Source organism: Mesoplodon densirostris, chromosome 15 (genome assembly GCF_025265405.1).
Source record: "Mesoplodon densirostris isolate mMesDen1 chromosome 15, mMesDen1 primary haplotype, whole genome shotgun sequence".
Classification (NCBI taxonomy): Eukaryota; Metazoa; Chordata; class Mammalia; order Artiodactyla; family Ziphiidae; genus Mesoplodon; species Mesoplodon densirostris.
In genome coordinates, this window is record NC_082675.1 from 27,484,928 (window position 1) to 27,545,875 (window position 60,948).

The 60,948-nt window shown below is 55.9% G+C and overlaps 2 protein-coding genes across 3 annotated transcripts; both read right to left on the minus strand.

The window, feature by feature from the left end:
- Positions 1-9,677: 9,677 nt before the first annotated feature.
- Positions 9,678-55,861, minus strand: GNB1L (G protein subunit beta 1 like). 2 transcript variants are annotated; one of them, XM_060119312.1, is made up of 8 exons: positions 55,838-55,861; positions 55,682-55,738; positions 31,780-31,913; positions 31,283-31,408; positions 25,904-26,066; positions 22,818-22,916; positions 19,420-19,635; positions 9,678-10,195 (listed from the first exon to the last, which is right to left on the minus strand). In XM_060119312.1, the coding sequence occupies exons 3-8, from the start codon at positions 31,902-31,904 to the stop codon at positions 9,944-9,946; spliced, it is 981 nt and encodes a 326-aa protein (XP_059975295.1). In that variant the 5' UTR covers positions 31,905-31,913; positions 55,682-55,738; positions 55,838-55,861; the 3' UTR covers positions 9,678-9,943. The 2 variants fall into 2 exon arrangements, with proteins under 2 accessions (XP_059975295.1, XP_059975296.1); XM_060119313.1 differs by lacking the exon at positions 55,838-55,861 and adding an exon at positions 48,653-48,908 and having other exon boundaries at positions 55,682-55,728.
- Positions 51,793-55,870, minus strand: RTL10 (retrotransposon Gag like 10). The gene is made up of 3 exons (XM_060119311.1): positions 55,838-55,870; positions 55,682-55,738; positions 51,793-54,110 (listed from the first exon to the last, which is right to left on the minus strand). The coding sequence occupies exon 3, from the start codon at positions 53,883-53,885 to the stop codon at positions 52,743-52,745; it is 1,143 nt and encodes a 380-aa protein (XP_059975294.1). The 5' UTR covers positions 53,886-54,110; positions 55,682-55,738; positions 55,838-55,870; the 3' UTR covers positions 51,793-52,742.
- Positions 55,871-60,948: the final 5,078 nt, after the last annotated feature.

The following is a 60,948-nucleotide window of genomic DNA, read 5'->3' on the forward strand; positions in this document are numbered from 1 at the left end:
GGGAACAGGCGGGGGACACAGCCCAGCCCTGGGAGGGGACGATGGGGGTGTTTGCTGGTCCACCTCACACGTTTTCTGTATTTAGAAAAACTCAAATTGTGCCTTTGATTCAATTCCCTTTCGTGCTTGTTGTACTACTCCAAACCAGATGGGTTCACGAGATGAAACTTCGGAATCTCGGCATCTCCACTTAACTGCTGCCAGGTCTGTGTGTGGGAAACAGCAGAACCAAAGGTATTTTGTTGAAAGCAGCCCACTTTGGGAGGAGCTGAGGTCTTAATAGCAGCAATTAAATTATCTTCTTAATTTTTTTTTTTTTTTTTTTTTTTGCGGCACGCGGGCCTCTCACCGCTGTGGCCCCTCCTGTCGCGGAGCACAGGCTCCGGATGCGCAGGCTCAGCAGCCATGGCTCACGGGCCCAGCCGCTCCGCGGCATGTGGGATCTTCCCGGACCGGGGCGTGAACCCGTGTCCCCTGCATCGGCAGGCGGACTCTTAACCACTGTGCCACCAGGGAAGCCCCTCTTCTTAATTATAAAGAGGAACGTTGACATCCTTTATCAGCTCTCGACCGCTCGGAGCACATACCTAACCCACTCCTCCCAGCCCCACCACGGCACCCCCCTGGGCTGGGGGACAGCCGGGTGCTCCTGCGGCGAGGACCTCCATGCCAGTGATCCAGAGATGCCATCTCGGACGTCCAAAGGCTCAGTCTTCCTTGGTGGCGTCAGCAGGAGCCTGCACCTCCAGTGGACGGGGCCGGACCTGAGGAAAGGCTCGTTTTCTCAGCAACGTGTGTGTGTGTCCACTGGGTAGGGCCCCTGCAGCTCTGGGGGCTACCCTCTTGCCCCGAAGACAGCCAGCCCCCCACCCCACCCCCAGGAGACCCCCATCCTCCGCAGCCCCTCCCCCAGCACTGGCCCCTTCAGGACAATGCCCCTCCCAGCACTCCTGTCTTCCCAGCCTCCTCCTGGCTCCTCTTGGTTGCCCTAACCTCAGTTCTTCTCCCCTTTGTTCCATCTCAGAGCCCAACCTCTATCCCAGGATGCATTTTCTAGGTTCTTTCCCAGGACCTTTTGTGACCTCATCACCCAGTGAAGGTGGTGATGGCAGCCAGGCCAATGGAGGCCTCGTGCAGGGAGAGGACAGCACTTGGGGTCTCTCCAAGGTCCCGGCTGCACTTGGACCTTCCCCCAGCAGCGGGGGGGCATCCCCAAGGGCAGGCAGGTTCTCCATGGCAGGGGCCGCCTGGTAGACTGGGTTGCTACCCGGAACACAAGCCCTTCCCACATGCCTTAGTGCGCTGGGACCCCTGTGTGCCCGAGGGCCAACCGGCCGCCGCTTCCTTTGAGGCCAGCAGGTGGGGCTCAGGGCTGCAGGAGCCCCACACAACCGGGTCGGGTGCGAGGCCACCACCTCCTTCCCTCCACCGTTGTGCTGGGGACTCGGAGCCCCCGGGTGTGGCTGTGAGGCTGAAGCAAAATATGGAAGTAGCCGCGTCTGTGCAAACTGTCACCCTTCTGGTAACAGTGAGTGAAATTTTAAAGGGGCTAAGAAATACAGGCAGCTTCCTTAAGACGCAGCTGGCCCGTCTGGAAGCTCTCTGGCCGGGCCCTTCTCCTGGGAGAGCCTGTGAGGTGGGGACTGGGCTGCCGCTGAGCCAGGAGGCGGGCACTCACCCACCCACCACCCCGTGGCTGGCCTGTGCCAGCGAGAAGCCTCTGGCCATTTAGGGCAAAGTCACTGTCCACGGGGGTGGCCGAGGAGAGGCCACGCCCCACGCGTGCCTGCTGCTGTATTCCCTGACCAGACAGCACTACCGGAGAGCTGACCCAGCACCCCGAGGAGGCGGGTGGTGGCCCTGCTTCCCCTTCTGCGGGCTGGGGTGTCTCAGGCACATTTCACCTCATTGGCTCTGATGATCAAGCCCTCCCTCCCTTTGGGTGGCTGGCTGGGAGGGTCCATTTAGAGACAGGGCCCAGGACGCAGTCAGCACCCCCTTCAGGAGAGCTGGACACCGAGTCGTGCCCACAAAGTGCTGCAGGGCTGGCCCCAGAGCTGCCTGGGCTTCATCTGCCACTGTCACTGTCCTGTTATCATCTGCTTTCCTGAGTCCAAGGCCACGGGGGCCAACCCCGCCCTCTCATGGGCGGGCTGCAGGCGGGAGCCGCCAGGCATCAGGCAGCCCGAAACCGTTGCTGCCAGGAAGGGGCCTGGTCTCAGGTGGGCCGGGACAGCCTCTTCCTCGTGCTGACCGGGCCAATTCACTCCCGGAAGCTGGCCCAGCCTTGTGCTCTGTGGCTGGGTCCCTCCAGTGGTCAGCTGCTTCCATGCATGTGTCTCACCCCAGGGAATTAAGTTCCCAGAAGACAGAGATCCTATCATGTGTACACCCAGAAAATAACTTAACGATGAATGTAAAACCTGGATTAAAGCACAGCAAGAGATCACTTCACACCCATTAGGATGGATGGATATTATCAACACAAAACAAACAGAAAATAACAAGTGCTGGTGGGGATGGGGAGAAATTGGAACCCGTGCACTGCTGGTGGGAATGTAAACTGGTGCAGATGCCGTGGGAAACTAGAGTTTTCTCAAAAAGTGAAACAGCATTACCATATGACCGAGCAATTCCACTCCAGGGAGTGGACCCAAGAGAACTGAGAGCAGAGACTTGAACCTGCACTTGTCTACTCATGCTCAGGGCAGCTCAAGTCACAGCAGCCGAGAGGTGGAAACAGCCCACCTGTCAATAGCTGATCAATGGATAGAACTGATTAATTGAAAAATGGATAAAAAGATATGATCTGTCCACACGGGAATAAAAAGGAAGGACATTCTGACACTACAACGTGGATGACCCTTGATGTGATGCTCGTTGAAATGAGCCAGGTACAAGGACAAATCCTGTGTGGTTCCCCCTACATGAGGTCCCTGGGCTTGTCAGATTCAGAGACAGAAAGTAGATGGTGGGGGCCAGGGGCTGGGCAGGGGTGGGGGGAGGGGGAGTTAGTGTTTGATGGGGACAGAGTGTGAGTTTGGGAAGATGAAAAGTTCTGAAGGTAACAGTGGTGACAGCTGCAGGACACTGTGAGTGTACTTGATGCCACTGAGCTGCGCACTTAAAAACAGTTAAAATGGCAATGATTTTTAATGTATATTTATGTATATTTAACAATTTAAAAACGCTGGATTATCCACAGTCTGCAGAAAACCATGCTGTTCATCTCAAATTGATCAAGTCCTAACCCGTCTCTAAACCAGCAGTTTTTCACACGGTAGTTTTGTCACCAGGAGCTTGGGCAGCATTTGGAGACAGTGTCGGTTGTCACATGGGGTGGGTGGAGGCCGGCTCCCTGCAGTGCACAGGAATCTTCAGGGCAGGTGTCACAGGGTCTGGAGCAGCTCGCAGTGCGGCCGCAGTGTTCTGAACCCCTCAGCCTGCCTGGCACGCAGCTGGGTGGCAACTGGGTGGGCGAGCGCCCATCCCACGGGAGCCACTCTCCTGGCTACGTGTCCACGAGGCCAGGTCTACCCAGCCCCCTCCACGAGCCCCCTGGTGCCCAGGGACCCAGACTTGCCATGAGGCAGGCCATCCAGCCCTGGGCTCCAGCTTGGGTGTGGGGTTAGGACCCAGGAGAGAGCCCCTGCCAGCACCAGAGTTCGGCCAGTCCCATTGGCTCTGGAGCAGAAGGGACCTGCAGGGCAGGCGATGGTGGGATCTTCTTCACTGACCCCTGTTGCTCCTCTGAAACCACCAGGAAAGTCGCTGAGGCTTCACAGTCAGAGCCTGTGCCGACCACTGACCCCCGACATTCAACCCCAGGAGCTAGGCTCTTGCTGGTCCCTCCACCGGCCCCTCGCCCAGCGTCTCTCTTTCTCTGTTTGTGGGGTCCTGACCCTCAGGGGGCCAGGCCCAGGGTGGGGAGAGGGAGGGGCCAGAGCAACACTTCCAGGTACATCTCGTGCCCGCCCCACCGTGTTTGCTGAGACACAGTTTCTGCTCTAAAGGACCACATGTCCCCCAGGGAGGGACAGGGATGCCCACCAGGATCGGTCGGGGCAGCTGTGCTCTGGGGAGGGCGGGGGCTCAGGACAGTCTGAGCAGAGGCAAGACCCCTTGGGGGCATGTCCAGCTGGCCCTGCTCAGGACCGTGCATGACCAGGCTGGTGGGTGAAGCCTCACGGCAGCACATCCACCCACGAGGGACGGATGGGTGGGGATGCACCCTAACGTCCACAAAACCAGGACACGGCCAGGTGAGCCTGGCAGGGGGTGGGTGAGACATTCATCCCTCCGTCCACAGGACCTGATGCAGACGAGGGGGGAAGGCGGCCTGGACAGCCTGGGGAGACGGGACATGGTGGGACATGGTGGGACCTGTCTCCACACTCAGAAGAGGCAGAGCTGCAGACACCAGGACAGACATGGCAGCAGGGCCACGGTGCGACTACGAGGTGTGGGGCGGCCGCACCGGGTGGACTGCAGCTGTCGTGAAGCAGATCCTCCCGCCATGAAGATGGAGCCGGGCCTGCTCACCCCTTCCTGACCAGACCCCACCCTGGTGCTGCCCCTTCCCCCTCCACGCCCCGTGTCTGAGCTCGTCCGTGTGTTGGCGTAGCTCTCGGGTCTGTTATTTATTGCTAATCACAAAACAGCCCCTTCCCCCTCTTTACTTCTCCAGGCGGTAAGAGAGCCATCGAGGGCCGGGGGTCACAGCCAGGAAGGCAAAGCTGCAGCAGGTGCGGCCGTGGCCTTGGCTCGTCCTGCCCACGAGGAGAGATGTGTATCCAGAAAGGGTCCATCCAGGTCCACCTGATGGGCTATCCCATTTTTTGGGCAAGTGGCTGCAGGCCCCGGGGGCCAGAGCTCACCTGATACCTGGAGGCCGCTGCTTCACGCTGAAGCTGGGCGCTGGCTACACGGGGCTGTGGTTTTTTCCTCCATTTTGGTCTCCGCTTGAAATTTCCAAAAAAAAAAAAAAGTCAATTGTTCAATAAATTCTCAAGATTGATAAATTGTATGTTGTGTAATGGTAATTCCCTATATAGTCACATTCTAACTCAGTTCATAAATCAAAATTTATGAATAAAATAAAGTAAAATTTCCCCAACACTTAAACACCGGTTGCAAATTCATTAAAAACTCTTCTAAACATTTAACAAAACGACAGCCTCACGTCTACTTCTAACGTCTCAGGAGAGACTAGCGGAAGCTGGTTCTCGCCCGTTTCTCTCCCTCCAAGGCGCGTCCTCAGTTCTGGGGTCTCACTTTGTAAAGGCTACAAACACTCTAAGGCCCTCCATCAGGAGGTGGGGTCTGTGTCTCCCACACACCAGGGCTAGGCAAAGGCGGCTCTTGGTGCCCACTTGGCTTGCTGGCCAAGTCCTCGGTGACCCCACGAAGAATGACTCCCCCGAGGCTGCCACGCCAAGAGCCCACCCGAAGGCACCCCATGGGCGGTGCCCCTGTGCCACCTTGTCCCGTGGAGAGAGACAAACCGCCCGGTGGGCCCTCAGCCTTCCTGACTGACGACTCACGGGCATGCCCCTGAGTCTGGGCTGATTATTAACATTCCAGCAATGGGACCAGACCAGGGACTCAACTTCTCAACATGCAAGTCTTGACAAACAACAAACACACAGGCATCCTGTCATCCTGTCCTCTTCCTGCTGCTATAACAAAATACCACGGGCTGGGCAGCTTATCAACCAGAGACTCTGCTCAGTTCTGGAGGCTGGAGGTCTAAGACCAAGGCAGATTCAGGGTCGGGCAAGGGCCCACATACTGGTTCGGGCACTAATCCCATTCTTGGGGGTCCACCCTCATGACCTAGTCACCCCCCAAAGGCCCTGCCTCCAACTGCCATCATGTTGGGGGTTAGGATTCCAGCCTATGGACTGTGGAGGTGCAGACGTTTGGGGCAAAACAGTCTTCAGGCGCGTGCGGCTACCTGCTGCGACAGTACGTTTCTGGCACACTGTTATTAGAGTGTTGATGCGGATTCTTGGCCTATTTGAACAGAACCAGTGACTGTCACTGTGATGCCCATGGCGGCCCTTGGACCCTCAGAACTGCTCCTGGCCCCTGTGAACACATCCTGGCCTGTGGCAGCTGCGAGATTCACCCCACCCCCACCCCCATCTGCCCAGTGCCATGGAAGCAGCTCTGCTTTAAGGCAGGAGCCACACACGTCTCTGTGAAGGGCAGGCAATGAACACTGGCCCTGGGGCCTGAGGTCCGGGTGCTGTGCACGGGGCGCCGGGCTGCGACACGGAGAGTGAACCTGCCCGCCAGCTCCGAGTCTGAGCGCCCAGGGCAGGTGCTGGCCGTGCACGCAGGTGGCTCCTGCGTCCTCCTGGTGGGATGAGGGAAAGGCCAGGAGCGCCTACTCATTTTTCGGTTCAGCCACCATGAGTCTGTCCTGCTTCCTCATCTGTGGCTGTGCCTCCCACTCAGATGCTTCCCTGAGTGGATCCTTTTGGGACTGGTGGCCTCTACCTGGTGGGCACGGCCCCACCACACAGCAGCCACCTTGCCCTCCCCACCTCACTCAGCTCCGTCCAGTCATGCGCTTCCTGCCTGCCCGGATCCCGAGGGGCCTCCAGATGAGCTGGTGTGATGGTGACCGCATCTGGGCAGGGCCAAGCAGCCCCAACACACAGCAGACCAGGGAGGGCAGGGAGGGGGCTTCACACCCTCCCTGGCCCAGGTGCACAGCCTGCTCAGCTTAACCCCAGACCAGGCTCCCTGCAAGGTGCCAGCTGGTTGAGCACCGAGCCTCCAAAGAACCTTGGGTCGTCTCCTCTCTGCACACTGCTCCCAGAGCTGCTCCTGCAGAGACATGGGTGGGAAACACCTAACAGCCTTGCTTGCTGGGGGTGCAGATGCTCACGGCACGCAGCACAGAGCAGCCTGCAGGAAGCCCTCTGCAGGGAACCCCTCGGTGGCAGTGTCCAGCCCCTGGGGCCGTGTTTACAGAGCACGTGGCGGTTTGACTTCTCAGACCTCTTGAAGCTCATGGAGCCCAGGAAAAGGTGAGAATTCCCAACCGTGCTGCGTCCCCTGGTCATTTGCCTGGCCTGCCGCTGACCTCTTGCTTGTCCAAGAGGGGCCGGGGCAGCGTGATGCTGGGATGACCATGGGACCCACCTGTAGAGTGCCAGGCAGCTGGAAGAGGGCCAGGCAGTGGCGAGCTCAGGAGAAATGCCTGTGTCCCCAGACCCACTTCCTCTGGTCCTGAGCATCTGGCAGGGCTGTCACAACCTGACTCGGCCCCATGCATGGAGATTTGGCCACAAGATGTCCGTGGGCCACTGCTCACAGCATGTGGCCTCGGTGGGCAGCCCAGAGCCCAGCTCAGGGCCAGCAGCCATGATCTTCTGGGAGCCTCTGCCTGTGCCTTCAACAGAGGTGAGGGCCAGGTATGGATGGACACTGTGTCTCCTGAGCCCTCGCCCTCTCCCCCTCCGGGGCTGAGTCACGGCAGGCAGCACACACAGCTCACCCCCAACGCTTGGGAGGCACCTCTGGCTTCTTGTGGTGCCCTGTCCTCTGCCGGGAGGACACGCTGCCACAGCTGTTTTCGTGAATTCAGTGATTCTGCCAAAGGATCGCTGAGCTGATGGCGCGGATGTAAGCGGGCATGGGCACCACGTCCTCAGCCGCGGCCTGGTTTTAGAGGCTGCCCCAGCCCAGCACTCGGCACCTCGGGGTCACAGCTGCGGTGGGACCTGCAGAATGACTGGTGTGTTCACAGCTATGCTCTAGTGAGGAGGTCAAGTGGGTCCTGAGACAGAGTCCTTTGTTGTTTAGCACCGGCCTCTAATCCAGTCTCCAGGACAGACCCACGGGAGGGGACGCTGGCCTGAACGCTGGCTTTGCTGGGGGTGGGGGCACATGTGAGATGCAGGAGCCCGGCCAGGCCAGAGAAGCAGAGGTCCGCCACCTGCAAAGGGCACCCAGTGCCCTACTGCCTCCCGTGGACAAGGCAGAGGGTGGGGTCCTGAGCAGACCACAGTGCCCAGAGGACGCCCCACATGCGGGGTTCAAGTCTCCGCAGCCTAAACAGAGCCGCCCATCTTGCTGGCATTCGTGATGTGGAAACCCCTCTGGATGCGCACCCCCCGCAACATCCCAGGGGCCACAGCCCCTCCCAGATGTGCTGGAGGAAACCTGGCAGCACCTCTGTCCAACGGGCCCATGGGGAGGCCCGTCCCTGAGCTGTGATGGTGCACAGCGCCCCCAGTCAGGGTTGTGCGTCTGGGGGGCCCCGGCTGGATCAGCAGCACAGGTTGCAGGCAGTGTGCTGGGCACCTGGGCCTGGTCGTGGGGCAGATACCTGCTGGTCCAGGTGGCCCAGGTCGGACGTCTGCTTGCTGGATCCAGAACGCTCTGCTCTGCCCATGGGAACCAGGCCAGGCTTCAGTGGCTGCCCATTGGCTCCTCTTGCCGGGGCCCAGGGTCATCCGCCCACACCCGCAGCTCTGGACCCTTGTCCACCACGAGGCCCCGCAGCCCCAGGACCCGTCCCCGCTGCCGCTTCTGACCTTCGGGGAAGAGTGACCACGGAGCTCTCCAAGGATGCAGGTGGCCCTCACAGCTGTGGGGAGGTACATCTTCTGGAGCCCGAGGAGGGCAAGCTAGTCTCACATGAAGCTCCCCCAACACCCTCGGTGCCCCCCTCTCAGCACCCCACGCAGTGCTGGCATTTCAACCCCACTTGTGTCCCTCGTGGTCCCTGCTTCAACCAATCAGCCAAACCTCAGAGCCCTTCAGCCCCCGAGCTGAACCTGGAGGCCAGACTCTCCAGCAGGGCCCTGTTCCAGCGGGTTCGGCATCCCGCCACCTGGATGCACACGTGTTCTCCAGATGCCTGGGAAAGCCACGCAGCCCTTCTGGAGCGCAGCCACCGCAGACCCCACCCTCTCGGGCCTGCTGGGACCCAGTCTGGTTATAAGCAAAGTGTGGAGTAGGGGGGTCCTGAGTGCCCCTTAGGGCCCCTGCCTCGGGGGAGGCCATTTAGGTCCTGCAGCCAAAGCGGGGCTGACCTCAGGTAGGGTGAGAAGGAGGCTCTCCCGGCAAAGAAGCTGATGGAACGAAGGGGTTTGTGGCCCCCAGCTTGGTCGGGCTCTGCCCACAGCCCCCAGTCCAATTTTCAGGGTCCCATTCCTTCCCAATCAACAGCCCAGCCTTGAGAGAAGCTGTCCTGAGGTCTGGGCTTGGCCCCACGTGGGAGCAGCCGGTGGCTGCCCTGTGTGAGCCTCTGCAACAGCGCCCTTGGTCCCTGTCTGTCTCGCTTGAGCTGCTGGGCTTTACGCCTAGAAGCCACGCTGGGACAGCCACCTGCCACTCTAGGCCTCACTCCACGAGGTGGCCCTTCTTTCCTCCTGCTGGTCCTGCTGGAGGCCTAGCTCTGTGCCCTCCCCGCCACCCCCATCGGGGGCCCTCTCCCTGCCGCGGTCCCGTCAGGAGCCCGTCACCGGCTCAACCCTGTGATGCAGGAGCTCCTGGCCGTCTGCGGTGTGAGGAGCCCAGGACCCGGGGCCCACACTTGGCATCCCTGCTGGACGGACCAGCCACCCTGCCCAGTGGAGGCTCTGAGGACAGACAGCTCTGGGCTCTGACCACCCAGGGAAGCAGGGGGTCACCTGGGAGAATTCGTACCTCAAGCCTGCAGGTTTGCAAACAAGTTTATTGTCAGGCGCCCCCGGGTTGGCCTCTTGCCTGGGTCGCTGGTGCCCAGTGTCTGGCCTGGTTATGCTTTAAATGGCAGTCACCGTGGCACAGACGCTGTGCTTCATGAAAGGGAGCAGGTCCCATGCAGGAAGGAGGCCCGAATGACCGGCTCTTCCCATGACCAGTGGGGCCCGTGGCCCACGGCCTCCGACCCCTTGCACCACTTTCCCGCTATCCAAGTGTCCTGACAAGGAGCCACGAGTCATGTGCACGGGTAGAGAGACCAGACACTGATGCGCTGATCCCCAGACCCTGTGGCCAGCAAGCCGTCAGCAGCGAAGGCCACGCAGTGCACGGTGGCGCTGTGGAAAGCCAGCACGGCCAGCGGCTTCATCGTCCGCCAGTGAAACACACGGACGCGATGGTCCCAGCCCGCGGTGGCCAGGATCCTACGGTCTGGCCGAATCTTGACGTCGGCAATCCCGGGGTTGGTGAGCACGTGAGTCCCACGCACCTGTGATCAGAGCGACAGGGAGAACCGTCAGGTGGCTACTTAGACCCGCCTCCACGCCTCACCCTCTACCAGGATGCCCCCGTCAGGAACAGGGAGCCAAGCGCTCCTGCCAACTTACTGCCGCCTCCTGGAGCCACAAAGGCGACCTCTGCCCTTGGCCAGACCCTCGGGTTGAGACAGGACAGGCCTCAATGGACTGCGGCCTGGGGCCCTCCCCAAGGTAATACTGCCCCCCAGCCTCCAGGCAGCACCGCCCACTGGACGGCAGCAAGGTCAGTGGGTCCTCTCTCGCGAAACCTCAATGCACCCAAAGCTGGAGGAGCAGAAGGAACGCAAACCCCACCTTCAGCAAAGCCGGGGGAAGGGCAGCCCTGCGTGGCATGCGAGGGGGAAGGCCGCCCGGGGTTGGATGCGCAGCCATTTAGGGGCCATCTGGCAGCTCTGCCCCACGCTGACAACACACACTTGGCCATCGTCGTGATGACCCAAATGGCCACGTGATTCCGCCCATCCTGCCTTGGCCCAGCCCTGGGCATCAGGAGTCCTTGCTGCCCCGGGGTCGCTGGTGTGCCCACAGCAGCTCCCCTTTCTCTGCGAATTCACCTCCTGTTGGGCCAGAGCAGCCTCAGGGAGAGTCATTCGTTTTTCAAAGACAACACAGGGAAAAGGAGGAAAGAAACTCAGCGAAAGATGGCAGCATTCCTCGGAAGCAACCAGACACTCACCAGGCACTTTTGCAAATCAGCAAAACAGAACTTCATGAAGCAATGATCTCCATAAAACAAGAACCAGGTGAGCAAACCCAGAGAAGGAAGCCTGATCCACAGGCACCGAGAGAAGCAAACACTGCAGAAGCAAGGGGAATCGGAAGAAACAGCAAAGGCAGGCGTGACCCAACCTGGGGACAGAGGCACGGCCACTGGAGAGAAACAGCAGATGTGGAAGGCCGCGCAGCTGCTCTGACCTTTGCTGCTTAGAAAATCTGTTATTGCTTCTAGAAACTGAAGTCTTAGGATCCACAGAGAGCCTACAGGGTGGTCACAGGAAGATGCGCTTGATAACGTCATTGGACGCAAAGCTGATTAGTCCTTTTGTCAGGCAAAAGGATCAAGTCAACCGTGAGGGCAGAATAGCCCATGGCCACGTCTGGGCCATGTCTGGGCCAGACGGCGGGGTGACGCCTGTGAAGCTGGGAGGCGAGGCCCGAGAATTTTATATCCAGCCAAACTGTCGCTCAGGTATGAGAACAACAGACGAGCATTTGTGAACATGTAAGAACCCAGGGGATGCGTCCCATCAGCTCTTCCTGGAGAACTAGGAGATTAAGTCCAGTCTCTTAGAAGAAAACAGGGGAACGGCAGCAAGTGGCCTGGCAGAGAGTAGGGAACGTAGTCCCCTGCAGGATTAGGCCTGAGACAATACGGGGATCAAGGCTACAGAACCGGTTGTGTAACTAACAGAAATACAGGACAGCAGCAAAAGAGACGGGTGTGAAGTTCACTGATCTGCTCATCTTTGTCATCTGGGTCGAAGATACAACAGTCAGCCTCATTCTACAGAGATTATCTGACACCCACTGAGGTGCTGACAGAACAACCTCACTTCCTCTCCCCACCCAGGTGTAATCGTTTCCTAGTATTTGCCCTTGTATTTCTCTGAAAATGAATAAAAGTATACTCAACAGACTTTTGACTGGATTCCAAAGTTAAAGTCAAATGCGTGCTGTGAACGTGAGAGACACCAAAAGAATGACTGGCCAAGAAACCCCGGGAGCCAGCAGACGAGAGGGTCGGGGCCCACCCTGGGGACCAGGGAGCACTCGGACAGACTGTGCCCACACTTGACAACAACAGAGTGTGTACAGTTCACAACGAGAAGCCGCAAATGTCTGCTCAGCAGACAGACACCCTTCAGGAAGCTGGGACTACAGGAGGTGGCTGTGATGGGCAGCTGGTGCCAGACCACTCCGCGTGCTGCCAACAACCACCAACTGGACAAAAGACACTGCGTGACTGCATCCAGGCACCAACACCGGCGGGAAGGACAGCTGACAGGGGAGCCTCCCAGAGGCCCAGTAGCTCTCTGCTGGGGGAATGTCTGGCTGCAAAGTCCAGGCGGAGCACAGGGGCCACGTGAAGCCAAGGAGGTGATCAGAGGGTGGGGCCGCTGGAACCCGTGGGGTGAGGCGGCAGCATGGAGGGGGCTGGGGGAGGGACTGCAGGCCATGTGGGTCCCACGGGTCCTCGTGAGGGCTGGACTGTGCCCACTCAGGGCACCACACAAGGTTAACCAGCCAGTGGCTGTTGCAGGGTTAAAGGCAACGAATACAAGAGATCAACAGTGATCTTGGACCCAGCAGCAGAGGGTGACATCTGTGTGTCCACACAAGACCAGCTGAGACCCCACGTGGCCGCGCTGCAGGGCAGGCATCACGCCCTGGTTGGGCCTACTCTGGCCAACCATGATGAAGCTGGAAACCAAGCCCCACAAGTGGGAAGGGGAGGTACAGTTTGGAAGGTGAGTCCCACGCATTACAGGAGCCTGGGGATGACCCTGGGCCCCACATACTGCCTGATGGAGTGGAAGCCAAGTCCATGGTGCAGGTGAACAGCTGCAGGGATGAGAGTGATTGCTCTGCAAAGTAACAGAATCCAGTCTCCATCTCTATCAGTACAATGTCTGGCACAGACAAAAATTACTAGACACCCAAAGAAGTAGGAAAAAAAGCAGTTAATGGAAACCAGCCCAGAATGGCACAGGTGTGGAACATATCAAAGACTTTAAAGCAATATTTAAATATGTTCCAAAAAATGAAAGAAAATGCAAATAATTACCAAAAAATTGTCTTGATGAGTGTACAGATAGCATCTATTAGCAGAGAAATGGAAATTCAGAACCAGCTCAGAACAGCCAACACTCTGTGAAGGTGAAGAGCAAAGCGGGAGGACCGACTTCACAACTTGCTGTGAAGCTACAGGAATCAAGACCATGGATGTTGGTGGAAGAACAGACAAACAGATCAGTGGAACAGAAAAAAGAGCCCAGAAATGGACCCCCATAAACGTGTGACCTTTGACACAGGAGCAAAGTAGCCTTTTCAACAAACAGTGCTGGAACAACTGGATGTCCACATGAGAAGAAACGAATCCAGACACAGACCTGCCACCTTTACAAAAATCAACTCAAAACAGACCAAAGACCTAAATGTAAATTGCAAAACTATAAAACTCCTAGATGACGACAGGAGAAAACCTAGGTGACCTTGTATTTAGATACAACACCAGAGCACAATCCATAAAGGAAACAATTGATAATCTGACTTCACTAAAATTAGAAACTTCTGCTCTGTAAAGACACTGTTGAAAGAATGAGAAGACAAGCCAAAGACTAAGAGAAAGTATCTGCAAAGACTCATCTGATAAAGGGCTGTTACCCAAAATACACAAGAACTCTTAAGAAAATGAGCAACCCAATTTAAAAATGGGCAAAAAGCCTGAACAGACACCTCAGCACAGAAGATACACAGATGGCAACTAAGCATGTGAAAAGATGCTCCACATCGTATGTCATTAGAGAAATGCAAATGACAACAACCAGATACCACTGCACATCTGGACACGTCATTATACATTCGTCCAAACCCATAGGATGTACATCACCAGAAGTGACCCCTGATGTGAACCAAGGGCTCTGGGTGGTGATGAAGTGTCAGTGTAGTTCCATCGACTGTAACAAATGTCCCACTTGGGGGGGAGATGTCGATAGTGGGGGCCTGGGGGTATATGGGAAATCTCTGTACCTTCCTCTCAATTTTGCTGTGAACCTAAAACTACTCTAAAAATAGAGTCTTTTGTTAAAAAAAAAAAGCACAGTAATAGAAAATGTAGAACTGAAAAGCTAATAACTGACGTGAAAAATGTGTAGGACAGGCTTAACAGCAGATTGGAAATTATTATTTTTTATTTATTTATTTTTTTGGCGGTACGCGGGCCTCTCACTGTTGTGGCCTCTCCCATTGCGGAGCACAGGCTCTGGACATGCAGGCTCAGCGGCCATGGCTCACGGGCCCAGCCACTCTGCGGCATGTGGGATCCTCCCGGACCGGGGCATGAACCCGTGTCCCCCGCATCGGCAGGCGGACTCTCAACCACTGCGCCACCAGGGAAGCTGGAAATTATTTTTTTAAAGTCTGTAAACTAGGGGACATTATCAATGGACATTACCTGACCTGAAGAAGAGAGAAAACTGACCAGAGCCTCAGGGGCCATGGGACAATGTCACTCAGGGAGGCCAGACCCCTGAAAACCACAAATAAAAAGAATGTCTTGGGAGAGGCGAGGAGAAGCCCCACGAGGTGACCAGGAGTGAGGACCAGACGCCAGGAGTCCCCAGCAGACGGGGGTCACCGGAGACCACGTGTCTTCAACGCACATGAAGGAAGCAAACCAAGTGCTCCAGAGAAAAGGCAGAGGTTGTCACAAAGCATGAAAAAGCAGAGCCCCACTAGAGGGCCCGACAAGACGGCCAGGCAGCGCGCACGGGATAAAACAGAACCCGTGCAATGAGGTCGCGTGCGCGGCTGGCCCACGAGGGGGACGCCTGTGTGTGAGGGAGGCTGAAGGTGAAAGATGGAAAAAAGCTACAGAAGGAAGTAGCAGCCAGAAGACACCTGGCCTGAGCCATGTGAATCGTTGCTGAAATGGGGTTTCAGGCAAAAATCCTTCCCAGAGATAACAAGTGTTCAACCCCCCAGGAAGATTCAAAATGCAGACCAAGAACACACAGGACCCAGGAAAGTCACCAAGATGGACCCAGCAAGAGCACCCCCCAGAGGCCGGGGCAGTCATGGCTTTCGACCCACATGGCCCACATGAACCACACGGCTGCCTGAGGGGCAGGCGCAGCTGGGTGGCGGGCAGCAGAAATACCTCTTTCCAAGCACGGGGGCCACGGGAACCTACTGGCATTTCAGGGAGCTGGTATCACTCAGAACTGGTTCTCCAACCACAAATGGATCAAGTTAGAAGACTAGAAATAAAAAATAACTGGGGAAAGAATCAAACATTTGGAAACATAAAAACACTCTGATCAGCTCCGCAGTCAGAGAACAAAGAAAAATCGGGCGCCCGGAAGTGAGTGTGATGAATCCCGGTCAGAGCTGCACATCGAGCCTGGAGGACTCAGGGGAGGAAAAGAAAGGTAGACGGGAAATGGGGAAAAGATGTTTAAAGAAAACAAACGTAAGCCTGGTCAGGAATGGACAGAGGACAGTCCTGCAGATAAAACAGGGACGCAATCACAAACAACTGAAAAAGGTCAGTGCAGCCAGCACGTGGGCAGCGCCCCTGCGGCGACCCATCCAGCCCCTCCACGCACGCCTGCCCTGCCTTCCTGTGGCCTCTGTCCAGTGCCCAGGCCCGTGATGTCCCGGGCCCCTTCTCTGTCCATGGCGACCAGCAGCATCCCCACATGTCCCGCGCTCTCTGCCACTCCGATGCTCTCGTCCAGAGGAATCCAGGCGCAGTGCTTCCTGTCTGTGCTGCACACAAGCATCCATAACCCACTCACTGGGTGGGTGCCCAGCACCACCCTCACTCCCACCGCCCCCTCCCTCGGAAGCTGGTGCAGCCATGCCTGCACGAGAAGGCAAAGCCCACACGTGTGCCCGCAGCAGGGGTGCGTCAGCCTGAGCCCCGACTCATAGACAAGGACAAGGTGACCGTCACAGCCCACGACTCTTCCTCTCCCAGGAACTCCGCCCTGGGCTCGGAGCAGTGGGTGCGTCGGAACCCACTCGGGGCCCTGCTTCAGGGTGGATTTGTTAACAATGGGGATGTTTCCCAGGGAGTAAAGGGCTGCCCAAATCTGCTGTCTGCTGGTGGAGCCGGGAGCCCAGGTGGTGGCCGGGGAGTTGCAGAGCAGCCTGAGCAGTGGTCCCTGCGCGGCTGGCTGCGAGTCGGGTGTGGAGCGGAGTGCATCCATGCCAGTGTGGCCACCTGGGAGGGGCTGAGATACCCAGGACGGCCCAGGGGAAAGGGGACAGGAGTGATGCGCCCCCACCCTCGCAGCCCCTCCTGGAAGCTCAGAATCAAGGCACAAGGCCCTTTCTGTGGGGACCTGGACTGGAAGAGACCAGTCCTATCGGGGCCCACCAGCACCCGTGTGTGGTCAAGGCGGCCGGAGCCCTGCCCATGGTGTCCCGAGATGTGTGTGGGGGTGGTGGTGGTGGTGCTGTGCCCATAGCTCCTCAGCTCAGGGTCCCATGGTCTCCCTCGCACCAGCCCAAGTGTCCCGCTGCTGACACTTTAGAGGGAAGCCCCCGGCAGGGCTGGGGAGCAGGCGGGCAGTGGCCACGGAGCGGGGAGGAGGGGATGCCTGGCCAACCAGCCGTGGGCGTGGTGGGGGAGAGTGGTCGTCTGACTCCAGCCTGGGTTGGCTGGGCCTAGTTATTACTTCAGGGCCTAGAAATACCGCTGGCTGTAAATCAGCCCCTGCTTCAAGGCCGTGGACCCTGCCCCAAGTGTGGGAGGGAGGGGCAGGTCTGTGCACCACCTGTGTCTGACGACAGCCAAGGCCCAGACCCCGGGCTCGAGGGGAGCAGAGCGAGCAGCCCCTACAGGTGGGTGAGCATCCAACGTCCTAGAGAGGGTGGCCAAAGGCTCCAGTTACCGCCACGGCCTCTGGCCAAGCCCATCTCGGACCAGGACCCTCCAGGAAGGATCCCGGCCACCAGTGGCTCTCGCAGCACATGACCTCAGGTGCCAGGAATGCGTGCGCAGCACGGCCCCATCTGGTTCCCATTACCCTCACTCCATGCGGGAGCCCCATCTGCGCCTCTGCAGCGCCCGCCCGCCCACCCGCCCGGGGAGATTGATTTGGGCTCATTAGAGCTGCTGCCGCGAGGTAAGGCACATCTTTGCCCATGTGGCTCCAAGGCCAGCGCCTCAGGGCCAGTTGCAACACCGAGGGCCCAGGGAGAGGTGCCTGCGGACACCGAGACGCTGAGGCCCTCGAGGCCCCAACACCTCCTCCTTGAGGCCCGTGTTCCAGGACCTAAAGGTGTCTGGGCCTCTGGGGACATGGACGTCTCCGGCAAGGCCACAGTGGGCGGTCGAAGGGAGGAGCGGCGCCTCCTGGGATGCACGCTGAGAGGCCCCAGCCGCAGCACGGCCTCCACCAACCTCCGGGCTGGCCTGGCCTCCCTATGCTCTGACTTTCCAATTCATATGTACAGTGAACCTCCAGCTCTGTGCTGGAACATGCCCCATAAATTTAAGTCTGAAGTTCCTGCAGCTGTTTCTCCAACAAGCCAGGGGAGACCAGGCTGACCTGGGCCAGGCCGGCAGCAGGGGCCTCTTCCCGGGGTCCTGGGGGCAGGGCCTGGGGGCACTGCAGTCGGTGGGGCCCTCAGGAGAGCCACCTGGGTCTCTAGGCATTTGCAAAGTTGGGCTGAAGTTGAAGCCACAGCAGGACAAAGCACTGGACCTCATGGAGGGTGGGGGTCGCTGTCTGGTTCCCACCAGGCAGGAGCAGAGGAGGGTGTAGGGGGAACACCGATGCCCGCCTGGCCAGGCTCTGTGCCCTTGACGGCTCAGAACATGAAGACCCAGCATCACGTAGCTCCGCCCTATTTCTAAAGATGAGCACCATGGTGACTTTCACTCCCACCACCCACATCCAGGACTTCAAGGCCTTGGAGACCCTTCCCCTGGGATGGAGGCTGGAGAAGCTCCACCCCCACAGCCGGCCCCAGCCCCGTAGGGAGGCCTGTTTGACCCCATCCCGCAGGGCCTCTGTGGACTCCCTGGGACACAGGACAGGAAGACGGACGGGAAGCTGCTTTACTGCAAGTCAGGCGAGCGTGGCACAGGCTGGTCTGCGGGGGGGTGGGGGGCAGGGGGCGATGCCAAGGAAGCTGGAACACCTGCCTTGTCCTCATATGTCACATGACCCCTCCCTCCCTTCCCCTCCCCCCCTCCCCGGGACTCCACAGGGCTGCTCCCCTCTCAGGACCCTGCCCAGACCCTGTAGCCACGGCCACTCGCTCTGGTTCTAGCTTGGTCCTCCCATGGACTGTGCTTTTTAGGAAGCTAGAGCGGTCCCTCCAGCTGCCACATGGAAGGTCTCCCTGCTGAGTCCGCCCTCGGCCCCTAGCTCCTGCCCAGGACCCCTCACCCACCCGATAGCCCTGCCCCTCGCTGTCCTGCACCCAGAGTGTGGCAATGCCCACCGAGCATGGCAGTCTCTCCCGATTTTCACCCATGCCTGCCCTCTCCCACCCACCCAAGTGCACAAGGCCTCTTCCCTGGCTGTGGGGGCCCCGGGCTGCTGGGCAAGGCCTCCCATCTGGGGAGGGCCCAAGAGATGCCCTCTTCCTGCGGTCTCCTGTCTGCAGAGAAGCCTGGACCATGCAGCCCCTGTAGATGGCGCAGCCACAGGCCCTGTCCTCCAGAGCTCCGGGAGGTAGGATACACGGCTCCCCGCTGGGGCCCCACTCCCCCACCAGACCTGGGCTCGCAGAGCCGGCCGTGGTCAGGTCTCAGCCTTCTGAGGCTTCCTGGCTAATGGGGGCGCCCCCGCCCAGAAGCCAGTGTGCACTCAGGCCACCCTCAGGGGGCTGACAGGCACAGGGCACACCCAGCACCTCACTCCCCAGGACCTCACCCGTCTGAGGCCTGGCCAGGAGGCTCCCCTCCCGGCCAACTCCATCCCCCCCTCCCAACAGGGCTGAGCACTGGGCACCCAGATGTGGCCCCCAAGGGCCCCCCAGACACGTGGGATGGGAAGCCACTGAGCGGTTACGGCCCTCCCACTGCCCCCGGGCAGCTTGCAGACAGCCACAGGGGCCTCACTCAGGGATTTCTCCATGTAGGGTTTGGGTTTTTTTCTTTTTTTTTTTTCTTTTTGATTGATCAGTTCCTTACTGACCAAATTCCTCTGAGTTTTGCAAACGGGCTTGTACAGTCCTGGATTCTACATGCCTTTCCTCTAGATGGACGAGACGTGACCGCTATTAGCCAAGGTTTGAGGGAAACCCAAACCCTGTGAATGGCTCACGAGTGCCAGCCCCTCTCCTGCCGCCCACCAGGGCCGCCCGCGCCGGGTCCGATGATTAATTAACTGCGGACCTGCCACAAGTCCTCTTCATGCCTAAATATTGTTCCAGCCCATCAGACTGTTGGTGCAGAGCAGGATAAATGACACCTCGGGCCTGGCCCACTGACCTGCAGGGCCTGCTGCTCATCCAGGCTCCAGACGGCCAGCGCCTTCTCCGCAGAGCCTGAGACGCCCCTGGCCTCCTGGGAGTCGAAGTCCAGACCCATGACGGGCTCCGTGTGGCAGGCGACGCGGCTGCACACTTTCCGTGAGGAGACGTCCCACAGGGCCACCGAGCCGTCCTCGTAGCCAGCCAGGAGGAGAGGGCGGGGACTGGAGTCAGCCTGTGGGGACAGCTCGCAGTCAGCTGGTGGATGCTCAGGGGTCCCGGGCCTTCTGGAGGAGAAGGAGCTTGAGATAGGCCGCCTTCCCCACTGAGCCCTGGGCGGTCTGCACACCCCCAGGGGGCTGACACCCAGACTGGGGCCAGTGCGGGCTGGGTGGGGCGCCTGCCGTCGGGGTCTGGGACACTGGCTGGTCCTGCTCCTTCCCACCAGCCGAGACGTGCGGCCACCCCTGGGCGGGGCCGGCCACCTGTCTAGAACTGCCGGCCAAAGAAAATCTCGAGCTCCGTCTCAATGAAAAATGAACCTTCTGTACTTTGTCAACGTCGCCGCGGAAGCCCCCCAACCGTCAAGGCTGCAGAGTCAGCGCCTCGCCGGCCGAGCCGCGTGATGGATGAGGGCGCGGGTCAGAGGGCTGCGCCGCCGCCTGCAGGGGAGCATGGGGACCCTGGGTCGGCCTGGCACCGACCGAGAGCGGCCGCCCCGTGCTTGGTGCCCAGTCCCGGGACCACCGCCAGGACCTGGCACCTTTGCTCTCCACTGAGCTCCCAGGGCTCAGAAACGACCAAAAGCGCCCCCTGGCAGCGGAGAATTTCCCGAGGCCAGGAGCTCAGCCAGCAGCCCTCAAACCCCGGATGGCCAACGGTGAGCACAGGGCCTGGGGCCGCCAGCAAGGCTGCCTCCAGGGTCGCGTGCAGCTCCAATGGGGGCCCGCTGCTGGCGGGCAAGGCTGGTGCTGAGCCGCGTGCCTAGACGTGGCTGACAGCACCCGGGCAGGCCCTCCTGGCCCACCCGCTAGAGTTTACTGCCCACCCAGAGGGGCTCCACGCCCAGGTGTTGCACACCGCGAGTGTCTAACATGAGTGGATGCTACGTCCTCGACCCCAGGAAGCAGAGCTCACTGTGCTTGGTGTGAGGGGTACGTCTCAGGGCCCCGCAGAGTGAGGGGAGCCAGGGGAGCCCCGTGCAGACCAGCTCTGGGATCTGGAGGACGCCTCCGACAAGCCCTTTTTTCTGATGATAACATGTGCTCCCAAGAACAAAAGCAGGAAGGAGGAGTCCAAGAAAGCAGCTGTGAGGAACTTGCTGGGGCCCCTTGGGTCCATCCCCCTTGGGGCACTGCTGTGTCCTCCCACCGGCTTCCCACCGCACTGCCTGGCCCAGCCTGCTCCCCAGCCCCCACCCCGCATGTTCCTCCTGTATCCAGGTCTCTCTCACTGCCTATGGTCTGGGAGCTCTGAGTGCCTAGGCTGGAGTGGGGGCTGCACACTGCTGAGTCCCCTGTGCAGGCACACAGGGCGGCCAGGGCAGGAGCCAGACCAGCCACAGGGCCCCATGCCAGGCTCTGTCCCTGCACTGAGGCCCCTCCACCTTCTCTCCTGGCACGCAGGGTCCCTGCGGTCCCCAGGATAGACCCTGCAGGCGGGTCAGTGCTCTGGGGCCTCAGTCCTCTGGCGGCCATGCCCTTGGTGCCAGGCTGACTTCTGCTCGCTCTGTGTCCCCCCCACCCCTGGGTGTACCAGCCCGAGGCGCTCCCCAGCTCCTCGAGGTTCCCCGGGGAGCCCTTGGCTGGGGGCTTTGGGGGGGCACTGGAGGACCTGCTCCAAGGGTTGGTGTGGATGACCTCTGACCTCCTACATGACAATCATCCTAACAACACAGGCCATCCACTCTCAGGAGCAAAACAAGAAGTCTCTGAATGTTTCAGAAAGGAATCCCACATCGGGCCACTCTGCCACACTCAGATCAATAAGCTATAACCTGGACCTCCAGGCTTGGCGAGGAATAAAGGGACATTTCAAATCAGCATAGACTTTTCTTAACAGGATGCTTTGCGCTGGATCTGTATCAACTAACACAACTCGATTTGTCCTTCTGTCAACCACGTCAATTACCTTGACAAGTTTGTACATCCCATTTCTGCACATTTTTCTGATGGAATTCTTACACGATTAGGCAATGATAGCATCTCCAGGGAGGGAGGGTGAGCGGATGCAGCCCCGTCCCGCCCGGGGCCTGTGAGCGCCAGGCCACCTCTACAGCCTCCGCTGCCCCTCCTGGCGCCCCCCACCTGCCTGCCGGCACCAGCAGCTTTGCCATCCAGGTGAGTCTCAGAGCCCCCACTTCCTCACGCCCCTCCCCCATGGGCTTCTCTCAGTTCAGAGATGGCAGGGACACCAACTACAAGACAGGGCAGGGCCCTGGAGGGACAAGAGCTGGGCCCAGGGACCCTGCGGGCACACAGATACCTCCAAACCATGCGAGCCTGGCTGGGTTCATATGGAGAGTCACAGCAGGGGCAGGAACGGCCTCCCCCTGGTCCCAGGCAGCCCGGGACGGCTCTGAGGAGGCACAGGTGAGCTGCTCGGAGCTGAAAAACAGGCCGTAGGCAGCGGTCTGGGACAGCCCTGGTCAGTGACCTGCTCCCCATGGCTTCTGCAGCTGTAAAGACGCTGCCGAGACTCTTTCCACATGAATGCACTGGACCATCCGCTCTGCTGCCCCCAGGAGTAGATGCCCATTTTGAGCTGGTGCTGACCGCTGGGGGTGGGAAGCTGCCCCTCTGGTCAGGAGGGTCCCTCCCAGGCCTCGGGCTCAGCTCTGGAGCCACAACCCATCCTGCAGGGACTCAGGCCTGTGACTCCGCTGCCCCCCGGCTTCTGCCACAGCCCCAGGAGATGCCTCCAGACCCTCTCTAATCAGAGAGAACAGCCAAGAAAGAAGGAAATGGCGCGGATCAGAAATTCCAAGTGTGGCCACAGGGAAAGCCAGCACATTAAGCCCACTCCAGCCTCAACAAGGCAAAGAAGTAACAAAAATTAATCCTGGCAACGCAGGGTCCATGCAGGCTTGCAGGGTTAGTCAGCACCCCCTCCCGGCCCCACGCCAGGCCGCGCCGGTGAGCAGACCAGAAGGGAGCACGTGGCTCCCCCAGGAGGGGGTCACTGTCTCCCACACCGCCCTGCGAAGACGAGGATGAGCCCAGCATCCCCAAAGGGTCTGTAGGTGTCCTCGTAGCAGGAGGGCTGGAGGGCTGGGGACAACAAGGCTGAGGAGGACGCTGTGCACACGCCTCCCAGGGGCCAGTGCCCGTAGGTGATGAGGAACCAAGTCCCTAATGGGCATGATTCACACCTGGCGGGCGTGGCCGGCAGGTGTGGTCTGTGGGCGCTGGGCCTTACCTGCCAGAGCTGCAGGCACATGGGCATGCCCAGCCTGGCCTGTGCCTCGGGCTTCAGGGAGCACACTGACGTCTTGGACGGCATCTCCAGAATCTGAACCTGACAGTAAGAAAACAAGCTGAGTTGGGCCAGAGCCAAGTCAAGTCTGTGCTGCACAAACAGGAGACTCTTGAGGCCTCAGCCCGGCCACTGTGAGCCTGTCTGCGCCTTTGGGAACCCAGGCCATGTCTCCCGCACTGACCCACGGGCTCCTGGGCTTGGGGGCTGCCAGGCTGTGTGGAATGCGCGCGTCACTCCTGAGTGACCGGCAGGTCCCTTGAGCAGTGTCACTGCCCCGCAGCCACCTCAGGCCTCCTCTGCGTTGACCTCTTGGCCAAGCAGGCGGCCGGGCCCACGGCGCTGACTCAGCTCACTCGGCCTCCCGCCCTCCTCCTGGCACTCCTTCCTGGTCGGGCCCCACACGTGGATGACACTGAGCCCTCCCGGACTGTCGCATGGCACCTAGACCTGCACACCTGGGGCCCCAGCGCCTGCTCCTCCACCGTGTGTGGCCTGTGCTCAGTGTCGCCTGATGCTGACACAGCCCCTCCTGCACCTGGCTGGGTGACATGTCCCCACCTGGTGGCTCCGGCCACCCTCCTGGGGATGCTCCACCAACAACAGTGTGCGCCCCGCAGAGCTGCAGGGCACCGCTCGTCAACACGGGGCAGCCCCAGGTTTGCAGATGAGGAGTCTGAGGTCCAGACGTGATGGGGCATCGAGGGGACAGAACCTACACCTGCTGGTCCACTTCTGACACCTGGGGCACAGAACCCCCAGGAGAAACCCCAGAGTGAACTCAAGGTGTAAATACGCAGTGTAGAGTGGGTGTAGCCCTGCTGCTGCTCTCACTAATGCACGTGCACACGCGTATACACACACGCCCACACACATGCACGCACAGCCCCCTCCGCCCGTATCACGTTGCCTGCAGGGCCAGCATCTACCCCAGACACCTCGTCCTCACTGCCCCAAAGAGACAGAAAAGGACCTAAGTGATGTGAGCGTCATCCTGCCATGAATTAGAAGCTGCTAGAAGGAGTTCCTGTAGCACCCACGATGCTCAGGGGAAGCTCCAGCAAAATGAAGGAAGTACAGGAGGATGTGGTGGCATGGAGTGTGGTCCAGAAGTGACCGAGTAAACCAAAGAGGAGGGGGCCCTCGGAGCCCTTCTGTCCTCCGAGGTCAGTGGGAGGGAGGCAGGGGTGGGGACTGGCTGGGCCTCAGGCACCCAAGCCCGTCCCGGCCAAGGCGGGGGACCTAGAAGGTCAAGGAACATGGTGCTGGGGGCTGGATGCCTGCCTTCCTATTTCTGTTCCGACGCCAGCTTCCTAAACGTCACTATGTCAGGAGGACAAGCTGCTGGGCGATGGGGAAGGGGGGTCCTGGGTCAGAGAGGGGTGCCCCCACCCCTGATCTGGGGACTCAGGAAGACCCCTCTGGTGGCAGTGAGGAGAGGCGCAAGGGCGGGGGGATCGGGCAGAGGCGAGTGGCCCAGAGTGAGGGCGACACCAGGGCAGCCCAGGCCTGGGCTAGGTGCCATGAGAGGGGGCACAGTGCTGGCATCCAGAACAAGTGTCCCTTGGTCCTTGTGGTCCCAGGAGGGGCTCCGCACTCTGCCGGGGCCTCCCTCACACCGGGATGCTTCCACCTGGCATTCAAGGGCAAGTTTTGTTTCCAGAAGGAAAAATGTTTGGTTTGGGCAAGTGTGGCCACCCAGACGGCTGAGCCTGGCTCTGTCTGGGCACAGGCCAGTGGCGCTGATTCCAGGTGGGAACATGGAAAACGGCCCTTTTCCCAGGATGTGCAAGGTTCCCAGACCTGTGGCTCCCGGGCTGGGGGATGGTGGTGTACCAGAAGCTGGGGAGCCGGAGAGAAGCAGAGGGGACAAGCAGTCTCGGGCCAGGCTGGGGTGGGCAGCAGAAGGCAACCTCAGCGGAAGTGTGGTCCGGCCCCCACCACTGAGGAGGCTCGGCGCCACCCGGCTGCTGCCACCAGGAGAAGCAGAGTCCTCTCTTTTCACATTAATAAAACTTTTAACAGGTTTTTGGCAAACTGGCAAGAAAATCGCATGTAGCTCCTAATTGGTGACTTAAACGCCATCATGAACAAATAGATGCCTGCTCCTGCCTCATTATTTATGAGCTGAATCTGCTTTAAGACTCACGACTCCTCTTGGGTGGGGGCCAAACTTCCCGGGTGCAGGGCTTGCGTCCCTGCCCAGCCCCGCCCGCCGCACAGGCCCTCAGGGCAGCAGAGGACACGGGGAGGACGGGGCGTGGGAGGTAGGCAGGGGCCTCCCTCCCCCTGCACATGTACCCCAGACCCACGCCCACTCTCGGCACCCCCAGGCCCCCACCCACCAGGCCGTCCCGCTGCACTTGGGGCTCCTTCCCCCACTGCCTCCAACCAGCACCCCCATCCCCCTGCCCTCGGCGCTCCCCACCGGCACCCTGTCCTGGGCTCTGCTTCTCCTGGGGATTCTGCCTCTTCCGTCCCTGGGGTGTGAACACCACTGTCTAGCCTGACCAGTCCCTGCCACAGATCACTGCTGGACACTCAGCCTGAGCTCCATCTGACAGCGACCTTGGGGCTCCATCCCACCCACTGCCCCCAGGAGTCCTGTCCTCTGACGGGCCCCACTCATCTGTGACTGTGATTGCCACCCTGGTGCCAGCCCTTACGCCCTGAGTCTCAGCCCTGCCCAAGACCTCTCACGCCAGTGCCCAGTTCTGACCCCAAAAGGCCGCCCTCCCCTGCTGTCCCGACTCTGAGGCCTACCTTGACCTCATGGGGTCGGCCTGGGGCTTCCCTCCATGCCTGCCTGCTCCCAAGGCCCCTGACAGCCTCGGGCACTGAACTTGTCCATCCCGTGCTGCTCCTGGCTGGGTGCCAGGGCCTCCTAGAGACCTTGGCCCACTTCGGGCCCCTTTCCTGACCCTCAGCACCAGGGCCACCTCAGGTGACCAGGCCAAGGCTGGCCTGAGGAGCTGCTCGGGGCACAGCATTCCTGCAGCCAGGGGCCAAGGGTGAATGGGCTCACTCACCTCATCGCTGCCTCTCCCCGGCACAGCCAGCATCCAGCGCTGCGGGCCCCCAGCCAGCACAGAGCCCCTGCAGAAGCCTACGCTCTCCAAGAGCACGGAGTCCACAACGGCGTTCCTGCCCTCCGCCAGGTCCCACACGCACAGCTTCAGGTCGCGGCCCTGGCTGCCAAAATAAGAGGAGACGGGCCGTGACCCTCCCAGGTGAGGACAAATGTCAGTGTGTTGTGGTCGGCCGGAGGCCACAGGACGGCAGGGGACACTTCCTGGGGAGGGCCTCGGGGCACCTCAGCTGAGGAAGGGCCGCACGTGAGTCTGCAGTCCAGACGCCTATGCCAGCTCACGCTCACGGGCTGGCCTGGGGAGGCTGCAGACCGAGGCCCGGGGCGCCCCATGGCACAGGCCCCATGGCCCGCCCCCCGTGGTCTCCCTGCTGCTCCCTGTGCTATCAAACCGTGGGCCCTTCACTCCTCCCGCCCTCCACCCCTTTGTGAATTAACTGTGACCACCTGGCAGCTCCACCCTCACGGATGTTCCCAAGTGCATTTAAAACCTACATTCACACAAAAACCTGTAAGCGAATGTCCACGGCAGCTCTGCTCACCAAACCGGACACAGCCCTCCAGCAGGAGGCTGATAACTCACCGTGGAGCATCCGTCTGCACCTGACCTTGCTCAGCACCAGAGCAGCAGCAGGGACACACAGCCACCCGCAGGAATTAGATGCCCTTTGCTACGGGGAGGAAGCCCGTCTGAAAGGCCACACACTGCACTTCCACTCGTGTGACCCTCTGGGGGAGGCAGGGCAGCAGGGGTGGAGGACAACAGGGTCCTGCCCACAGAACTCGCCACGAAGAGTGAACTGTTCTGTGTGTAACTGAAAAAACCCACCAGGAGGTCAGGGTCCCAGGACAAGCTGCAGACAGAGGTGAATGCCTGGCACTTGGTGCTCAGGGGAGAGCGGATGAGAGCTGACCTGAGGGACTCAGGAAGCATGTCCTCTAGGCACTGGCTGGTTAGAGACAGAGGAACTGGACAGAGACACGGGACTCTGGCTGGTAGGTGTTCTCACAGGTGTGGGTTAGCAATCCTGAGACCCCCTCATGCGTCCAGCAGGAGCAGGGCTGGACAAAGACGGACAAGAGTAGGGGAGGGGGGCCAGGTCACCAAGAAACCTGGCAGGTGTTGGCCCTGAGTCAGAGACGTCAGCATGAGCGCATGTCTGTGCAAACACAGACACAGACGGACAAACAGAGAGGTGCACACAGGGTGTACGCAGTATGGAGGTGCACACGGGGAGCCCGGGTTGCCCCCTGAGAAGACCCAGAGGCAACAACACCCCAGGAGTGACGAGCACACCCAGCGCCCGGTCTGGCTTCTTATTCCTTTTCCCCCAGACAGCAAGAGCTGGGGCAGGGTGGGGGGCCAAGATGAGTTCTGAGCACACTGTAGGGCCAGAAAATAAGGAAATACTTTAAAAAATGAAACAAAGGGCATGTCCGAAGGACACAAGCACTAAAGTTGGAATAATCTGAGCAATAAAATAAATAACAGTAGAATGAAATTCTAACCCAAGAATAAAAGAAATCTCCACGAGCCCAGACCCATGAGTGAACTCATATATACACAGGGAGGAGAATTTCCATTAAACAGAAGAGTTCCAGTGAAAGTAGAATGCTGTAAAAGGGGGAGAAACCCTCCCCATAAGACCAGCCCAGGCACAGCTGTGGGGGCACAGCCCCTGGGCGGACGCTGAGGATGGAGGGACGGGGTATCTGCAGCCCTGAGGCTCCCTGTCCACTGCGCGGCTCTGACACTCACCAGAAATGCTCCTCGCTGGGCCTCAAGACTCATTTCCTAGGAGCCTAGGAAGCAGAGGGAACGGTCCCTGCCGGTGGGACACTGTGGACACACTCCCCAGGTGGATGAGCCCCACAGATGTCCCAGACCCCCGACAAGGGGACGAGAAGGGTTTCCTCCCGAAAGACCACCTCCCCAGTCTGACCCCAAGAAACCCCGGGGCTGAGCCGACGTGAGGGTCACCCCACAGAACCGCCCTCCCATCCTCCTCCCAAGGGGTGAGGTCCAGACAAACAAGGGAAGAAGCAGCAGCATAGGCCAGTGGGGATGAAGGGGACAGGACAGTGGGCCAGTCCTGTAGCTGTGGAAGGGGACAGGAGGGCACGCGGGGCCTGGCATCTACCCGCACTGTTGGGAGACCTCGGTGCTGCGTGGATGGATGCCCCCCAGGTGGACCCACGGCACCCGATCCTGATCCAAACTCCAGCTCTGTCTGGAGAACCGCTGGTGTTGGCAGGATGTGCCTGGATCCTGGGGAGCAGGAGTCGCTCGGCCTGAAACGGCAGCGACGCGGGAGAGAGAGAATGTGAGGCCTATCGACACCGTGTCTGAGTGGAGCTCAGGAGAGAAGCAGCAGTGGGAACGGTGCTCTGACACGGAGATGCCGGCCCCGGCCAAGGGAGGCCACACAGGGAGGGAGGGCTGGCCTGTATCTAAGGAACCCCCAGAACAGTGGCTCCCTGCCTCCTTCGTCTGGACCCCTAACTGCTAACGCTGTACACGCGCCCAGCTGCGCCGCCACCTCCACGCTTTCTGCCACAGCGAGGGACCCTGGCACAGCCCATGTGGGTCAGTGCCGGTCACGGAGCGACGAGCTCGGGGCCCCGGGACAAACGCTGGGCTGGTCAGTGCTCACCAGGCCCTTGGACTGGACGGGCCACGCCTTTCCCTGTCCCTTGTGTGTATGCGTGTCATCCCCAGGGTGACATTTCCACGTTTGGGGAGGACAGCAAGGGGATGACACTGCACACAAGGCCGACTGCCCATCCTGATCACCTGGACAGAGGCGCCCGCCAGGTGTCTTCACTCAAAGCCCTTCCCACCGCCGTGGGCACTTCTGGGAAAGACACTGTGACATCCACCACCCTGGCCTCAGATGACCCAGCGCCTCCACCCACAGTGGTGCTGCCCGCCAGTCTTGCAGACGGTCATCTTCCACGTCCACAAGGCACACCCACCAAACAGCGGGCTCTCGCCTCTTCTCTCCCCTCCTCCCATCAGTCTGGACTCACACATTCCTGTGTTACTGATGGGTCACCACCCACAGTTCTCATTGATTTTTGTGCCCTAACCATCCCAGACTGGCCAGTGGGAGCCCCTTCAAGGACACTGGTGGCCTCCAAGCAGCCCTACTGCTGGATCCAGGGGCCCCCGGCACCGGGAGGCCCGGTGGGAGTCTTCTCAAACCTCATCCACAACAGCTCCAAGTGGACAAACCAGATCTCCACCGACACAGAAAGGTGAGGAATCTGGGTACACACGTCCAGAGGAATAAGACAGAAAGGCCTACACAACACACTGCAGCCGTGCACACCCTGGCGGGTCTCGCAGACACAGAATCAGACACAAAGGAAGCTGCTCCATATCGCTCCATTTAGGGTAAAAAAAAAAAAAACAACACATAAAATGAGTCTATGCTTTTTGGAGATGCATATTCAGATGGTAAAGCAAGAATGAGGTGGAGGGGCTGCCTCCTGAGGATGAGGACAGGCCGCTGGGCGGGCGTGGGGCGAGCAGTGGCTGCCCAGGTGTCCACCCGTGACAAGATGGTCTGAAACTCGTCTTGTGCACCTTCCTGTAAGTACATCACGCCTCCCAATAAAGGAAGAAGGAAACAAGCCCACCCAGGCAGCTGCAGAGGCACAGGTGCATCCTCAGGGGTACAGGTGTGGCTGGGGTGTCTGCAGAACCCTGGCTCCCAGCTTTGTCCTCCAGCCCTTGACATGAAAGGGCACCTTCCCCCTCAAGGGCCACTTTGGAGGCTTGACTTCCAAACACAGCTGGGCCCCGGCCTCTAGTGCAGCATCCAAGCACCTGCGTGGTCTGTGCCTGCCTAGGCGGGGGGCCCCCACAGCGCCATCCGCCATGCACATGCGCAGGGCACCCCTGGAGTTGCCACCCCGCACAGCACCAGCCAGCTCTCCAAGGGGTGGAACTCCCAGCCTGAGGCTCCCCAAGGCTAGCCCAAGGTGCACAGAGGAGCATGGGGTCCAGACGGGCTTACACCTCGGCTCAAACCTCAGGAGGAAGCTTCCAGCAGCTTTGTGGGGTCTTCAGACACAGCATCCACTCTAATCATCAGGGAAAGAGCAAAGCCATGTGAGGGCCCCTGCAGTGAGGGGTGCGTCTGGGCAACTGGGCAGGGAAGGAGTGAGGCTCTGAGATGGATGGACAAGCACACACGCCCAGGGCACGGCCTCCAGGACTCCTGGGGCCTCAGCCACCTGCAGGAAGTGGGAGCGGCTTCAGTCCCACACAAAAGTGCTTTGAAGCCACTGGGGGCCCGAGAGGGCTTGTTTAATGGGGACTGGGCTCCACGGTGCCCAGGTGTCCAAGCTCCAAGTCCGGAGCAGGAGAGCAGAACCATCTGGGAGTTCTGGGGCAGAGGGTGCCCGGGAAAGCCCTCTTTGACTTGGCAGATTTCTGGCGGGGGTGGGAGAGCTGGGACCCCTGTACAGGGGCAGATGTCAGGGCCGCCCCAGACAGCAGTCGCTCTGGCTGCCAGGTGGCCCCCGCTCCCTCCTGTCCGTGCCCTGCCCTCACCATCCCTCTCTCCAGGGGAAGGAGGGAAGCCCCCTGACCTACTCCCTCACCCACCAGTGCCCTCTTGCTGCCTCCTGGCCCACCTCCCACCTGGGGTCCCAGCCTGTCACCTCCACAGGACCCTCCCTCACTGCTGCCCAGCCCCCAGACCCCCCAGTCCCAGCCCACCATGGCGTCAACACATGCAATCTCCTCTGCCAGGGGGCCAGACCCCTTGCTCTGCCATCTCCCACCCACCCACGCTAGCAGCCCAGAGTTCCATGGCCCTGGCACCTGCACGGCCTCCCAGTCCCCCCTGGGGCAGCCGCACTGGGCAGGGAGTGGGGCCCCATCAGCTTGGGTGAGCTTTAGGCTCAGCTCTGTGCCACCCTGGCGACCAGTCCTCCCTGCCTCGCGGGAAGGTGGCTCCATGGCTAGGGAGAAGGCTGCGCTGCAGAGCGGCTGAGGACAACAGGGCCCACGACCTGCAGGAGGGAAGCGGAGGCTCCTCCAAGTACTGGCCCCCAGCCCTCGCCCTGGGGGCCCCAGCAGGCCAGGGTGGGCTCGGACAGAGCCGTCCTAAGCATCCATTGGGCTCTTCTCAATGGGCACCCGCCTGGAAGGCCCACACATCCAGGCTGCGCTGCCCTCGACAAGTCACCTGGTTCTGCCATTGTTGGGGCCATTCTGGCAGCTGGGGGAGGCCTCAAGAGCCTCCCCTGGAAAGCTCATGGAACCCCCCCGAAGGCCACAACCTGGCTCACTGCCACCAAGACTCACCTGAGGAGCTGGGGCCCCTGGGGCAGTGTCTGCAGCCAGGTCACACATTGGCCCCCATGGCCATTCAGGGTGGCGACCACCCTCCATGTCTGCAGGCTCCAGATGTGCACCAGCCCGCGCAGGGACCTGTTAGAGAAGTGCCAGTCAGGCTCGGGCATGGGGGGGAGCGGGCTGGACACCACGCAGCCGGTGGGTCAGGTGCTCCAGCCAGCAGCTCCCAGCTCAGGGGACAGCTCTGAACACACAAACAGGGGACACGTGCTCCTCTTACAGGGAGGGTGGCAGGGTCCTGGGCAGCCTCTTCTCTGGAGAGGCGAGGAGGCCGCCACTGACAGTACCAGCTGCCTGGCGCCTCTAACCGAGACCGTGTCCCTGCATCCTCCACGGGGGAGGCCCAATGGGACAGCGCGTCGAGAGCTCTGAAAGGGCGAGTGCCCGGGTGATGGGCAGCCTGAGTCCCTTACCCCCCGACTTCACCCTGGGCCGGGGGTACTCACCCTGAGAGGAGCAGCGGGCGCCCCTGCCCCTGGGCTCCTTCGCAGAAATGCAGTGCATGCACCGCCGACTGGGCGCCCCGGAGGACAAACTGGGGGTCTGGTGGTGGGAGCGGTGGGGGTGCCATGCTTGTCACCTGGGGACCAAGGAAGGGCGTGAATGACTCACCTGTCCTCCTTCGGGAAGGCACAGGAGCGTCCCTGGATGCTGCCCACCCCGGCACCCTCTGTCCCAACAGGTACCGTCCCCAGGCAAGGGCAGCAGTGCCCACACCCTCCACCAACTTGGGCAGGGTCCTCCTCGTCCCAGCTGTCCACACACTGGGAGCACTCGTCCTGCCCAGGCCTCGCTCCAGCTTCTCCCTCGGGGGGCCCTCCCCAACGAGCCCTCCCAGCCAAGTCAGAGGTGTATGGGGTCCCCGGTCTTCGTCACATGGGCTGCAAACACGGCCCGCCAGGTCCCGGTCCTGCTCATCACAACCTCCAACTGTTACAGCCACCCAAGGAACCGTCTGGTGAGCTGCTCTAGGTCTCCCAGGCTCAGGTTCGAAGTGTTCCAGAGCCTGCACGCTGCCACCAAGGGGCAGAAGGGCCAGCACAGGGGTGTGTGAGCAAGGGGCGGGGCCCAGTTACCCGGCCACTCCCCTGGAGGGCTGCTCTCAGAGGACAGACCCTTCCTCAACTCACTGGTCCTGTGTGTAAGGCCTGCTGGGCCCACCCACCCCAAAGGAGAAGCTGCCAGGGTCCCCCCCCGAGCCCACGCCAACCACGCCACCCCAATTTCACAGGCAGCCAGGGCCAGGTATGTCTGCCTGCAGGCCCGCAGGCCTGCAGGCTGGGCCGAGGGTGCAGAGGGGACGGCTAGGAGTGGACCCCCCGGGAGCTGGGGCAGCTGGGGGGGCCTCTCCTGCTGGGCTCTGGGACAGTCCTCACCCAGCCTGTACAGAGCAGCGGGGAGAAGCCCACACAGCCGCCAGAGGGGGGAACTGAAAGGGCCGGAGTGGGCCATCGGGAAGGGGCTCCAGGGGCAGAGGGACAGGCCACTCCCGCACAGGCTCCCACCGTGCAGCCCCCCAACACACACACACATGTGCTCACACAGGCACGCGCGCACACACACACACACGCAGGCAGCACGGTGGCCCTGGGCAGCACCAGCAGAAACCCAGTCCACACCTGCCACCTGCCTGCGGCCTGACGGGCGTTTCCAGAACCTCACCGCACCAGGCTAGCTCCCAGGTGATGAAATCAAGTCCTCCTCCACTGTTTTTCCCCCGGATGTAGGGAATAAACCCATCATGTTGTTACAACAGCCGGACGCTCAGGCCAAGACGAAGCCTCGGCAATTAAGGGCTCCATCATTTCAAGCAATTAAAGTAAACACTTTATTTGAAAACTAATTAATTCTAGCTACATATTTTTCCCATGACAATACTCTACGATGACTTGATTTATGACGTCTAATTATTCTTTATTAATCTAATTGAGAATAATCATATTATCCTATCTCCTGGCACCAGGCCACCTGGAGCGGTAAGCACGATGGCCGCCCACCGGCCTTGCCGCCTGCCAGCCTTGCCCCCACCTCCACTGGCCTGTCATTCTCCCCCCACCCAGAGGGCAAAGGAGCCTGAAACTTAATCCATGGAGCACAACTTTGGGTTCTGCGAGACGCATTCCTTTAAAAATTAAAAAGACAGTGTGACAGCCTTTCCACCATTGCTACAAACGCCCCCAGACCCCCCAGGCCCGGCCCACAGACGGAGGAGAGCCGCAGGGTTACTCCTGTGGAGGGGGGACCCAGCCTCTCCACTACCCTGGTGTGGGAGCAGAGTGCAGCGTGGGCAGGGCCACAGAGCCTGCAGCTGGCCCTGCCCTAGGGCACCTGCTGCCCTAGGGACCTGGAGTCCCAGGTCCACGAGGGACAGTTTGAGCCCTCTGGAGGTGGGTAATCTCGAAGGAGTATCCCCTACAGATGAGGTCCCCGGGGCCATGGGCTCAGTGTTAGGCTGAACCAGAACCAAAGTTGTGCTCGGAGATTCCAGAACGTCACCGCCCTCAGCTCTCAGCCCCAAATCACAGCACCTTGGGGCCCCCCAACTGCAGTCTGTGCATATCTCAGAAGGACCCCTTCAACCCAGGCCTCTGTGAATTCACAGGAAAAACCCTAAGAAATGCCGGCTCCCAGCCAACACTCGTAAAAGCAGACAAGGAGGTCCAGCACTGCGAGGACCAGGAGCACCAGGAACCGCAGGCGCAGACCTGGACCCGAGCAGAGCGTTCAGGTCTGAAATATAACGCTTCACAGTTTTAAAGAAATAAAAAGATGGAACTGAACGTACAAGCAGAGAGCATCACCTCTCAGATCCGGAAAATGACCCGACTGGGGAAAAGCTATTGGGAGCAGGAGATCTGCTGTGCCTACAGGTCGAATGAATCACAGAGGAAATGCTCCTTCATGAGGGGACACCAGGCTGTCACCACCGGCACTGTCCTTGAAGCGGGCCACCCACAGTAAACAGCCTGCATCACTCATCTCCCAAGGGCCCATCGCCGTCCACCTATGCCAGCAACGTGCAGGAACCTCCAGACATACTCACCAGGGGCCCAGACAGGACACCCAGCTCAGACTCATGGCAAAGGTCAAGGTCAAGAGAAACAGCAGGGTGACTCTTCTAAATTCAGAGACTAAAGAGCATGTCGACCAAATGCAACGTGTGAACCTTGATTAGATCCTGATCAGAAACGGGGGCCACACTGGGGGAATCTGAATACAGGCTGCAGATAATATAGAATTAGTACTGCTAAGTTTCTTGGGGAAAACAATTGTATTTTATGTAGAAGAGTGTCCTTATTCCTAGGATACAGTATTTTAGGGATGAAATGTTATGTCTGCAATCTGTTTTCAAACGTTTCAGAAAAAAAACCCTCGACCTGTGTCTAGCTATATACAAGTACACAGGCAGGGGAGTAAAGCAAATGTGGCAAAATGCCCGCCATCGGTGAACACAAGTACTCACTACTTCACACTTGCCACAAACCCACACGGGACTTGTATCCAGAATAGATAAAGACATAGATCAATAACATAAAGAAGCAAACACCAAACGTTAAATGAGCAAAAGACTTGAACAGATGTTTCACAAGAAACATAAATATCCAACAAACATAGGAAGAGATGTTTAACCTAATTAATAATCTTGGAAATGCCTGTTCAACCCTAGTGTGAAATAACTGCACTCTTAGCAGATTAGCCAAAAATTAAACAGCCTGGCAAATGCTGACCAAGATGTGGGGCAACTGGAACCGTGTACCACGTTGGAGGGGCCTATGTGGAACCAATCACCGTGGAAAACAATCAGGGACCGCCTGACATGCCCTATGGCCCAGCAACCCCACGCTTAAACACCCTAAAGAAATTTGCACACTTGCACACAAAGACTTGTACAAGAGTGTTCATAGCAGTATTGTGCATAATAATAAAAACCAGAAACAACCCAAATGACCATCAACTGCAGAATGGGATGCTTCTGGCACATTCATATGACAGAATACTCCACAGAACTGAAAATGAATAAACTCCAGTGTCACATGGAAGAAGTTCAAAATCATGATTTTCTTTGAAAGACATTAAGGAAGTAAAAAATGAGGCTAGAAACAAGGATTAAATAGTTGCAATATATATTTGATAAAGGACTTATACTCAGAATGTGTCAATAGGAAAAACAAGTTAAAGTGATTCCAAAAAGCTGAAATTAAAGATAGACAAAGGTATGTCAGGCAAACGGAAACAGTAAGAAAATAGGAGTTGAAACGCTGACATCAAAGTTTAATTCTAGGGACTTCCCTGGTGGTGCAGTGGTTGAGAATCTGTGTGCCAATGCAGGGGACACAGGTTCGAGCCCTGGTCTGGGAAGATCCCACATGCCGCGGAGCAACTAAGCTTGTGCACCGCAACTACTGAAGCCCGCTCGCCTACAGCCCGTGCTCTGCAGCAAGAGAAGCCACCGCAATGAGAAGCCCGCGTGCTGCAACAAAGAGTAGCCCCTGCTCGCCACAACTAGAGAAAGCCCGCGTGCAGCAACAAAGACCCAACATAGCCAAAAATTAATTAATTAATTAATTTTTAAAAAGTTTTATTCTCCCCAAAAAGCATCAGATTTGACAAAGCCAGACACTTTCTAATACTAAGCTGCGGTTCACAATGAATGTATGAACATCTATGTACTAAGTAACAGAAACAACACCTTTATAAAGCACAAACTACAGGAGATGCAAAGAGGCACAGAAAAAAACTCACTAGTAATTGGAGAATGTAATATACTACCGTCAGTACAAGTCAGACCAAGTGACAATATAAGTAAGGAGACAGAAGACTCAACAAGGTAAACAGTATGGAACTGTAGGGAACTCCACACTCTGACAACAGACACTACACCTTCTCCTCAAGGGCACATGAATGCATTCTCTGTGATGATATACTGCGTCACAAAGGAAACATCAGTAAGTTCCACAAAGAAGAAATATTAACATTATAAACAATATTCCATGATCGCAGTGCAATTAAACCAAAAAATTAACAAAATAAAAACCAAAAAGATCTTTCCAACTAAAAATTTTAAAAAAATTATTAAATGACTTCTAGGTAAAAGGGGAAATACTTAAACCACAAATTTTTTTTTTTTTTTTTTTGTGGTACGCGGGCCTCTCACTGTTGTGGCCTCTCCCGTTGTGGAACACAGGCTCCGGACGTGCAGGCTCAGCGGCCATGGCTCACGGGCCCAGCTGCTCCACGGCATGTGGGATCTTCCCAAACTGGGGCACGAACCCATGTCTCCTGCATCGGCAGGCAGACTCTCAACCACTGAGCCACCAGGGAAGCCCCTAAACCACAAAGTTTTTAAAATGACAAAACAACATTACATACCAAGATTCATCAGATATATTTAAAACTTTGGTCAGAAGAAAAATAGAGATTGATATCACTTATCATGCAAAAATAGCAAATAAAATATTAGCAAACAAAATACAACATCAAATTAAGAACATAATACATGCTGACCAAGTGGAATTTATCCTAGAATGCAAAGTTGGTTCAATTAGGAAATCCATTAATGTCATACATCATATTAATAGATTTATGAAGAAAAAGCATATGATTATCTCCATAGATGCTGAAAAAGCCTCTGACAACATTCAATACCCATTTTTAATTAAAATACTTAAGCAAACAGAAACTGATGGGTTTCTTAAAAATGATTATAATACATAGACACACACACACACAAACACACACCCTCCTTAGTTCTAAAGCCAACACATTATTTTATGAAGAAATATCAGAGGTATTTCTATTAAGATCAGGATACCCACTGTCTACACTACTAGTCAACATTGTATGGGAGGTTTAAGCTGATTCAGTTAGACAAGAAAAATCAGTTAGAGGCATATGAATTGGAAAAGATGTTAAATTCTCTTCCAGATGACATGATGGTATACATTGAAAGCCCTAGATAATCAATGATAAAAACAGATCCAAACATTAAAAGAACAGGACTTCCCTGGAGGTCCAGTGGTTAAGACTCTGTGCTTCCACTGCAGGGGTCATAGGTTCGATCCCTGCTCGGGGAACTAAGATCCTGCATGCTGTGCGCCATGGCCGCGGCCAAAAAACAAGCAAACAAACAAATGAAAAAACAAACATTAAAGGAAAACTTCAGTGATAGTAGCAGCAAATAAAACTAGCAAAGAGAACTCAACAGCTTCCATGTACACAACCAATAACCCGTCAGAGAAAATCCCACTTACAATACCAACTAAGAAGATAAAATACTTAACAATAAATTTTTTAACTTTTACACATCAACAGAGATAAAAATCAAAGCATCTTTAAAACACATAAATCTTCAAAATTAAAGAAGGACTAAATGCCAAATAGAAAATTGGGCAAAAGACATGAACAGACAATTCACAAATAAAGATATGAAAATGGCCCTTAAACATAAGAAAAGATGCTTAACCCCACTCATGGAGAAATGTAAATTAATACCACCTTAAGAGGCTTCTGGTTCTGGCCAGGATGAAGCAGGCTCACTACAGCCTCTCTCCTCTCTATCTGGCAGATTGCAACTAAAAACTCTAGACAAAATATAAACAGCAATTACTTGCAAACTCTGAAAAGTGAACAATAGCAGACAGACTTTGGAGGCAAGCAAAAACTTGGAGAATTGATCTGAATGGGCACCAGCTTCCTGCATTTATTTTTATGTCTTGGGGCACTGCCTTGAGGGTGGGTCCAAGTTGCACTGCTGCAGGGCAGTGGTAGCTAAAACTTGGAGAGACACTTTTTCTTTGCACTGAGGTTAGTTTAAGTCCTAGATTGAGTTTAAAACATAATATATAATACGAGAAATATAGTCAAAAAGCCAATAGAATCCTAGATTCTAAAAAGTTAGGGTTTGACTCCCTGATGGCCTGTGTTTCTCTTCTCTCTTGGCCCTGCCCCGAGGATGGGCCCTGGACACAGAGCTATGTGGAAGAAGTAACTCTAAGAGACCCCTGTCTTTCTGGTCAGAGGAACCATGGAGAAAGAACCCTGCCAGATCCTATGTGGGTATGAGAATGGCAGAGAGGAGAGAGCTAAAGAAAAAGATCCCTTAATTCTGTGAATGAACCCACAAAAGCCCCAGGCTCTTCTCTGAGCTGCATACATGTGGGATAGACCCAAAGCAGCACCAGCTTTAAGACCTGAACTAGGACCTAAACCACTGCCCAAGTCTCAGGCTGACCCCAGAGTGGCTGGTGAGTGGGAGAGACCCAAAGCAGTGTATCAGGAGCCTTGAAAATGGAAATGAGAGTAAAACTGTAGCCCACAGAGGGTGAGGCAATCTAACCCCAGTTAGACTGAATGCCTGTTAACACAAAACTCAACATTCTCCAGAGGACCCAATGTAATACCCAGTCCAGGGTATGTCTAGGATACAACACAAAATTATTCAACACACAGAACCAGGAAATGAGGTCAATCCTCAAAGGAAAGGACAATTTACAGATGCCAACCTCAAGACAGTTCAGATGTTGGGAATATCTGATAAGGGTTTTAAAGCAGCTTTTATGATTATACTCCACGAGGCAAAGGTAAACACACTTGAAATGAATGAAGGAAAGTTCCCAGAGGAGAGAAAAATTTTTTTAAAAAAAAGGAAGTTCCAGAACTAAATAATACAATATGTGAAACAAAGACATTCAATAATGGAATCAGAGATGACAAAGGAGAGAGTCAGTGACATGAAGACTGGTGAAAAGAAATTATCCAATATAAGATCAGAAAGAAAAAAGACTGGAATAAATGATTAGAGCATCAGGGACTGCAGAATAATAGAAAAAGGTCTAACATTCATGCATGGGAGTCTGAGGAGAAGAGAAGGAGATGGGGTAGGAAAATTACCTGAATAAATAATGCCCGAAATGTCACAAATTTGGGAAAAGACAAAAATGTATAAATTCAAGAATTCAATGAATCATAAGCAGGATAAACTCAAAGAAAACCATACTCATGCCATAATTAAACTGCTGAAAAATAACAGCAGTAAAATCCTGACAGTAATGGCACATTACACATAGGAAAATAATCATCTGTGCGAACGTGAATTTCATATCAGAAACCATGGAAGCCAAAAGACAGTGGAACATCTTTAGAGTAAACAAAAGAACTCTATATCCAGCAAATTATCTTTTGGGAATTAAGGCAAAATAAAGGTATTTTCAGGTGAAGGAAAGCCAAGAGAATTTCTTGCAGGAAGATATCCTCTAAAAGAAATATTAAAGAAGGTTCTACAGCTCAAAAGAAAGATCAGAAAGAAATGTGGAACTCCAAGAAGATAGAGGAAGAGAAATGGTAAACATAAAAGACAAATTTCCACCTCTTAAGTGAACATGTATATTGTTGGAGTTTGCAATCTGACAGCTATAACATGAAGGGGGGAGGGTAAGGGGACCCATATGGATATAAGGCTTCTACTAACTATTAAAAACATAATATATAAGAGATACAGACAAAAAGCTAACAGAAAATTTAAACTGAGTATTTGAAAATATCCAAATAATCCAAAAGAAGGATGGAAAGAAGGGAGAGAGGGCCAAAGCATCAGGAAAATTAGAAAACAAAATGGAAGACCTAAATAGAACCATAAAAATGACTAATATAAACATAAATGCTCTCAACATGCTATTATAAGACCCAACAACTATAAGCTATTTTTTTAAAAGCGCGACTGTAAATTATCTAGAAGAAACCTACTTTAAATGTAAAAACATAGAGGACCTCCCTGGTGGTCCAGTGGTTAAGACTCTGTGCTCCCAATGCAGGGGGCATGGGTTCGATCCCTGGTCAGGGAAGTAAGATCCCGCATGCCACACAGAGTGGCCAAAAAATAAGTAAGTAAATAAAATAAAAAAATAAAAACATAGATAAATTGAAAGTAAAAATATAAAAAAGACATACTATACAAATAACAAAAAAAAAAGGTGTAATGGATACATTATTATCAGACAAAGTAGACCTCAAAACAAGGACTATTAACAGGGAGAAGAAAACACACAATGACACAAGGCATCAATTCATCAAGAAGACACGAAAGTCCTGAACATATACTCCACTAACAGCAGAACTTCACAACGCATGAAGGAAAAACTGATGGAAATGAAAGCAGAAGTAGACAGATACATAATCACAGCTGGAGACTTAAACTCCTCCTCAGCAATCAACTCAACAAGTGGCCAGAAAATAGTACAGGAGACCTAATACTATCTATCAACTGGACTGAGCTGACATGAAGTGAACATTCCGCCAACAGAACAATTCATACTTCTCAAATATACATGGAACATTTATCAAGATAGACCATATCCTGTGTTTTAAAACAAACCTTAAGGGCTTCCCTGGTTGTGCATCTGCCTGCCAATGCAGGGGACACGGATTCGAGCCCTGGTCTGGGAAGATCCCACATGCCACAGAGCAACTAGGCCTGAGTGCCACAACTACTGAGCCTGCACTCTAGGGCCTGTGAGCCACAACTACTGAAGCCCATGTGCCACAACTACTGAAGCCCACGCCCCTAGAGCCCATGCTCCACAACAAGAGAGGCCACCGCAATGAGGAGTAGCCCCCACTCTCCACAACTAGAGAAGGCCCGTGAGCAGCAATGAAGACCCAATGCAGCCAAAAAAAAAAAAAAAACTTAAAAAATATAGAGGAACTTTGTTACTACGTGAGGTGACAGATGTTAACTGGACTGATCATGACAATCATTTTGCAATATATACAACTATCAAATCATTATGTTGTACACCTGAAACTAATACAATGTTATATGTCAATTATAACTGAAAAGAATGTAGAAGAACCAAAAGCGCACAATGTTCTCTGACCTTATGGATTTAACCTGGAATCAATAACAGAAAGACAACTGGAAAAATCTCCAAATATTTGGAAAACAAACAACATGCTTTTAAATAATCAATGGGCCAAAGAAGAAGTCCCAACAGAAATTGGAAAATATTTTGAAATGAATAAAAATGAAAATATCAAATATCAAAACTTGTCAGATGCAGCTAAAGCAGGACTTCGAGGAAATTTATAGCATCAAATGCCAAATTAGAAAAGAAGAAAGGGGGAATTCCCCGGTGGTCCACTGGTTAAGACTCCGTGCCTTCACTGCAGTGGGCCTGGGTTCAATCCCTGGTTGGGGAACTAAGGTACCGCAAGCCTCATAGTGTGGCAAAAAAAAAAAAAAAAAAAAAAAAAAAAATTAAAATAAAGGTTTTCTTTAAAAAAGAAAAAGAAGAAAGAAAGAAAAGAAAGGTCTCAAATCAATGACCTAGCTTCTACCTCAAGAAACTAGAAAAGAGGAGAAAAATAAGCCCAAAGCCAGGAAAAGGAAGGAAATAATAGGATCAGAAAAGAAATAAATAAAACAGAGAATTGTAAAACTACAGAGAAAAATCAGCAAAACCACAGATTGGTTCTTTAAAAAGATCAATAAAATAGATAAATCGCTAGCTAGCCTGACAACTGAAAAAAGAGAAGAAACAAATTATAATAATGGAAGAAGGGTTATCACTACAGACACCACTAACCTTAAAAGGAGGATAAGGAAATACTGTAAATAACTCAGTGCACATAAATCCAACAACTTAGATGAAATAGAAATTGAAGACCACAGACTAGGGGGTTTCTAGGTCACCTAGAAGAAATGACCTGAATAGCCCTATAGCGACTAAAGGGATTGCATTTTTAGTTAAAATCTTTGCAAAGAAAAGAAAACTCCAGCCCACATGACTTGACTGGCATATTCTACCAAACATTTTTTTTTTCTTGCGGTATGCGGGCCTCTCACTGCTGCAGCCTCTCCCGCCGCGGAGCACAGGCTCCGGATGCGCTGGCCCAGCGGCCACGACCCACGGGCCCAGCCGCTCCGCGGCATGTGGGATCCTCCAGGACTGGGGCACGAACCCGCGTCCCCCGCATCGGCAGGCGGACTCTCAACCACTGCGCCACCAGGGAAGCCCTCTACCAAACATTTAAAGAGAAAATAGCCCCAGTTCTATATAATTTCTTCCAGAAAACAGAAAAAAAGGGAACATTTCCCAATTCATTTTGAGGCCAGCATGATCCTCATACCAAAACCAGATAAAGACAGTACAAGAAAAGAAAACCACAAGCCAATATCCCTCATGAATACAGATGTAAAAATCCTCAAAAAAAAAAGTAAATCAAATCCAGCAGTATATAAAAAGAATACACTATGGGGGCTTCCCTGGTGGCCCAGTGGTTAAGAATCTGCCTGCCAATGCAGGGGACATGGTTGTGAGCCCTGGTCCGGGAAGATCCCACCTCCCGCGGAGCAACTAAGCCCGTGCACCACACTACTGAGCCTGTGCTCTAGAGCCTGCGAGCCACAACTACTGAGCCTATGTGCAACAGCTACTGAAGCCCGTATGCCTAGAGCCGGTGCTCCTCAACATGAGAAGCCAGTGCAACATGCACAACGAAGAGTAGCCCCCACTCGCCACAACTAGAGAAAGCCCACGCGCAGCAATGAAGACCTAATGCAGCCAAAAATAAAAATAAAAATAAAATAAATAAGTTAAAAAAAAAAAAAGAATACACTATGACCAACTAGAGTTTACTTCAGGAACACAAAGCAGATTCAATACTCCAAAATCAACAGAGATAACTCCATCACATTAACACACTAAAGAAGAAAAAACACAAGACCATATCAGCTACACTGATACAGAAAAGGCATCTGGCAAAATTCAACATCCATTCATGATTTTTAAAAACTATCAGTAAGCATGATCCACAATAGAAAAATGGATAAATTTCATTTCAAGAAAATTAGAAACTTCTGCTCTTTGAAAGATGGTGTTAAGAAAATGAAAAGACAAACTACAGACTGGGAGAAAATATTGTAAATCATGCATCCACAATATATAAAGAATCCTCAAAATTCATTAGGAAAGCAAAGAAAAAATAAATAAAAACAGAAGGTAAATTTAAAAAGAAAGGGCGGGCTTCCCTGGTGGCGCAGTGGTTGAGAGTCCGCCTGCTGATGCAGGGGACACGGGTTCGTGCCCCGGTCCGGGAAGATCCCACATGCCGCGGAGCGGCTGGGCCCGTGAGCCATGGCCGCTGAGCCTGCGCGTCCGCAGCCTGTGCTCCGCAACGGGAGAGGCCACAACAGTGAGAGGCCCGCGTATCGCAAAAAAAAAATAATAATAAATAAAAAAATAAAAAAATAAAAAGAAAGGGCAAAAGATGTGAATAAACACTATAGCCAAGATATGCAAATGGCAAATTAGGACCTGAAAACATACTCACCAGCTTTGGTCATCAGGGAAACGCAAACGAAAGCCACAGTCACCTGCACTACACGCTTATGGGAGCGGTCCACATTAAAGACTGACCACACCCCTGGCCGCTGGGAAGCACGTGAAGCAGAGGAACTCTCCTATGAGCATACTGGTACAATGGCTTTGGAATAAAGTGTGGCTGTTTCTCCAAAAAAAGTCCCAAACTGGGAACAATCCAAACATCCGTCAAGGCTGAACAAACAGTGGTACACCCATACTCAACAACAAAGGGGCACTGATCACGCCTCCCCACGAATCAACCTCAAAATCATATATCGACTAAAAGCAGCCAGAAAAAAAGAGTAAATATCCTATTCTATTTACATAAACTTCTAAAAAGTGCAAACTACCCAGTAGCAACAGGAAGCAGACGAGTGGCACCTGGGGAGGGGTGCTGCAGGGAGTGGGGAGAGGCCTTACAAAGGTCGAAGGTTGGGAGGAAACCCTAGGGATTCCCTAAGGACAGCAGGCACATTCATGTCTTGGGTATGATGATGCTTACACAGGTGTTGGAACTTATCAAATTATCCACTTTCAATATGTGCACATTTTAGTATATCAGTAATATTTTAAAAAACTCAACAGCAACTAAACAAAAGATCTGAACAGATGACACTTCACCTATAAGGTGTACAGATGGCAAATAAGCACAAGAAGATGCTCAGCATCCTTAGCCTCTAGGGAAATGCAAATGAAAACAACACAGTTCAAATGAAGAAGACAAACCCCCGAGGAAGCCAACGGCCGCTGAGCCGCCGGTGAGGATACAAACTGCACACACGCCCTGGATGACAGCCCAGCAGGTCCCTGGAGCACAAAACAGCCGATCGTCAAGTTGCCAGCACTCCGCCGCTGGATATTTAATCTAGAGAAATGAAAACATACGTGCAAACAAACCTGTATCTGACTGGTCTGTTCTATTCAGAATATCGCCCGAATGCGAAATGTCAACACACCCTTGAGCAATAAAATAGGAAGAAAGTACTGATGAACGCAACACCACGGACGCCTCCCCAGAAAATCAGAGCGAGTAACAGGCTACATACTGCTTGGCCCTATACACACGGCATTCTGGAAACGGCAGGGCCAGGTAGACAGCGTGACTGGAGGTGCCAGGGGCCAGGGTCAGGGGTCAGGGGTGGGCTCATGACCAAGGGGCAGCGAGAGGAGGGCTCTGACCGTGGAGCGGTTTCTGTACATGTGTTGGGACTCCCTGTAAGTACGTGTCTTAACAATCAGTCCTGATCGATACTGTGAGTCCACAGTGATGAAGGAAACGACTGAAGAAATAGACCAACGGGGAGAGCAGACAAATCTGAGCAGAATTCCAAGTGACCTGCAAGGCGATGGAGCTGGACCCCTGCCTGCGAGGGTGTGCGTGGAGGCAGCCCTCCTCACAGGGGAGACCTGACAACCGCCACCGTCCAGGCGATCAAGGTCACGCTGACATCATGTTCCCTGGGTCTGACACTGTGCGATGGCCCTTTATCTTGGAGGTCTTGCTCCTAGAAACCCAGACCCCAGGCTGATCTCGAGAAACACACACGGCAAATCCCAGAGGAGGGTACTCGCCTCGAAACTGTCTCGGGCGTCACAGCCCAGAGGGGCCCAAGGGGATGTGACCAAGTGTCACATGGTCCTAGCTGAGGTCCTGGAAAAGGACATAAGAGGAAAACTAAGGAAATCGGAATAAGCTGCAGACTTGGGTGGATCACAGTGCTCGAGGCTGTTCATCACAGGACGACCATGCCATCCCCACGCACAACGGTCGCAAGGGGAGGGCACCAGCACCTTCCAGGCATGGGGCAACCACTGGGCCGCCACCCTCCTGGCCATTTTCGAGGAGGCTATTTTTCAAATAACATATATTGAACAATATTTGGGGGCTATTTTTTCTTGACCTACAGTTAATGGTATTTGATTTATCACTAAGGTATTATGAAAACCCAGTTTTCTGCCTAGATTTTTCTGGCTTTAGATACAATTTCTCATTCCAGTTAAGGTGACTTTAAACAGATTTAACGCCAATTTTTAAGTGCTTCTCCTATTTAAAGTGATTTCCCATCTTATTTTTGCCCTAATATAAATAGACTTAAATCCATCAATAGCGCCCCAACACAAGGTAGTCAGTACTCAGCTAAGCAATTTACCGGTAACTTTTATCATCTTCATGCTCATTGTTACTCGCAAAGCAGAGTAGCACCAGGGAAGGGAGATGCTGACACAGCAGTCCCCTCTCTCTCATGCGGCACGGCCATTCTAGCAGGAAAACTCTGAGTTGGCCGGTCCTCCAGGCCAGGAGGAACCGAGACCCAGTCCCTCTGCACCTCCCAGGCCACACCTGGACAGGCCATCCTGAGCAGGCCCCGTCGCCCTCCACCTTCCTGATCAGCTCAGACCACAGCAAGACCCAAATCCCAGGACTGGCCCCTGGAAGTCACGTTACAGACGCAGCGGCCCCAGGGCGGTCCAGGCCAGATCACTGGGAAGCCTCCTGCTTCACAGCAGGACATGGAGGTCTGACCACCGCCCCTCCCCCATCTCTGAAACGCAGGGAGGTCCAGGGGAGTCAGCACACAGCGCATCAGAAACAAGCCCACGACACAGGACAATCCTCTAGGTAGTCAGCCTCTCGTTACCGAGGTCCCTGTGGGTCAGCGTTCCATCCATGGCGCTGGCTCACTGGGTGAGGGCAGCCCAGTGAGTGACACCCAGGCCCCCAGGAGTGGTCCCCCAATAAGTAAGGCCGAGGACACAGCCCCCTCCGAGGAGGCCGGACTGGCCCACAATGCTGTGGAGAAGCTGCGGTTCAGGGGTCCAGGTGAGACAGGGGACAGCCTACTGGGTGACAGCCCTACCCTGTTCCCTGCAGCTCGCTCCCTGGGCCAAGGAAAATGCACCAGCTGCCCTGCCCTCCTGCGGACTGCCACGCGTGGGCCCAGCCCAGGGAAGACCTGGCCCCAGCATGAGCCCTGGCCCGCCCCTCCCGCCGTGCCTGCAGAGCCCCGCCTTGGCCTGGGTGCAGCGGCAGGTTTGCCCAGGGAACTCAAACTTCACAAAGAAACCATCTCTGGAGTGGGCTCTGCGTGGCCATTCGGAGTCAAAGGCATGCTTCATAGCCCTCCTGAGCCCGTGCATGGCCAGGGCCCCTTCCCCTTTGAAGCCTCTGGTGAGTGATTGAAGCGTCTCCTTTCTGAGAGGCAGATAGCACAGTGTAATCTGACTCTAAGCCCCGGGATAAAGGTAGTTTGTTTCCTCTCAGCCTTTCTGTCAACACCTCCTCAGTAATTAGCCCTAATTATTACCAAGGGCCAGCCTCCCATTCGGTTATTAAATCAGAAATAGTATCGTGGCTGGGCATCTGTCAACGCCCGGCTGGCGACCTTGGATTCACTGAATCCTCTGTCAGTATCCATGGCTTCAAAGATGCGGATCCTGGGGAGGGGTTCCGGGGAGGCAGCTCCCTGGCCCGGGGAGGGGGTGGGGAGGAGGATGGTGCCACAAGCGGCCCCGTGCTTAGTGGGCCTCAGAGCCCATTGGGGAGGCGGGAACCGGGCACCATCCCTACACTGCCTTCCCCCAACCCAGCCATGCCTGCCTCCTGGGGCCTGACGTGTCCGTGTGTGCCTGCCCGCCTCTGGTACAGCGTCGCCCAGGAGCCCAGGTGGTGGCCTCAGTTGTGCCCAGTTGTGCACGACCTGAGGCTGGCAGGCCCGTGCTGGCTTTTCTGCACATGCACGGGGAAGACTCCTGAGCCCAGCCGGCAGGAGGCCCCCGAGTCCCGACTACAGCCTACCCACCCCGCCCCCCGTGGGCAGGGCACCTCCCCATGAGCCGGAGGGTCCACAAGCAAACTCGGGGATGGCTGTGGACATGAGTTTCCGAAGTAGAGCTGAGTGCTGTGCTCCTGAGACCTGGGGAGGACAGCCACCCACCCATCCTGGGCCTGAGCCTCTTGTTCAATCCAAGAGAAGCAAGTCACCTGCTCCTGCAAAGCCTGGGAGGGACGCTGCTCCCTCTGGCAGGATCCACTGCTCAGGCAGCAGCAGCGCTGACCTCACCTCCCTGGGGCAGCATTCTGGGCCCTTGGGCAGCTGCCAGCAATTTGTGTGAAGCCCCTTGGGGGCTGTGAGTGTCCCTTCCAACTCGCCCAGTGTTTGGGGAAGATGGCCACGGAGGACCAGGCTCCTCCGCTGGGGTCAAGGTCCATGTGATGTGATGGGTGCCTGGGCAGAGGTGAGCACAGCCCGTTCTCCCCTAAGCACCTCTGTAGCCTGACCAACACAAGGTACGAAGGACTTCCCTGAGGGCTTTGGAGGCGCCAATTGGACTCCTTGGGATGGGGGGGACAGGCCATCATTGCCGGGCCAGGAGGAAATGCCAAGGTGAGGAGCCACTGGTCCAGGAGCTGGAGATGGCAGGAAGGAAGGCCACTTGGGCGTTCTCAGCCGGCCTGCCTGGCACTTACGGGCTGGGGTGAGACCAGCCAGCAATGGGCTGCTGCCCTGGTTGTTCCCGGTAAACGCACAGAAAAGCTCCATGTTTTACAGGAAGTGGGATCATTCCCAGGCATCAGCACCGGCCTCTGGGGCCCACTTCCGCCAGGAGGGATGGTCCACAGGGGCCAGTTCCCCAGGGCTGACATCAGTGCCCAGATGGCCCTCCCCAGGGCCTGGGACGGGGCCGATGCCCGCGGGCTGGTGCCCAGGAAGCTCCCGTGAACCCAGTCCCACTTGGAGAGGGGCCCCTAAGCATGGTGGTGGTGAAGGACGCTATCACTTGAGGCCTCTCGGGGGCCAATGTGGCACTCCCAGCAGCCAGCAGGTGTCCCTGCACCATGGCTGCACTTCTGCCACCCGCACAGGCAGGTGTAAGGGCGCGGGCTCACTCCCAACCGCTGGCGCAGGCCGGCACTGCTCGGATGCACAGGTGGAAAGCAGCCAGGGACGTCCCTCTTCACCTTCTTACGGCCCCGCCAACAGGGAGACAGGGCACCCAGGGAGAAGGAACGGGCTGTCAAGGGCGACCTGCAGGCCAGGAGATTCCAGAGTCACGTGAAAGGAAGAATGTTTAAACTTGGGAATATAGAGTAATGTCTTCGCACCCTCTGTAGGGGTCTCAGATACAGAACAACTGGACACGTCCTGCTCGGGGCTGGAGCAGCTCTGCACACAGGGGCGACGTCAGAAGGATGCTCACGACAGCACTGCCCAAGGCTGCAAAGATGGGAAACAAAGAAATCCACGTCGGGCGTTCTCATGGCCCAGCTGTCTCCCCGAAGTTCCCATGTTGAAGCTCCACACCCAGCACCTCAGACATGGTTGTGTCCAGAGGCTTCAAAGAGGGGATTAAGGTTCAATGCGGTCATATGGTGGGCCCTGATCCAATAGGACCGGTGTCCTCATAAGGGGGCAAGGATACAGACATGCTGAGGGAGACCGTGGGGGGACACACAACGAGGTGAGGGGCCTCGGGAACAGCCAGCCCTGCCAACACCTGGATCTCGGGTGCCCAGGCTCCAGGACCGGGAGGAAGCACCTCCTGTCGCTTAGGCCATGCAGCCTGAGCAGGTGTGCACGGGGATCTCTCCCCACGGCCCATGTGGCCCCCCCTCATGGCTGCACGGCTGTGTCCCGCGCTCGGCGCTGAGGGCCCCACCCACTTCGCAGGAGGGCGCAGCAGCTCCCTCAGGCCAGGGGAACGGAGGGGAGTGACGCGCACCACTAGTGGTTCACAGCGGTCCTTCCCCAGCCTCTGCGGTCGTGGAGAAATGTAGCCAGTGAAGCCGTCGGCACGGCCCAAGGGACCACAGCGGACGGGGTGGCCACGATGTGGAGGTTCTCTTCCTGCAGCACAGTCGGCCTGCCCTGACCAACACAGCGCCAGCAGCCTGGTGACCGCACTCCTCGCTGCCAGACCTCCAGGCTGTTAACAAGGCGGTGACCCCCACTGGGCACTCAGCCCTACCCCGCCCCCTTGAGGACCGGTGATTCCAATGGCTCGTGGTTCAGCCGAGACCAAGCAGCCGCCACCTGCATGCGGGCCAGGGTTCAGCGCGCCCAGAGGCCTCCTGCAGTTCCCGGCACCTAGAACGTCTCGAGTCCTGGAATCACAGCAGAAAATCTGCCCGTACCTCCCCATGGTGCTTTTGTGACTTTTTACCGTTAAATCTTTAATCCACCTGGAGCACGGCTGGCACAGAGTGAGTTTCACTGTTTTCCAGACAACTGACCAGCTGCTCCAAGTCCTCTCACTGAATGATCCACTTTACCCCCATTAATTGGAAACAGCCCTGCCAGCGTGAACTAAACCCCTGTATTTACTCGGCTTTATTTCCAAGTTCTCTGCTCATCCTTCCACACCAATTTCCATGTCCTTTCGTTCCTGCAGCTTTAAAAAATGTTCTGTATCTCACAGTACCTCATCCTCAACACTTCCGGTGTTTGAAGTTTCCTTGGACACAGGCGCTTTACAAACCCTCCCACAGTGCCCACCGTGTCCCAGCTTTAGAAAATGAGACCTCCGGGTATTTCCGAGGGAAGCGAGGGACAGACACAACGGTCTGGAAGGCACGCCCCAGCACAGCCCGCCCTGAGCACATCCAGCAACACTGCCAGGCCCAGAGCACCCTCCTCCAGGTGGGATGCCTACGTGTGCAGAGCCAGGAGTGGCCATGACCCAAGGGCCCTTCTCCTGCCACGCACAGCACAGCCCCCTCTCCTGGCCCTCTGTGTTCCTTCTCCCCCAGAGAGGAGAGCAGCTGGGTCTTCACATCTGCCCAAAGGCAGGGCACAGTGCCAGCTAAAGATGGGGCAGTCACTTTCCGGAACCATAGACGCTGCCTGTCTGGAAGGCCAGCGCCCTCCCACCCTCTCCCGACCCCAGGAATGGGTGACCTTGCCCTCACAACTGAGGCCTGCCCCTCCGTCCTTTTCTTCATGGCCAGGGCACAACAACAGAACCCATTTTCCACAGGTCATCTGTCCAGTCTCTCCCCAAAGCCCCCAGGCCTGCCGTAGCAGAGATGACCCTCATGAGAGGTATGCTGGACCATAACCCGAGCCTGCAGGAGCCATCTGGGGCCCAAGGGGGAAAAAGCCCCCGGTGAAACCGGGGGTCAGAAGGGAAGATGGAAATGTTGGGACTGAGGGAACTCACTCCAGGTCCACTAAGTGGAGACGGGAGAGGCAGCCTGTGCAGAGGGCTGCTGACTGGGCCACCCGCCACAGAGGGCAGCTCTGGGGCCCCAATGTTGCCAATGACACCAGACCCACAGGTGGGCCAGGCCACAGCTGACCAGGACAGCCTGCAGGAGGGCCCGGGCCTGAGCAATAGCATGGGGGCAGCAGTGTGACCAGGCTGCGCTGGAACATCCAAATTTCTCCACTGGATCAGAACCAAGGGTGCACAATGATTTCTTGTCAGCTTGCTTGTTTCACTTTGGGGCTACATCGGCTTCCCACCTACTTCTAAGACTCGCAGCTGTTTTACTTACGAGGTGTCTGTGCCATAAAATAACTCACAATAAAACCACCTGAACCCAGAACCTTTTCAAGCAAATTACTAAAGGAAGTAATCCCAACAATGTCTATTTTACTTAAAATTTTTTACCATTTGCTTATTACTTTCCTTCCTAAAATGACTTTCTGATTGCAGTTATATTTCCACTTCTTTTTCTTTGCTACTCTCCAGGAAGGCGTTTTGTTTTCCCAATTGTAGGACCCACAGGGGCCTGAAATGTTTGCGTATCTGCCCCTTGGAGCAGATGCACTGTGCCCATCCTGTGCTGACCTGGGCTGGAGAAGCCTCCCAGTCAGCTGTTACTAGAAAACCCTCCCTGTGCAGAGCGGGTCCTCCTTCACTCCACGCTAGGCCCTGGGGACTCACAGCCCTGTGCTGCTGTCTGCTCCTCACTTCACTGCTGGCCTGGAAGCTAGTTCTCAAGGCCACACTCCTCCCACCAAGCCTCCCATTCCCACCCATTCAGCCAGACCCTGCAATGATCCAAGCCCCTGTCATGAACCACACCTGCAACGCTGACCGGGTACTTGCGGCTGGGCCCAGGCTCTGCTCCCACTGATGGACAAGGACTCACTCAGCCATGGATCCAACTCATGTTTAATAGCACCGATTGTGTGGCAGGGACATGAGGTTGACTGATGGGAGCCCTGCCCTAGGGACTCACAGTACATCCAGAGACACAAGTCATTACAGCGCTGGGCGTAAGTGCTGAAGCAGCCAAGTGCACAAGTGGGTATGGAGGCAGGACTGCTGACGAGCAGAGGGGAAGGCAGCGCAGGCCAAAACAAGACTAGATGCTAATATAGCAGGCAAATGCCTGGAAGGGAGCTGAGACTGGCAAAGAGGCCTCCACTCCACCCTCCTGCATTAAAGCTGTCCCAGTGGGCCAGGGCTGCTGGTAAGCCCGTACATAGGGAAGCACCCTTCTCTGCCAAGACACCCTCCCACTTATACTGAATAATGAAAGCAGCTGCTTCCTCCATGCAGCCTTCCTTAACTTCCAGTCCGGAGGATAGGGGACACAGGGAGCAGAGACCGGGGCAGGAGTCAAAGCAGACACCATAGGAGTTAGGTCCAAAGGGGCTGGCACAGCGGACACAGCCCAGTCCCAGCCAGCACTGAAGGGGGTGGTTTTGGGGGGGGACTAGTTACAAGGACTGTACAAACTTGATGGGGACTTATCTATGCAACTCTTTCCAACTAGCGGGAACAGGCCAGGTGAGAAGGCGCTCCCCAACAAGGTGTTGGGATGCAGCCAAGAGCCCAGTGGGAGGCAGCCTCTGGGCCACTGAGGGAGTTGGAGAATGAGGGGCACAGGACAGAGGCCACTGTCCTGCTGTGCCCTGGGGTGGGGACTTAAGGGGAGCTGTTTGTGCTCAGACACGATAGATGCCAAGCAAGTGCATCTCCTGCCCAGCAACGGGGCAAGTGGACAGGGCACTACCTGGTGCACCCCATCTAGAGTGAGCTGGCAATACCCCACTGTCCTGACAGGGGGGCCGTGGGGTTCCCTGGCCACGCAGACCACTTCATGACAAGGGGGCACTGCCACACCTGCCCAGGCTGTGTTCGGAATCCAGTGCTGTGGGTTGGGGCGTGGGACAGAATGGTGGCTCTCCTGGGGTCGCTGGAGTGTCCACTGCCCCCTGTGGGGTACCTAAGGATGCCTCCTGGCCTGCCTCTGTCTCAGAAACCTCCTCCTTTGTTTTCTGGGGTCCTGGACCCCCTGGGTTAGTGGGACCTGGTTGCTGGGCAGGGGGTTCAGCAGATTCTGCAACTGCAGGGACAGGTTTGGGGGCCGCCTCCCCTGGCTCGGAGGAAGATGGCCCCACGGGACCAGGACCAGTGCTGCCTGCAGAGCTGGACAAGGCAGGAGGCTCCGCAGGCCCAGGGCTGCTCTCCATGGCTAGCAGCTGCTCAGATAGAGCATTTCTAGATGCGGAATTGGAACTAGAAACAGTGGGGGTGGCCAGAGCAGCGGGGACAGACCTGGGGGGAGTGCCCATGTTGAGGGCCAAGGCCTCTGAGAACCTAGCTAAGTACTGTCTCACCATAGGCAGCTGTGGGGCCACTGGTGGCTGGCTGAAGGCCAGAGGCAAAGAACAGGGCCCTGCAGCGTGGTACTCAGCAAAGCTGTTTGGGTTTTGAATAACTTCCTCAAGATCCTGGCAAAAAAGCTCATAGTTGTCAGGCAGGGGCAGGTCCCCATCGAGGTAGGGGGCTGCCCACGCCCGGGCTCGGCCCGTCAGGCGCCCGAGGATCTCGCAGACGCGGCTGAGGTTGTCCCGGTAGTGCTCAAAGCGGAAGGACATGTAATCGCCCAGCTGGGCCAGAAAGCGGTCCAGCAGCCAAGGGGAGCCATCGAAGGTGCCTGGGTCCGAGCCGGGCACCCAGTGGAAGTCCACCCTGAGGGGCCGCGGGCCCATGCGCATTGCCGGGGGGCCCCTCTCTGCGGGCTTACCGCCCACAGCACCACTCGCCGAGCTCTTCTGCTCCATGGTCGTGCGCACACACACAGGGTCCCCACAGCAGGGCCGCTCAATCCAGGGATCCACTAGAGGGGTGTACGCAACCCCAGGAGTGGTCCCGTCCTCCTGCCAGGGGTGTGCATTGGCGTAGTTGGCTGCCGCCCGGATGGGATTGCGAGGGCCCTGGCGCCGGCCACGAGGCATGCTGGGAGCAGACGGGAGCTGCCACGTCAACTAGAGAAAGAACAGGGAGAGGAGGGAGGGACGGCGCCCAGAGGGTGGGCAGAAGCGGCGCGCAGACACAACGGGACAGACGGCTGTGGAGGGGTGCTCCAGGCAAGTGCTGAGCGGGGAGCTGACCACTGCGGCCTCAGAAGAGCTGAGAAGAGCTGATGGGACTGTCAGACGCAGGCCACCATCCGAGGCGATCTGTCCAAAAACAAGGTGGGAAGAGTGGGAACTACGCCCAACCACCACCACTGGGAAGCCGACCCTGGGCCCCCACCAGGAGCTATCCATGCAAGGGGGCCCAGAGGCCGGCCTGGGAGGTCCCAGAAGGCAGGTACACGCCACCTGGGATGTTTCAAGGGCAAGATGTGATGGCGGTGATGTCAATCCCAGGAGAAGAAAAAGGGGGCCAGATCAGATCCCCCTGGGCTTTCTTGGACGGCCTGGATGGCTGTCAAAGAATTTCAGGAGGAGAGTGACAAGAACAACCTTCACTGACAGCTCTAGTCTAGTCATGCCCAACACTGACCCCCGATGAGGCTGGTCCTCTCGCCACCCCCAAGGCACGGTGGTGAGTATAGTCACTCGTCTGTGGCCACACACAAGCCAAACAGTAAGTGGCAGAGGCAGCTGACCCCACCACACGTCACCACGCTATTTATAAGCTACGCTTCACAGTCCTGTGAACCGTCTCCCAGCCGCCCAAGCACTGTACCGTCAGGTGCAGAGTGTGTCATAAAATCTTTTTACGTCACAGCCCCAGAAGCATGGCAAGCACTACCTGTGTGCCTTCCAGCTTTCCCTCCACCCCCACACCCGTCCTGTGTCTCCCAGACTCATGTCGCTACTCACAATGAAGCCACCCCCACCCCAAACACATCCTCCCTGTCAACAGCCCAGAATCCGATCCCCTGAGTTAAATTCCACTTGCTCTGTCTACTCTCCCCACCCCAAGGTGGTCCCTGCAAAGGGCCTGGAGAACAGTGGCCATCACCCCTGAGCAGCACAAAGAAACGCAAAACAAAAAAGAAGGTGCAGTTCCCGTCGGATGCAAGGAGCCCTCCCGCAGTCCAGCCTGAGGGTAGCCACCTCCCCAGTCTCCCTGCAACACGAGGTCCACTCCTGGCCTGCACAGAGCGCTCTCTGCTTCACCCCTCCTGGCGCTATTTCCCCAACAAGCCCTCCACACACACACACACCCCGCCCCCCACTGCTCCACCGGCTCCCACCTAGGGGCGCCAGTCTGCACTCACCTTCGGGGCGGCTTCCCACGTGTTTACCTACCCCCATCTGCGGGAGCTCCTCCAGGGGGCACGGCTTGTTGGTCTTTCCGCCCAGGACCTCCCAGGGCGGCCTGCAGCATTTGGAGCCGCCAGGGCCCCCAGCACCTGCCTCCCCAACCCCCCAACTCTGGTGGCGAGGCGGGGGGTGGGGGGTCTTCCACCCGAAAGCCCGTCCCATCCTAACACTAAAAACACGCTAGGGCGGCAGAGACCCAAGACAGCAGGTAAATGCCGTCCAGTCCAGTTCCTCACCGAGCTCTGAAAAAACGGTGACCACGAACCACTCCCGCTCCTGACCCCTGTGAGGGGAGGGAGCCGCTGCCGTGCGCGCCCGGGACCCCGCCCCGCCTGGCTCTCGCTAATTTGGGGAGCGAGGTCCCCAGCCTGCCCGGCGCCGAGGGACCCGGCCCTTCCCCAGGACAGGACAGCGTGCGCCCGCGGAGCCGAGGCCGCGCCCGGTTCAGGCGCCGCCGCACGAAGCCCACCTACCTGCGGCCACGCGGCGCCACGACAGTCCGGTTCCCTCGACAGCGAGTCCGAGCGCACCTACAAAACGGACGAGACCGGCCGCCGTGAGGCGATGCCAGGACCGGCGCGGACCGGGGTCGGGAAGGGACGGAAGGGCGCGGACCCCAACGCACTAACCCGCCGGCCGCAGCCTGCGAACCCAGCCACAAGCAGCTCGAGTCCGAGAACCGCCTTGTCGTGCGGCCACGCCCCCTGCGTGCACGCAGCCGACCACTACGTCCCCGCGCCGGCTCCCGGAACGCCCCTCGCTGGCCGCCCAGCCGCGCTGCGCCTGCGCCCTGCGTCGTGAAGCCTCGGTCGCGCAGGCGCTTCTGGGCCCTGCCAGCGGGGCAGCAGGGCGCGAAGGTTGATGGGAGGGTGCTCAGCTGGACGCCGCGCCGAGTGCCACGAGAGCAGACGGGGCCGCGTGCGCCGGCGCAGGAAGGGCCGAGTCCGAGGGCGGGCGGGGCCGCGGGCGCAGGCGCCCGCGGCATGCTGCGTTGAGGAGCGGCTCGGTGCGGCGGGATTGTGGCGCCCACCTAGCTCTAGCTGGGACTCAGGGACAGACGCGGCGACCACTGCCCTGAGTTACTGCTGATCGTCAGGAGGGATGTTGGGGGCCGAGGGCACCAGGGAGGGTTGGCACAGAGGGGCTGCAGCGCTTCCTGGACGGAGTGCCCGCAGAGTACCCGTAGCTGGAGACCCGGCAGGGGCCCGGGCGCGTACGTGCGCCCAGGAGCGACGCGGCGGGGCTGGCCCCGAGGACCGTCCCCTGAGGGCCCGGTTCCCTCGCCGTGGGCGGGCTGGCTCGACTCACCCCTTAAGGCTGGACCCCGAGCGGCTGCCCAGCCAGCGCCCCGCAACAGGGAGGGCCGGTGCGGGGGAGAGCTGTTGCCCTACGTGCGAGACCTCTAGCACCTCTTGCCCCGGGGCCCCCAGGTGGGGACAGGTTACCAGGGCCAAGGCGGCGGAGGTCACTGGAAGTGATGTAACACCAGCTCCCTTTCTGCCCTGGTCTAGCGACTTCTTTCATGAAACCATCTCTGAAATGTTATCTGCATTTACAGCCAAACTCACTTGCTTTGATCCTTGAAACGGAATCAAAGATTACACTGTACCTTCTCAGGGTTTGTGGGGCTTTCAGCAGCCTCGCCAAAAATAATAGAGGTGGCACCCAGCCAGGAAACGCCTCCTGGAAGTGTGAATGAAACTTGTATTTTTTGGTTGTGTCTTTCCTAATTGACCTGATAATTTAAACTTCCTGCTTCAAAGGAGAGGGGGAGTTCCTGACAGAGTTCCCGACAGTTTGGCAGCTAAGGCCAACTCAGGGCAGTCAGCGGAGAGTGGGCAGCAGACTTGTGCAAAACACCCAACCACACCCACCCAACTGGGCCTCACCATCAGAAAATACCTTTTTGGGTCCAAAACTTAATTTTGTTATTCAGGCCATCTTCTATATATATTTTTAATTGTAAAATATACATAAAATTTATTTTAACCATTTTTAAGTCTACATTCAGTGGCACTAAGTATATTCATATTATTATGCAAACTTCACCACCATCATCTCCAGAACTTTTTCATTACCCCAAACAGAAACTGTCCCCATTAAACACTCCTCCTCACACCCCTTTCCCAAGCTCCCAGTAACCTCTATTCTACTTTGTCTATATTAATTTGCCTATTCTAGGTACCTCGTATAGTTGGAATCACATATTATTTGCCATTTCACTTAGAAGAATGTTTTAAAGGTTAATCCATGGTGTGGCACCTATCAGAATTATTGTTCCTTTTTAAGACAATAATATTCCTTTGTACATATATACAACATTTTGTCTAACCATTTATCTGTTGGTGGACACTTGTGTTCCTCCCATCTTTTGGCTGTTGTGACTGATGCTGCTGTGAATGTGGGTATACAAATATCTGTGTGAGTCCCTGCTTTCAATTGTTTTCGGTATATACCTAGGAGTGGAATTGCTGGGTCATATGGTAATGCTATGTTTAACTTTTTGAGGAACTGCCAAATTTTCTACAGTGGTTGCATGAGTTTTCATTCCCGCCAGCAATGCAGAAGGGTTCCAATTTCTCCACATCTTCACTAACAGGTGTTCTTTTCTGCTTTTTCTTTTTTCTTTTTTTTTAAAATAATGGCCATCTTAATGGGCATGATGTGGTACCTTGTGGTTTTGATTTGCATTTCCCTAGTGACTAGTAATGTTGAGCTTATGGACCTTTCACGTGCTTATTGGACCTGGATGTGTGTTTGAACTGGGAGGCCCAGAGGCAGTCGTCAGGCTCTGAAGTGTTCAGGGTTGGTGTCAGATGTGTGGCTCCCCAGAGCCAGGGCAGCAACAGAGACACGCAGCCCAAGAGATAACGCCAGCTGCCTGAGGACTGCCAGCCTGTTAAGCCTGCCTGTGCTGCTTGCCCCTGGACCTTCCTCAGGGCCCGTCCCTAGAGCCAGCTGGTGGACAGCAGAACCCAGAACCATTCCTGCCATTTCTTTGTTCAAATTTGCTCTGGTCATTCCTACCTTAATTCTTGTAGTGCAAGAAATCACTCCAGCTGTCACCCAAGTGTCTTCCTTTCTCCCTCATTTTTGAATAATATTTCTGGGTTGGCTTTCTTTCTGAATGTAGATTTCATTCCATTTCTTCTCACCTTCATTTTTTCGATGTGCAGTCAGACACATGTAATGTGTCCTTATTCCTCCGACTGTTTTCACAGTTTCCTCTTTGTCTTTGATTTTCAAGAGTTTGACCATGATATGCCTGGCTGTTTGTTTGTTTTTATGTTTATACTGCTTGAGATTTGTTGGGATTCTTGGATCTATAAGTTGATCCAAAATTCATGAAATTTTAGGTCATCATTTCTTCAAAATTTTTTTATGCCCCATTCTCTTTTCTCCCTCCGAAGCACCATTATATTAAACTTTATTTCTTTTTTTAAAAATAGTTATTTATTTATTTGGCTGTGCCAGGTCTTAGTTGCGGCACGTGGGATCTTTGTTGCTGCATGCAAGATGTTCGTTGCGGCGTGCAGGATCTTTTAGTTACGGCATGCAGGCGCTTAGTTGCAGCATGTGGGATCTAGTTCCCTGACCAGGGATCAAATCCGGACCCCTTGCACTGGGAGCTCGGAGTCTTAACCTCTGGACCACCAGGGAAGTCCCTAGACTTTCTACTGTGGTCTCTCAGATCCATATTACCTCTATTGTTACTCTCTATTCTTTTGATTGGAGAATTCTTATTTATTTGTCTTCAAGATCATTGACCCTTTCTTTTGCCATCTCCAAACTGTTCTTAAAATCCGTTAAAGTCCATCAAGTAACATTTTCATTTATTGTTATACTTTTCAGTTTTAGAATTTCTATTTGGTTCTCTTTGACCATTTCCGTTTCTCTGCTAAAATTCTCTGTGGTCATTCATTATGGCCAATTTTTCCCTTGAGAACTTACATATATTTATAAAAGCTGTTTTAAAATTTAATTCCAGGGACTTTCCTGGTGGCACAGTGGTTAAGAGTCCGCCTGCCGATGCAGGGGACGTGGGTTCGTGCCCCGGTCCGGGAAGATCCCACATGCCACGGAGCGGCTGGTCCCGTGAGACATGGCCACTGAGCCTGCGCGTCCGGAGCCTGCGCTCCACAACGGGAGAGGCCACAACAGTGAGAGGCCCACGTACTGCAAAAATAAATAAATAAATAAGTAAGTAAAATAAGAATCTGCCTGCCAATGCAGCGGCCACAGTTTCGAGCCCTGGTCTGGGAAAATCCCACATGCTGCGATGCAACTAAGCCTGTGTGCCACAGCTAATGAGCCTGCACTCTAGAGCCTGTGAGCCACAATCACTGAGCCCACATGCCACAACTACTGAAGCCCACGTGCCTAGAGCCCATGCTCCACAACAAGAGAAGCCACCACAATGAGAAGCCCACACACCACAACAAAGAGTAGCCCCCTGCTCTGCAATTAGAGAAAACCCGTGCGCAGCCACAAAGACCCAATGCAGCCAAAAATAAATAAATGAATAAATTTATTTTTTAAAAAATTTAATTCCAACATCTGGATCATCTTGGGGCTGGTTTCTAGGAACTGCTTTCTCCTCCTGGCTAGGAATCACATTTCCACGTTCCTCACACATCTAGTCATTTTTAGTTGCGTTCTGGACACTGATGGCATTTTGTAGAGCCTTTGGAGTCTGTTATCTTCTGAAGTGTGTTGGCCTTTGTTTCAGCAGGCCTTCCACTTTGAACTTTTGGGGGCATGGTTTTATTTTTGTGAGGGTGGATCTGTTGCAGTTTTGCCTTTAGTCCTACACAAACCCGTTAGTCTTGGAACCTAATTTTTTCTCCTAAGGTGTGGACTTGCTGTAGTTTCAGGGGAAGGCCCACAGTGTTTGCACAGCCCCTGTGACTTGGTGGGACTTGAGATCCAAACTCTCTGTCCCCCTGCAGTGGATGATCACTGAAATCTCTGCTCTCTCCTCCTTGAGGCTCGCTCCCACACAAGCAGTTCAGTCATCAACCAAGGATCTGATGGGAGTTTACATGCAGGTTTTCAGGGATTTTCTCCCTCATTTCCAGATGCTCTGGCTGACCCCAGCTGTTCTCTGGCACCTCAAGCCAACAGGACTACAGCTTCCTGTTCCTATTCTGGTCACTGGTGCCCTGCCCTAGGGAGGACCCTTAGGGGGAAAGCATATACACGCGAATCTCACTCAGTGCATTTCTTTTTTTTTTTTTTGTGGTACACGGGCCTCTCACCGTTGTGGCCTCTCCCGTTGTGGAGCACAGGCTCCGGATGCGCAGGCCGAGCAGCCATGGCTCACGGGCCCAGCCGCTCCGCGGCATGTGGGATCCTCCCGGACCAGGGCACGAACCCATGTCCCCTGCATCGGCAGGCGGACTCTCAACCACTGCGCCACCAGGGAAGCCCAGTGCATTTCTTTTTCCAGTGGCTGGATTCCCTCTAGTTTTTTATTTATTTATTTATTTATTTATTTTGCGGTACACGGGTCTCTCACTGTTGTGGCCTCTCCCGTTGTGGAGCAGAGGCTCCGGACGCGCAGGCTCAGTGGCCATGGCTCACGGGCCCAGCCACTCCGCAGCACGTGGGATCCTCCCGGAACGGGGCACGAACCCGTGTCCCCTGCATCGGCAGGTGGACTCTCAACCACTGCGCCACCAGGGAAGCCCCTCCCTCTAGTTTTTGATTGCTTTTGGTTGATCTTCAGTGCCTTCAGACA

Bases quoted from the DNA above. Each gene is read 5' to 3' on its own strand.
- GNB1L (XM_060119312.1), bottom strand. From the start codon at position 31,904: ATGGCACCCCCACCGCTCCCACCACCAGACCCCCAGTTTGTCCTCCGG. The intron at 26,067-31,282 runs GTGAGTCTTGGT...TTATTTTGGCAG, and splicing joins CAGGGGCCCCAGCTCCTCAG to CCAGGGCCGCGACCTGAAGC. The intron at 10,196-19,419 runs GTCAGTGGGCCA...CTCTGATCACAG, and splicing joins ATGAGCAGCAGGCCCTGCAG to GTGCGTGGGACTCACGTGCT.
- RTL10 (XM_060119311.1), bottom strand. From the start codon at position 53,885: ATGCCTCGTGGCCGGCGCCAGGGCCCTCGCAATCCCATCCGGGCGGCA.